At 49.7% G+C, this 70,270-nt stretch overlaps 2 protein-coding genes and 2 pseudogenes across 2 annotated transcripts in view; 2 read left to right on the top strand and 2 right to left on the bottom strand.

Annotated features, from left to right (window-relative positions):
* The first annotated feature begins 4,267 nt into the window (after positions 1-4,267).
* On the top strand, positions 4,268-52,114 carry LOC138444965 (UL16-binding protein 1-like). The gene is made up of 15 exons (XM_069598713.1): positions 4,268-4,581; positions 8,099-8,361; positions 10,452-10,594; positions 11,666-11,793; positions 15,224-15,363; positions 20,737-20,866; positions 22,113-22,219; positions 25,113-25,749; positions 34,142-34,405; positions 34,633-34,917; positions 35,553-35,685; positions 49,327-49,446; positions 49,822-50,583; positions 50,692-50,822; positions 51,666-52,114. Exons 8-12 carry the CDS (start codon positions 25,686-25,688, stop codon positions 49,346-49,348), a joined length of 768 nt encoding a protein of 255 aa, XP_069454814.1. The 5' UTR covers positions 4,268-4,581; positions 8,099-8,361; positions 10,452-10,594; positions 11,666-11,793; positions 15,224-15,363; positions 20,737-20,866; positions 22,113-22,219; positions 25,113-25,685; the 3' UTR covers positions 49,349-49,446; positions 49,822-50,583; positions 50,692-50,822; positions 51,666-52,114.
* LOC138444974 (EP300-interacting inhibitor of differentiation 1-like) lies at positions 18,155-18,788 on the bottom strand (annotated as a pseudogene).
* LOC138445160 (tyrosine-protein kinase RYK-like) lies at positions 25,762-28,687 on the top strand (annotated as a pseudogene).
* A 9,668-nt stretch (positions 52,115-61,782) lies between the features above and the next one.
* Positions 61,783-70,270, bottom strand: part of LOC138444972 (UL16-binding protein 3-like) — an 8,803-nt gene continuing 315 nt past the window's right edge. The window contains exons 2-6 of the mRNA XM_069598716.1: positions 66,756-67,019; positions 66,105-66,379; positions 65,183-65,344; positions 64,876-65,011; positions 61,783-63,702 (exon numbers count right to left, since the gene is read on the bottom strand). Of these exons, the coding sequence (XP_069454817.1) occupies positions 66,114-66,379; positions 66,756-67,019 (530 nt within the window). The 3' untranslated portion in view covers positions 61,783-63,702; positions 64,876-65,011; positions 65,183-65,344; positions 66,105-66,113. The remainder of the gene's footprint in view (positions 63,703-64,875; positions 65,012-65,182; positions 65,345-66,104; positions 66,380-66,755; positions 67,020-70,270) is intronic.

A 70,270-nucleotide genomic window follows, 5' to 3' on the forward strand; every position in this document is an offset into this window, starting at 1 on the left:
GATCAGGATGGTGGTTGCTGAAGGTTGGGGTGGGTAGGGCAATATCTGAAAAGAAGACAACAGTGAAGTTTGCCACATCCTTTGACTCTTCCTTTCACAGATTTCTCTGGAGGATGCAGTGCCCTTTAACAGTGTTTTTACCCACAGCAGAAGTTCTTTCAAAATTGAAGTTCATCCTCTGCAGTCTGCCGCTGCCTTTTTCAACTAAGTTTATGTTATATTCTAAATCCTTTGTTGTCATTTCCATAAACTTCATAGCTTCTTCACCAAGAGCAGTTTCTGTCTCAAGAAACCACTTTCTTTGCTCATGCATAAGAATGAATCCTCCTCATTTCAGCTTTATGATGCAGCTTTATGATGCAATTGCCGCAATTCAGCCACATCTTCAGGCTCCACTTCTAACTCTAGCTTCCTTGTTATTTCCACTTCATCTGCACTTACTTTCTCCAGTGAATTCCTGAACCCCTCAAAGTCATCTGTGAAGGGAGAAATCGACTTCTCCCATACTCACATTAATGGTGATATTTCAACCTATTCCCATGATTCACATTTTCAGTGGAATCTATAATCATGAATCCAATGTAAAGGGACTTCCCTGGTGGCCCAGTGGTGAAGAATCTACCTTCCAATGCAAGGAATAATAGCTTGATACCTCTTCAGAGACCTAAGATCCCACATGTCGCTGAACAACTAAGCCCCCGTGTTGCAACTGCTGCACCCAGGCAACACCACTAGAGAGTCTGTGTGCTGAGATGAAGGATTCTGCATGACCCAACAAAGTCCTTGTATGCCTCAACTAAGACCAATGCAACCAAAAATATAAATTAGCAAATGTTTTTTAAAAAGACTATATCATTTTTTAAAAAATGAATTCAGTGCAGAAATTTTTCAGTTGACTTTGCCCAGATCCAACAGAGGAATCTATGCAGCTATAGCCTATAATGTGCTTCCTAAATATAATGAGTTGAACATCATAATTACTCCACGATCCATGTGCTTTGGAATGGATGTTGTGTTGGCAGTCATGAAAATAACATGAATCTCATTGTACTTCTCCATCACATTCTTGGATGCTTTGTCAATCAGCAGTAATATTTAGAAAGGAATCTTTCTTTCTGAGCATTGGTCTCAACATTGGACTTAAAACACTTGGCGCCAATGTAAACATACCTGTAAACAGGTATGCTGTCATCCAGGCTTCATTGTTTCAGTTGCAGAGCACAGGCAGAACAGATTCAGCCTAATTCTAAAGGGCTTTAGAATTTTCCAAGTGGCAATGGACCATTGACTTCCAGTAATCTGCTGCATTAGTCCTTATCAAGAGAATCAGCCTGTTCTTGGAATCTTTGAAGTCAGGCATTGACTACTCCTCCCCAGGTATCAAAGTGCTGGCGGGCATCTTCTTCCAATAGATGGATATTTTGTCTACACTGGAAATCTCTGATTCAGTGGAGCCACCTTCATAGATTATCTTGGCTAAATCTTTTGGAAAACTTGCAGCAGCTTCTACATCAGGTCTAGTTACTACACTCTGCACTGTATGTTATGGAGATGGCTTCTTTATTTAAACTTCATGAACCACTCCTGCTATCTTCAAACTTTTCTTCTGCAACTTTTTCACCTCTCTCAGCCTTCACAGAAATGAAGAATTAGGGCTGTGATCTCGATTAGTCTTTGGCTTCAGAAAATGTTGTGCTCGGTTGGACCTTCTATCCCAACCCATAAACCTTTCTTCATATCAGCAATAAGGATGTTGGGCATTCTCAGAAAGAGACTTACTTAGAGAACAAACTTCTAGTTGCTGGAGGTGGGATGGGGGAAAGGGATCATTAGGGAGTATGGAAAGGTCATGTACACCCTGCTCTGTTGAAAATGGATAGCCATCAAGGACTTAAGTATGGCACATGGTGTGTCTGAGTGTGTGTATACTCCTTCTGTGTGTGTCCAACTCTTTCTGTCCTCATGGACTGTAGCCTGCCAGCTCCTCTGTCCATGGAATTTTCCAACCAAGAATACTGGAGTGGGTTGCTCTTTCCTTCTCCAGGGGAATTTCCCAGCCCAAGGAACAAACCCACAACTCTGCTCAATGTTATGTGACTTCCCTGTCAGGATGGGAGTGTAGGGAGAATGCATATATGTATGTATACGGATGAGTCCCTTAGCTGTTCACCTGAAACGATCCCAACACTGTTTGTAAACCAGCTATACCCAATACAAAATAAAAAGGCTTAAAAAAATAGATTGTTTTTTAGTTGGAGTAGTTGAAGCAAATTCTGGAAAAGAGATACAAAGAGATGCAAAACCCAACTGCCACTTTTGAAGAGCCCAGAGCAAAAGCAGGATGCCTCACATGCCCCCGGAACACAACAACACTTAAGGGTTCAGCCAGTCACCTCGCCACCCCTCTGACTGGCCCCTGGACACACCCCTCCCCTCATCCCATAGAAGGAACCAGCTCGCCCCACCCCCTCGGGGAGTGGGCACCCAAGGAAACTGTCATTTGTTCTCACTCCCCTCTGCTGCAGTAGTGGCCCCAATAAAGCCTTGCCTCAATTTCTTTTCATTAAGAAATTTGATTTATTTCTATTGTCTGGCCTCTGATTGATTTCTACTGATTAAGGAGGCCAAGAGCCTGGTGTGTATCAATTTGGGGACAAGAGACACATGGGGGGTGGGAGGAGGACAGGACTCAGGCTTGGGTGGGGCACCAATTTAGTGGGTTCAGGTGATCAATGTGTCAGGGGAAGACTCTCATGCATAGGCCTGGGGGACAGGGCCCTGGGTTTAATCTCTGGCAAGAGGCAACACGGGGACCACATAGCCCCAGTGGAGGAGGCTGGTGAAGAGGCAAGTGATTAGGAGAGCAGGAGAAAGACGAAAGGACAGCGTTAGAGCCCTGGTCAGGACAGCCACATAGGAGAAGACGGGCCACTCTGGACAGGCCTGGCCACCCCCAGACACAGAGTAGCCCCAGATGGGAGTGAAATCAACCGGGAGGTGATTTTAATGAGTGTCGACAATGAACATCCTTCCAAGAACATGAAACTCCACCTGATTGCTCTTGCTACTTCCTTAATATTCTGCTCGCATCCATTTCCATATCTACAAACAGTGAAGCCAGCCTTACTCAGTGAGAAGACATGAAATGGAGCACTGCCCGTGCTGAAGTGTCAGCGCGACCTTCCGAGGTCAGGGCTCAGTCACCCCTGAAGCTAGCAAAAGCCGAGAGCCCCGTGATAACAGAGAGATGGATCCCTCTGTCACAGACGTTGACCTCTCAATGTCATTGATAGATCACTATGTCATAGATAGACCACTTCCCAAGAATTAGGAGGTCTTGTCAGTCCCAGAAAGTGATGGGTCATCTCACTCTTCATCAGCGGATAGCCCTGAGATGTGAAAGTGAGATGTTCAGTGCTTGCTGGATGCTGCATGCAGGTAAATTATGAGGGGGAATAAAATGGATCACACAGGCTACCAGTGTAGAAGGAGCAGCCTGAAGAGACCGCCAGGGGGCGCCCGGTGGCAGTTCTGGATCCCGGTCTCCACGGGGAACTTGCAAATTCAGGTTCTGGCCTCAGTCCTCAAACTCTTTCTAATGAGCAATTACTTTGGCCCACAAAAGACCTAGGACTACTCTGGGGCAGAAACTACTAGAAAACATATTGCTGATGACACTGCAGTTAAGGGCTGTCTGCAGGCCCTTTCCACAGATCCGCAGAATTCTTTGGTGGGGGTGGTTGCGGGGTGGTGGATGGCCTGGAAATCCGGAGTCTTTAAAAAAAAAAAAGCAGGGCTTCCCTCCTGCCTTAGTCGGTAAAGTCTCTGCCTGCAACGTAGGAGATTCGGCTTCGATCCCAGGGTCAGGAAGATCCCAAGGAGGAGGGCATGGCGACCCACTGAAGTACTCTCGCCTGGAGAATCCCCATGGTCAGAGGAGCCCGGCGGGCTACAGTCCTCGGGGTCGCAAGAGTCGGACACGACTGAGCAAGTAAACCACCACCGCAGGAAGATTGCAGGCGGGAATGGGGAGGAAGGTTGAGGGGCGAGAAGGACTCGGAGAGGAAAAGAAACGGGGAGGGACTGGAGGAGAAAGGAGTGGGTCAGGAGGGGGCGGCTGGGTGGGGCCATGCGAGGCTTCGGAAGCCGGAGAAGGAGCCGCCTGGCTCCCCTGGACCGTCCGGGAGTCACCTGAGGAGGGCGGGGAGGTGACACGGCGGGGAAGTGGCGGGAGTGGACGGGAAGGCGGGGCGGAGAGTGGAAGGGCGGGGCGGGCTCTCATATAAATAGCTCTGGTCACCGCGCGAAGTGGGAAGATCTCCTGGAGAAGGAAATGGCAACCCACTCCAGTACTCTTGCCTGGAGAATCCCAGGGACGGAGCAGCCTGGTAGTCTACAGTCCATGGGGTCGCCGAGAGTCGGACATGACTGATCGATTTCACTTTCACTTTACTTTCCGCGCGAAGTCAGATCAAAGCACTTTCCACGTGGTAATGGGCTGGACCACTGACTCCGAAGCGCCTCTTAGTCTGGCTGCCTTGCTTCTACTCGTGGCTTTCCGGTTCTGCACGGCGCGAGGCGGTGAGTTCATGGATTAACCTGCGGGGAGCGGACGCGGGGCCTTAAGACCCCGAGAGGGATGAGGGTGTCCGCCGGGGTTCTGGGAACGGCGAGCCGGGACTGCCTCCCTGCTTTTAGACCTCCGCTCGCTCCTTTCCCGCTGGGCTCCTGCTCCCTGCCCCCACTCCCCAGCTTGTTGCCGTCCCTCGTCCCCCGCCCCGGCTCCCCTCCCCGCCCTGGCATGTAAAAGACACGATCTGGGTGAATCACAGCATAGAGGGAGGGAAAGCTGGGAGAAATGGGAGCCCGGGTAACAGCAAGAAATGCTGCTCCAATCCGCGGGCCGCCTCTCGGGAATTTGGAGCCACTGGAGCTAGTGCAGGACAGGTGGAGGCCGCTCCCGAGGGACCGAACCCACGGGGTTCAGGGGAAGGCTGGGTGGAGTCTGTCCAGTTGCGTTGGGCGGGCCTGGGGCGGCAGGGGGCGGGGAGGGAGATGGGCAAAGGTCTAGGTGGAGTCCGTCACTTGGGTGGGGTGTGGGGGGGTGCGGTGCAGGAGGTGGGGGAAGGGAGATGGCTGGAGTCTACCTAAGAAGCCTCCTTAGAGTCCTGCTTGGTTACAACACTATTTTTTCCATATCCCTTCCCATCCCAAGAAGCTCAGGGCCTCAACAACTTCCCATCTGTGAAGGGATCCTAAACCTGCCCTCTTGTCAACTGGCACCCTATCCTCTTGCCTGAGAATTCACCCCAGCAGAAGCCTCCCAGCCTGGCCCCCAGGACATAAAGCAGGAGAGATGGGAGAAGAGTTTCCCAAAGTGTGTGACACAGGGCACGAGGGTGAGGACGGGCACCCCCACTTCTACCCTTCGGTCCCACATTCATATTCCCTGAGACTATGGAGACGTGGCCTATAATAGCTATTATTTAAGACAGGAGTTGGAGAACCTTTTCTTTAAAAGACAGAGAGTAACACTGTTGGTCTCGACAGGCTATTTGGTGTCTGTGTGCATTATACATCTCCACGTTTGTGCTACAAGAGCAGGCAAAGACGACCTGAAAAAAAAAAAAAAAAAAGAACAATGTGACTGCCCTGTAATAGTAATAGTAATAGTAACAGATGACTCATCCCTTAGGGACTAGTGCAAGGATGCTTAGCTGGCTGTTTCTGAACCAAAAACTTGCTCTGTCCTGCCTTGTATGTTCTGGGTGGTGTGAATGTGAAAGGAGTGTGGGTCCAGCAGATATAGGCTAATGTCCCCTGACCCCCTCTGTTCTAGAGTGGCTTCTATGGTCCATGGAGATATAGGGGACACTGCATGAAGGCTCTGGCATTAGCAGAGAATAGTGTGTGCATGCTAAGACACTCCAGTCATGTCCAACTCTTTATGACTATAGCCCACGAGGGTCCTCTGTCCAAGAGATTCTCCAGGCAAGAACACTGGAGTGGGTTGCCATGCTCTCCTCCACGGGATCTTCTCTCACTTAGGGACAGATCCCACATCTACTCCCGCTCCAACATTGCAAGTGGATTCCTTACTGCTGAGCCACAGGGGCAGGCCCTGGAGAACAGTGGTGCTAAAACAATTCTGATGTCAGGCCTAGGCCACCTGCTGCTCTCTCTTATTTGTTGCCTCTGGCCCTTCTTATGCCAAACCACAATATCACTTTAATCCTCTGATGGCTGGTCTATCTGAACTAATGATTAGGGGTTGGTGAGCCCAGATCATGATAGACAACGCTGACATTTCATGACCAGAGGCCTCACCTCCACCAGCCCCCAGGACCATACCAGGAGCCACATTAAATGATGTTGCATTCCCCATTGCAAATCTCATGGCCTTGCTTCAGGACATAAAGGATCTGTGTTGTGAACCTCCAAGTAACATGTCATATTCGGCACATAGCATCTTTCTGACCACAGACAGATACCTCTGACGTCACAGATTCTGCTGAGTCATCTGCCCAAAGAGCAGGTCATCAGTCACCAATCGTCCTTGACTGCTTTTGTGCTAGGACAGCAGTTGTAACAGAAAACCATGGTCTGCAAAGCCTGAAATATGTCATATGTACAATTGTAGAAATCTATGGGCCACACTGGGAATTAAATGGAGATAGGATAGGGATGACAGTCCTGCAGCCCTGGAGGATTGAAGGTTGTTACTCTGTCATTTTCTCCAGGATATGATATTCTTTACACGTACTATTGGGGGATGAAGGTCCATGTCAGAAGTGTGAACTTGAAAATCGCTTCTATGGTAGCCCTCACCACCTGGTAATTTACTAACTGTGAAGATTTTTCATTCATATGCAAATGCAGTGGATGTGAAATGAGCACTATGAGGACCAGTGAATGGGTGGCACTCCTGTGGGCAGGACGTGGGACAGATGTGTATTCCTTACACAGATCTCAGGCACCACAGTAATAACAGGCGGGCCATGATGATGTTTCAGACTGCTGGACATGATGACAGTCCCACTCTAGGTCCTTATGAATGTGGGGTGGCTCCTCTGCCAAGTGTACACTTACCCCAGTCAATGACCGTGTGGCTTCCAAGGCCAGAAGGACTTCTGCACTTGCTGTGGTGATAAGAGGGCCCTCCTTGCTGATGCCTGGCATCTCTGTCTCTAGGAATGGATTCTGAATATAAGACCTGACTCAGTGCTGGATACTGCACAAAGGACTTGGACATTTGGTTGGGATGTCTGCACTCAGCTTCCTGAACATCCAGCCTTGTGTTTGTCTGTTTTTTAATATAATTTTTCCTTTCAATCATGTAGTTTTTAACCGGCCTCACTGCTCATCTGTCTGCCTCTAGGATCACCCTGTGTTAGGAGCCAGCATGGTACTCTCTGCAGTGAGGCCTGGCTACAGGGGGGCTCTCTGGTCCCCTTGGCCGCTGCATCTGCTTTGTTTCTGACATAGGGCACTCCCCCTGGCATCACCTCTTCCACCTTCTCCATCCTCACTCCTGCTGGAAGCGCACAGGAACACCAGTTCTGCCACCATCCCTCACCTTCAGCAAAAGTCACCCTGGCGCTGTTGGAGATGCTTCTCATCCGTTCTTTCCTCTCGGGCTCCATAGAACCTGGGGGACTGCACACTTTCCTGCCCTTTCATACCGTGTCCACCCTGGCACATTCACTTCTCTGAGCCTTTGATCCCCTCCTCTTCCACCTGCCTCGGAAGTTCTGGATTTTCTCTTTCATGCCTTGTGGGCCAGGCCTTCTCCAGGATCCCAAGACCCATCAAAGTAGTAGATCAGCAGCATCTCCCTGGCCTTGCTAAGCCCTGTGACCCCAATTGTGAATTCTCCTTTCTGCAGCTTTGGGTTCTGTGTGGGCCTTATGAGCAGAGTAGACATAATGTTGTGTGGTTTCTCCGCTTGCTCAGCCTATAAGTGTTGTTAGGGGGCAGGGGGGCCTTCCTGCTCTACCAACCCAGCCCTGCAGCTTTCCTCTGCTCTCACATAAGTGGGGGGAGAAGGTAATGGGTCTTCTTCTCCAAAACCTGCCCTCACCTGCGTTTTCCTTCACAGATGCTCACTCTCGTTGCTACAATTCACCATTGATCCTCAGCCCAGTCCTGGAGAGCCATGGTGTGTGGCTCAAGGCCAGGTAGATGAGAATGTTTTTCTTTCCTATGACTGTGGTGGCACCATGATCTAATCCACAAGCCCATTGGGAGAGGAGGTGAAAACTATGAACACTTGGGAAACACAGAGAGAAACACTGAGAGACATCGGGGACTTCCTCAAGGGGCAATTGCCTGATGTTATACTGGAGAAACACATGGCCAGAGGTGAGTTCAATTCAGTTCAGTTCAGTCACTCAGTCATGTCCCACTCTTTGAGACCCCATGAACTGCAGCACGCCAGGCTTCCCTGTCCATCACAAACTCCCAAAGCTTGCTCAAACTCATGTCTATTGAGTCAGTGAAGCCATCCAACCATCTCATCCTCTGTTGTCCCCTTCTCTTTCTGCCTTCAGTCTTTCCAGGATCAGAGTCTTTTCCAGTGGGTCAGTACTTTGCATCAAATGCCCAAAGTATTGGAGCTTCAGCTTTAGCATCAGCCTAATGAATGTCAGGACTGATTTCCTTTAGGATTGACTGTTTGACTAAACTCTGGGAGATAGTGAAATACAGGGAAGCCTAGCATCCTGCATTCTGTGAGGTCGCAGGAGTCAGACATGACTGAACAGCAACATGAAAGGGATAGAAGACAGCCATTACCTGCAGGGTCATCAATAATATGTTCTCTAGTTGTTTCTGTTCCAGGGGAGCCCAAGACATTTTGTGGACCAATGTAATTGCTCTTTAGAAAAAGTTTGAGGACTCAGCTTGAAATGTCTGTTTCCAAGTTGGCAGGGAGACTGGGATCCAGAGCTGTCACCTGGAGACGTCTTAAGTGTTCTTGTTCTCCAAATGACACTCGTAACCACTATGAAAGACTTTTCTTCCCTTGGTGTTCGTTTCATTCGTTTCCTTTTGTACAACCTCCAACCAGCGTTTTACTATCTCAGAATTCTCATCTCAGGGCTATCTATCTGGCGATGAAGAGTGAAGCCATCTATCACCTGTTGAGACTGACAAGGCCTCCTAATTCTTCGTAAATGGGTCCTTGTCTTTGGTCATTATTTCCATCCGAAGAGATTGTGAATGACCTAGAGAGGTCAAAGCCTGTGACAGAGGGCTCCATCTCTCTGTTATCACGGGGTTCCTGGCCTTTGCTGACTTCATGGGTGACTGAGCCCTGAACTAGGAGTGTGCTGAGGCCTCAGCACAGGCAGTGCCATTTCGTGTCTTCTCATTCAGTGAGGCTGGGTTTCCTATTGACATCTGTGGAAACTACGCATGTAGAAGTTTAAGAAAGGAACACAAAGCGATTGGATAATTTCATCATGACCACTGTTTTTGGAAGTATGTTCTATTGCTGACACCCACTAAAATCACCTCCTGGTTGATTCCACTCCCATCTGGGGTCTGCACTGTGTCCAGGTGCCAGGAACATGCATGGGTAGGGGTGGCCAGGGCTGTCCAGGTGTCCAGAGAGGCCCATCTTCCCCACCTGGCTGTCCTGACTAGGGCTCTAACGCTGTCCTTCCATCTTTCTCCTGCTCTCCCAGTCACTTACCTCTTCACCAGCCACCTCCACTGAGGCTACCAGGTCCCCCGTGTTGCCTCTTCCCAGGGATTAAAGCCACGCCCCTGTCCCCCAGGTCTGTGCATGAGAACCTTTCCCTGACACACAGATCACCTGCTTAGGCTTGTGACTGAAGCCAGTAAGGAGTCAATCTGTTCCCTTTACTCCTGTCCTGATCCTCCCTCAGGGGGCAGGTCTGGGGAGGAGGGGCCTTGCTTCCTGACAGCCTTGGGGGGCTACAGGGAAACCTCCTTCCTTCGTGGCCCTCCAGCCTCTAAGCCAGCAGCACACACAGCTCTCAGGACCAGGGTCCCTGGCCCCCATCTCTTCCTGGTCCCCCCGCTGGGCACCTCCACCCCAGCTCAGGCCCACCCATCCCCAGGCACCTCTGCTCAAGGCAGGGCCGCTCAGTGATGGGGCTCTGGGTTCCCAGGAGGCTGATGATGTGCAGGCCACAGGCTGAGTCAGACCTGCTGCTGCTCCAGGAGCACAGGCCTGGCCTCAGCCCTTTCCCCAGTCTCTGCTGTGGGGCTCCTGCCTTGCCTGCTTGACCCAGGCCACTTCCTGTGAGGACGGGCCTTTGGAGTTGGGTCTGGAGTTCTTGCTCTCAGGTGATATGGGGTCTTATTCACCTGCTCATTTCCAGGATGAGGAGGTTCAGTGAGGGGCAGAGGTTGGCTGGGATTCACCTTCCCTGATCTCACACCAGGCCCTGTGCCCCTGCCTTCCCTCTGAATTCTTCCCTCAGTACCTGCTCCTGGAAAGGACTCAGCCCAGGAAGACAGTTATGATGAAACTGGTGAGGACCACAGGGAGGATCCAGGTGATGTGCTTGATGGCTGTGGCCACGGAGTTGACTGTGAGGGGAGCTTCAGTTGGTGATGCTGTAAGGTATGTGAGAGTGAAGCCTTTGTTCCGATCCCTAAACTAAGCAGATGCCTTCTCAGCCCCCCGGACCCAGGTACCCTACTATGGAGTCATTAGTGCATAGTTTCTTTACAATGCTGTGTTGGTTTCTGTTATAGGACAATGAAAATCAGCCATAATTAGATACATATATCCCTTCCATCCTGAACCTTCTTTCCCGCTCCCATCCCGCCCCTCTAGGTCATCACATAGCACCAGCCTGGGCTCCCTGTGTTATATAGCGTCTACCCACTGGTTAGCTATTTTCCGCATCTTAGTACGTATATATGTCCCTGCTACCGTCTCAATTCATCCTACCCTGTCCTTCCCCTGCTATGTTCACAAGTCTGTCTCGTGTCATGCAGTCATTTGAACCAACCATATGGCAGCCCCTGTGACAGGTCCTGAGGTGAGATGGGGGAAGGGAGGAGCCCCATCTCCACAGAGCTCAGACAGTGAATGGGCGAGAGAGGGTCCCCACACAGCCACTCAGTCCTGCGTGACATCAGATGAGGTGACATGAGGATGGGAACAGATTAAGTCCTCTCAGGAGCTGATGTTTGAGGCAGTATTGACAGATTTCCAGAACTAGAAGAGCTGATATTTTTTAAAAGGTTGTAGAGAGGGGGTCAGTAAGAAGGAAATCTCTAGAATCGGAGTGGTGCCCTCATGTTAGGGGTCAGCAAGAATCCATGTACAGTGATTCAAAGGCCTTTGCTATGAGGGAGAGATGTCAGGAGGTGGAAGAGGAAAGAGGATCACAGAGCATCCCCAGGGCCATTGTTCTCCCAGGAACTACTCACCTCGAATAGGTCACTTTTACACACACACACACACACACACACACACATACACACAGAGGGGTGGGTCCATGTCACCCTGAGTGGACTACTGCTTCTTTCTTCTGGTCTCACTTACCCATGGTTGGCAACATTTCCTCCCAGCGCACCAAGAAATGCCGAAGCCAGGCCCGACAGTGGCCCATGGAGACCTTCTTGAAGAAGTTGCTCACAGCTCTGTCCTTCTCCCACTTCTCTCTCATCCGTCTCCCTCCAGAATGAACTACGGTCCAGTGTCCATTCTCCGAATCAAAGAGGAAGCACATTTGTCCACTGATGCCGAACTGCCAGGATCCACTGATGTGTCCATCGTCTTCACACCAACATGTCATCCTGCCCTGCAAGGTGAGAGGGTGCCGGGGTCCAGCCCCGGTGGATCCAGGGAATTCGAAGGGTGGACGGCGTCGGCGTGGAAAGACTTGTTTATTTATTAATGTAAGATTAGATTAAGAAACTATAGTGTAGTAAGAAGATTAAGTGGAGGAAGAGGGCTGAATAGCTTGGTTTACGCGGAAGGCCAATAAAATTCCAAACAAGGAATTTGCACCATCTACGTTGGGCCACCGGCGCCCGCTTGAATATCTAAGGGTGCCTCGCCTTAAGCTCCCTTTCTCGCGGGTCTTAACAGCCGGGGCAAGTAAGTAGACCTGGCGAGCCTCCGCGCCCCAGGTGGAGATTCAGCCTGAAGTTAAAGTAAAGAGCAGAGAGAGGGAAAGAGAGAGAAGAAGAAAGAGAGAGAGACACGGGGGGAGCCAGAGCCCCAAGAAACCAGGCCGGGAGACTAGTTAGAGAAACTGGTCCGAGAAACTGGCCCCAGAAGCTGGCCCCCACCTTTATTGTTCAGAAGGCCTTTTATACTTTTGATAAAACACAGAGATCAATGGGTAACACAAGATTATGTAGAGTTCGCAGCTCAGACTCTTTCTATACATCATTTTGTATACAAAAGGTCTCAGGTGATTTACATTATCTTCTGGCCAAGAGGCTTGTTAACACTTTTTGGCTCTCTTCCTTAATGAATGTTAATCTTGTTTCCCCTGAAGTGTTTTTCTTTAATCTACATCTCCTTAAAGCATTAACATTAAAGTTACATCTCTATAGAACAAAGGTGCAGTGGGATATAACAAAGAAGGTACTTAACTCAAAGATCTAATGTTGCTAATACAAGGTCTACTACTTGTTTTTCTGTATACCAACTATATCTACAAATAAAGGATGTGAAAATTTGGCAGCAAATATTGACTCAACAAATGAAACCTTTAATCAGTCCTATTCTAAAGATTTTGACTCCTCGGAAGCCCCTACATTCCTAGGATGTTTTAAGCTTCCTGTGCCTCCTGCGGTCAGGAGGCCTCAAACAATCACACGCGCAGCTGTAAGAGTCCTGCAGGCAGGCTAGAAAGCCATCAGAGGGTTTTTTGGATTGAAACACTCTTTCAAATGCAGAAGACTAAAGCCCTGAATTGACTTTTTCCAGAAAATTTCAGAAGAGTAGAAAAGCAGAGCACAAAAGCCGGCAGATTTTTATTGGGGTACATGCTTAGGAATTTCCAGAGGGGTCCCTGAAGTCTGAGCACGCCTTGCGTATGTCAGCTTCCTTCCTCATGACCTTGTCACGGGCGGGATTCCTCACACTGGCTCCCGGCAAGAGGGTCTGCCCCCACCGTGGCAAAGAGCTCAGCCTCTGGGCTTGACAGATTCTTTGCCCCACCTGGGTCCACCTCCCCTGAGCCCAGCTAATCTGGCCCTGTTCTCTCCTCCAAGGCCCGCTCCTTCCACTGGACTACTAGGGAAGGACCAATATCCTCCATTTTATTTTTTACCCAGAAACAATGAATGAGTTTAAGCCCCTTGCCTGCTCCTTCTGCACTTGGACTTTCTAACTCACCTGTGACCTTGTGTTTCTCTGACGTAACATCAGGCAGCTGCTCCCTGAGCAAGTCCCCGATGTCTCTGAGTGTTTCAGTCTGTGTTTCCCAGGCCTTTGTCGTTTTCACCTCCTCCCCCAGTGGACTTGTGAATTGGATCTTAGCACGACCACAGTCACAGGAGAGAAAAACATTTCCGTCCACCTGGCCTTGAACCACACACCATGGTTGTCCAGGTCTGGGCTGAGAATTGATGGTAAAGTTATAGCAAAGAGAGTGAGCATCTGTGAAGGCAAAAGACAGGTGAGGGCCGGGTTGGCAGAAAAAGGCCCATAGGCCTCCTCCCCTCAGTTATGTGAGAGCAAAGTAAAGGTGCAGGGCTGGCCTGGCAGAGCAAGCATGGTCCCTCCTGCTCCATCCCCAACACTCCATAGAGCCAGTGCCCCTCCCTTCTTTGTGGAGAAGGAGAAGTCCCCTGCTGGGCAGAAATTGCACATCATGGATATCTCCCCTTGCCCACCAGGTCCGTACCCAGGATTGGCCAACACACAGCCTTTCTGGATATATGCCAGACGGCTCTGCAGGAAAAGCCTAGATGGAAGAGGACTTTCAGCATCGAACCCAGTGTGCTGCCAGAGATGGACAGCATGTGGGGGCTGCTTCTGAGGAGCATTTCATTTCTAGAACGGAGCCCTGCCGGGAGCCGGCTTGGGGAATCCTGCCCATGGCAAAGGTCATGAGGTTAAGGGGCCCGACAGGCAAAGGCGAATCGGGCCTTTAGGGAGCCTCCCTGGATCTGCTCATGCATCTGTCCCCAAAACCAGAGTTTGCCTGCCTTGCTGCCTTATGCCTTTCACCTATACTTCTGACATTATGGGGGGCTATCCCCCACCACCTCTCTCTGTAAAGGAGTTAACTTAGGATTCCAGTTTAAATCTCCTGGGCATGACAAGGGTGTTTCCATCCAAAAACTCCTCTGATGGCTCTCTAGCCTGCCTGACAGGATTATCCGGCCACATCTGATTGTTTACAGCCTCCCAACCATGAGAGGAATGAGACAGTTTAAACTTTCCAAAAACAGATTCTTTTGAAAAGTTAGAAAATTATTAGTATTAGCGAGTGAGTTAGAAATTATGTTGGTGAGGGGTTTCATTGCTGAGTTAATGATTGCTGCCAGGCCTCCATATCCTTAGGCACCTGGGAGTATGTTAATCAATGTAATTGGAATGTAGAAAAAGAAATATAGTAGTTTTGATGTTAGCAATACCAGACTTTTTGAGTTAATGAATTTTCTCTTTTGTTATAGGTCACTGTACTCCTCTTTCTTTGTTGTAAATCACTGTGTCCTTGCTATGTAAAAATGCAACTTTATCACTATCTTAAGACTAAGTAAATCTTAAGGGGAAACAAGCTTTCTGATCGATTAACCTTTATCAATAGAAAGAAAGGTGGGGCCGTAAAATGTTAATCGGTCTCCAGACCAGAAGATATTGTAAAACAAATGTAAGACCCTTGTAAGAACAAAGGTATGCTGAGAACACATTTATCTCTATGTACAGCTAAAAGTATAAAAAGTGGACCTGGAAAATAAAGAAAATGGACCAGTTTCTGGAAAGACTGGTTTCCCCTGCGTTGTCTTTTTCTCCATTTCTGGCTGAATTCCCATCTGGAGCGCAGGCTCACCGAGTCTACTTTTTTGCCCTGGCTTCTAATACCCACGCCAGAGGGAGCCCAAGGCGGGGCACCCTCCGCTATTCAAGTGAGCACCAGTGGCCTACGTAGACGGTGCAAACTCCTTGTCTCAGAGTTTTATTGGTTTTCCACATAAACCAAGTTATTCAGCCTCTTTTCTCCACTATTTTCCTACTACACTATTCTTTCCTAATCTCTCTTTGCTAATTAAATAGTCCTTTCCTAGACGCCGACTCCATCCCTGCCTTGAATTCCCTGGATCCACTGGGGCTGGACCCTGGGAGAGTCCCTTTTCAGAATGCAGCCCCAGAGAAGGAAGCCACGTTCCAGTGAGGAGTGCCCTTTGATCACCACAGTAAGTGCAGAAGTCCTTTCCTTCTTTCCCAGTGAGCCGCATGACCATGGGCTCAGGTAAGTGAACCTGAAGAAACAGAAACGACTCCCACATTCATGTTGGACCTAGCATGTTACTAGCATTATGCACAGGGACTGCAGTATCGTCATGGCCTCCCTGTTTCTGAAGTGAGGCTCAGGGCTCCAGGCAGTCAGTGGACAGCTGTGCCAGGCCCTGCTAACAGTGCTTATCCCTGGGTCCACAGATCCACACCATGCTCATTTCACATCGCCTGGATTTCTGACATGAATGGACAATCTTTGTAGTTAGTAAAATACCACTGGGTAAGGGCTACCATAGTAGGGATTTCCACATTCATACTTCTGACCTGACTGTCTATCTCACAATAGTATCCGTTCAGTTCAGTTCAGTCACTCAGTCATGTCTGACTCTTTGCGACCCCATGGTCCGCAGCACACCAAGCCTCCTTGTCTATCACCAATTCCTGGAGTTTACACAAACTCATCTCCATTGAGTCAGTGATGCCATCCAACCATCTCATCCTCTGTCGCCCCCTTCTCCTCCTGCCCTCAACCTTTCCCAGCATTAGGGTCTTCTCAAATGAGTCAGTTCTTCCCATCAGGTGGCCCCTTGCCAATATCTCCAAGCTAACCCAGTCCCAAAGCAACAGAAACCACTGTTTACTGTTATGCAAGCCATTTAGCTTGCAGTGTAATTTGTTACATAACAATATATAACTATTATAATTTCTCAACAAGACCTGGAACTGGGCCTCTTCTCCAGATCGAAGGCCCAGCACAAGCCATCACAGCAAATGGTTCATCAGGACAGCTGATGGGCTGGGCTATTTGGTAACCCCTTTCAGGTACCTGCCCATCTCAAATGGGTAGATGTTTATGTAGAGCATTTATGATCACGTCGGTCTCTTAGTTGCAGGATGCTGCCTTCTTAGTTGTGCATGCAGGATCTGGTTCCCCAACCAGGGACTGAACCTGGGCCCCTGCATTGAGAGTGCTGGACTCTTGGCAACTGGATCACCAGGGAAGTCCAGAGAACTCATTTTTAACTAGACTTTCAGGGGCCATCCATTGATCCATTGTTTTCATTGTTCCCCAGACAGTGAGATCCCATGGGGAACAAGACTCTGGAGAGGGGTTGTCTGTACTCTTAACTTAAAGTTGTCATCAATGACACAGCTCCTAGCAGCCTGGTATTTGTGGATGACTTCCCTTCTGACCAGGTAACTAATCCCACAGGCAATGTCAACAGACCTGTGGACCAGGTCTTGTTGAGAAATTCCCTGTGGCCTCTACTAACTTGTGCTGCCTGTGGATTACTGGCCTCTACTAACTTGTGCTGCCATAAAAACACTTTAAGATTCTCCCAATTCATGTAAGGCAATCCACCATGGGTTTTTCTCCTTCTATACACACATGGGTAACAGGGAGATTTCTGTGATGAAGCCTTCATAGCTTACAATTTTCAGTGAGCATCACTGCCACCTGAATTTCAGAAGCTTGATTTTTTTTTTAACACAGAACAAGAAATTTTTATTATCTTGAATGATGGTGCATAACCAAAAACAATCTTAATTAGAGGAGGAGACAGAGGGAAACTTCAAATACCGAGGTGGATTTCTGGGAAGATTTAAAACTTTTAAGGGCTGTTCATAATGTCTTTTTTTTAGATGTAAGGCTTTCCTTTTACTGGACAATTTTCACTTAACATTTCTTACATTATGAAGTTCAACCAGTCTTTTGCTGTAAAGCTAAATGAAAAAAGAGAGCAAGAGAAACAGAAAATTCTCTAGTATATAAGGATGTTTGAAAGAGTTTGTATTCTTTGTACCTTCATGTACATTTTACAGTCTAAATTTGAAACTTTATTAAGGATGTCTTAACTTTTGCCTTTTAAAAATGTTCAAGGCAACTAATTTTCTTGAATTAAAGATTACAGTAGCTTTAAAAATGATCAAGATAAACGTACAAACAAAATCTCCGTTGTTCTTGGAAACACGTTTTAAGATATAGCACATATGACACATACCTCTTTGGGGACTAGATTATCCTTTGAGATCCTGAGGAACACTGGGTGGAAGATTTATTTTACAGCAAAATTTAGCCTTTGATAACCACAGCTTGGATAGCTCACAAAGTTGAATCTTTAAAGTTTTCTCAATATGCTTTGAGTCCGAATAACTCAAAGACATCTTATGTCCTAAGGTGGATAAATCAGTCATTTTTTTTCTCATATAATTATCATCAGTGGGCTCTTGACTGGCAGTCTATCTTGGTCATAACTTATTCTTGCAAAGCCATTCCTTACAGTGAAACATGAAAGATTATCTTCCCCAATAAGAGGAAATTAACCTGAATAAACAACAAAGTCAAAGCCATAAGTGTCTCTGGACATTCTTGAAAACAGATTTCAACAGTACTAAAATACTTTATTAGGTGAAGTTGCTCAGTCGTGTCTGACTCTTTGCAACTCCGTGGACTGTAACCTACCAGGCTCCTCTGTCCATGGGATTCTCCAGGCAAGAACACTGGAGTGGGTTGCTATTTCCTTCTCCAGAGGATCTTCCCGACCCAGGGATCGAACCCAGGTCTCCCGCATTGGAGGTAGATGCTTTAACCTCTGAGCCACCAGGGAAGCCCAAGCTTTAACAATTTTCCTCTTTTTTCATAACTGTGCAGTCACTACCTTTTTCTACTCTGCTTTTTTTTTTTTTTAAGTTGGCAGGGGGTGGGAGGTGGGGTGGGAGGGAAGATCAAGCTTTTCATTGGCACAGAACTATTTGGAATGAACCCCAAAGACAGTGGAATGCTGGGTCTCTCCTCAAGCAGCTTCCTCCTCTCTTAACAGCATTTAACTACTCTCTATCAATGATCTCATCACAGCCCAGTTCTTCAGTCAGACGATTGACAACCATAAGTGAAAACTCTCCGATAAAAGCCAACTGATCAAACAGGGTCTTCTCAGAATGCATCTGAAACCCGCCATCCAGAGCTGCTTCTCTGGCTCTGGAGGTTCTCAGAAACATCTTGGTGGCTTCTTCAAGGACCACTGATACTCTGTAGCCCTCACCGCTGAGCGGCTCCTCTTCTGGAGAGTCATAGTCGTCCTCCCAGTCATCGAATTTCTCGCCCTGGCCTTCGCTCTCGAATTCAGGGCCCGCGATCTGGCCTGGCTGCTCCCCAGGGCTGGGGTCCCTCTGGGGCCATTGGCTGGGCCGCCTCTTCCTCCGTGGGGCCTTCCTCCTCCAGCTGTGGCTGGGCACCGGCTGCGCGGGCGGGGTTCTGGGATAGCTCCGGGCTCCCGCCGCCCACCATGATATGCGGAAGGTGACTCTCACTAGGCATCACATTCATCTACAGGTCATTGCTCTCTTCATAGAGCTCCGACAGCTTGTTCATTTCAGACATAGTGTAAGCAGCTCAAACTCCCCGCAAGTTGTTCGTTTTCCACCCAGAAGCTTGCTCTTTAACTGTTTCTCTTTATTTGGATATTTTGCATCTACTAAAACCCCATGAAAAATACACCTCAAACTACTTCTTTTAGAGTTATCCTTTCCCTGAATACGTGTAACGTGAACTTCCAGATGTTCAAGCTGGTTTTAGAAAAGGCAGAGGAGCCAGAGATCCAATTGCCAACATCTGCTGGATCATCAAAAAAGCAAGAGAGTTCCAGAAAAACATCTATTTCAGCCTTTGACTGTGTGGATCACAAGAAACTGTGGAAAATTCTGAAAGAGATGGGAATACCAGACCACCTGACCTGCCTCTTGAGAAACCTATATTCAGGTCACGAAGCAACAGTTAGCACTAGACATGAAACAACAATCTGGTTCCAAATAGGAAAAGGAGTCCATTAAGGCTGTATATTGTCACCCTGCCTATTTAACTTATCTGCAGAGTACATCATGAGAAATGCTGGGCTGGAAGAAGCATAAGTGAGAATCAAGATTGCTGGGAGAAATATCAATAACCTCAGATATGCAGATGATACCACCCTTATGGCAGAAAGTGAAGAAGAAGTAAAGAGCCTCTTGATGAAAGTGAAAGAGGAGAGTGAAAAAGTTGGCTTAAAGCTCAACAATCAGACAACTAAGATCATGGCATCTGGTCCCATCACTTCATGGCAAATAGATGGGGAAACAGTGGAAACAGTGGCTGACTTTATTTTTCTGGGCTCCAAAATCACTGCAGATGGTGACTGCAGCCATGAAATTCAAAGACGCCTACTCCTTGGAAGGAAAGTTATGACCAACCTAGACAGCATATTAAAAAGCAGAGACATTACTTTGCCAACAAAGGTCCATCTAGTCAAGGTTATGGTTTTTCCAGTGGTCATGTACGGATGTGAGAGCTGGACTATAAAGAAAGCTGAGCACCAATGAATTGATGCGTTTGAACTGTGGTGTTGGAGAAGACTCTTGAGAATCCTTTGGACTGCAAGGAGATCTAACCAGTCCATCCTAAAGGAGGCCAGTCCTGGGTGTTCACTGGAAGGACTGATGTTGAAGCTGAAACTCCAATCCTTTGGCCATCTGATGCAAAGAGCTGACTCATTTGAAAAGACCCTGATGCAGGGAAAGAATGAAGGGGGGAGGAGAAGGGGACGACAGAGGATGAGATGGTTGGATGGCATCACTGACTCAATGGACATGAGTTTGGGTGGACTCTGGGAGTTGGTGATGGATGGGGAGGCCTGGCGTGGTGCAGTGCATGACCTCTTCCTAGATACAGAGGCTCAGACCCTCCAGTCTTATACCATGGCCATTGGGCAATTCCAACAGGACACACACTTATGGGGTGTGAACCAGGACCCAAAAGATTCTAAGGAGTCACTACTATCTGCTCCAGGGACTCAAGTCCTAATTAAAGTCTGGAAAGATGGGTCCCCAAAGGCTCAACTCCAGCCCACATGGAAGGGCCCCTACCCTTTAATACTTTCTACACCCACAGCAGTCAAGGTACCAGGACATGACTCCTGGGTTCACTACTCATGAGTCAAGCTGTGGATGAAAACAGGAGACACTCAACACACCTGTGAGTCCCTGGGAAGATCTCAGACACCTATTCAGGACTACGGAGGAGTGCCACTCTAATGAGAACGCCCAAAATCTGGTTTCTGGGGATAAGATTTCTCAGCTCAGCTCTAAAGAGCCAACATATCTTGGCAGGGGTTATACTCCAAAACAGACAGGAGATAGGTCTTCTGATCCCTGAACAGGGAGGGACTTGAGCCATCCTGGCGACAGAATTTGAAATTGGCTAATGCCCCTACTAGTCCTTGTTATGCCATATTGATGCTGCTTATGACTGTTCCATGTATTATCAATTGTCTAACCTGTGTTGTCTCTGCCACCAGGTCAACAAGCTACAACATGCAGTGCCAGTTCAACAAAGATATATAAAACTACAGCCGACCATGAAAAATCTCACTCACCCTTACATGGACACCACCATAAGGACTCTGAGGCCTGAGACTAACAAGAGGGGTAAGCCCAATACCCCTCGCCATCCCAGTTCAGCAGGAAGTAGCCAGAAAGAACTTGACACCCCTATTCCCAAAGAATTGGGCCTCCCATCTCTTGAGGAAGGAGTGTTAGGTAGTTAGAATAGGAAACAGGAGTCCAAAATGGCAGTGGCTAAAAGACAAGGAAGGGAAAAGCCCGTGAAAAGCGAACAAAGGAAGGTGCAAGGACCAGAGTGAGGACCTCAGGCAGAACAGCACTCCTGGCTAGTCCAACTTACATAGGGCAGGCCCCGGGGCAGCGGTGGGGGGGAGCGGGGGGAGACATATAAAAAGAGGAGCCAAAGGGCCGGGGTGCTCTCTCTTCCCCACACGTGTGTGCTCATTCCCTCTCTCTCTCTTCTCTTCGCTTCTTTGGGTCAGCATGCCCTCACGCCTCCAGGATGTATTTTCCTGCTATTTTTTTTAATATAATGGAGCTGTAACACTGATCTAATAGCTATAACACGGTCTGTTCCAACCTGAGAGGTATAGCATGGTCTGTCCGAGAGCTATGACAAGCTGAGGGCTCTAATGTCCATCGTTTCAAATTTTTGTTGAGAGGAGACAGAACTGAGAATACACTCTCCTGTCAGGGGGAAAGGACCCACAGGCATCCCTTCCCAATCCCTGTGACAGCAAGTGCATCCCTCTGTAGGGCTGCACTTGGCAGAGCAAGGACTGTCCCTACCCAGCCCTGTCATCACCAGTCAAAATGGTGTCCTTTGCTGGCTTGAGGAGGGAGAGGAAGATGCGGGGAGATGGAAAGCATGTGGAGGCCACTCCTGAGGAAGTGGGATCACAGAGGAGGCGAGGAGCACAGAATCCAAAGCTGGATACCATAGGAAATCAAGAAACCTGGCAACCCAGGCATGCCCATCGTGATCTGCGCTCCTCAACCCAGTACTCATTAGGTCAGGGGGGCTCAGTGATCATCAGATACACCCTCTCCTCACACCTTCAGCTTCATGAATCATCTCTCGTGGCCCCTTAGACCAGGAAGGCACTGCATAGCACACCCATGCTCCTAGCGCATCCACTGTGCCCCGAAATCATAGCCAGGGCTCTTCAAAGGCAGGCTGAGGCACCCCTCAGCAGGTTCACTAGAGGTGAGGCACCCATTTCTGGGACCCCCATATACCCTAGATCTGAGGATGGTAAGCTAGGACAGTGGCACTCCTGTCCCCCGCATTGATTTGTCTGTTGTCTTCCGTTGCTTTTGTTCTACAAAGGTCGGGCTGGGCCCCTGAGACAGAGACTGAACCAAACGGCCTGCAGGGAAAGGTTTGCAGAGTCCTGCTTCAATCAAGTACCACCGTGATATTTGTGTCCCCAGCAGGTAACTATACGGATCTGGGACCAGAGGGTAGAAGTGGGGTGCCCATCCTCACCCTCACGGCCCAAGCCCCACTTTGGGAAACTGTACTTCCATTCCTCCTACTTCAGAAACTGAGGGCTTCACTGGGGTTTGTCCTCAGGCAAAAGGGTAACATGCCAGTATTTGGGGGAAGTGAGCATTAACTCACTTTGGTTAGTGGTTTTCCTCTGGCAAGTTCAAGGGTAAAAGCAGAAGTGTCATGAATTTATCGAATGAGGGGGAGGGGTGTGTTTGTGTGTGTGTCTGTGCGCGTACCTGCATTCACTCGCTCACTGGCTTTTTAAAGCATTTCAGGTCTTCTCACAGTTCTGCAGGGAACCACAGGGAGGAACTGCCTTGTCCTGCCCTGCCCAACTCAGGGGCTCCTGCTTTCTGAGGGGGTGGGGTGGCCTGCGGGCAGCAGCATTTCCTGCCACGCCCTCTTCTCTGTGCCCTACCGCTCCTCCACACAGTACTTTTAGGGGGCCAGTTTTTAAATTTTATCTGGCCTTGCCTTGACTGGAGGATGTCAACAAGCCCCAGGAGAATTTACAAGGAGGAAGAGCCTACAGAGAGAAATGAGTCAGGGGTGAGGAAACCACCAGCAAGAAACTTCTGGGGCACCGCCTCCTAGTCCTGGGTCTTAATGGCTTCCCAGTCCAGAACCTCTAAGGAAATGGCTCTATTAGTGATCTAGTGAGGTGTGAAGCTGATTCCTCTCAGGGCCCAGGCCAAGGGCCCAGCTGGTCCACACTTTGATTTCAGGCTGGAGAGAACCAGAGCAGTGAAACTCAGGGAGTCACCTCGGACTTCTGTCCTGCAGACAAGAAGAGTCTGAAAATAGTGGGTTTGATTTGAGCAGTTGAGTCTGTGCTATGGCAGAAATAGAAAACTAATACACACACCCTTCCCACTTAAAGGAAACTTTGTCTGGATATAAAACTGTAGGCCTAAAACTCTTTTCAAGACTTTGGCAATAGAGCTCCTAGGGGCTTCCCAGGTGGCTCAGTGGTAAAAACAATCCGCCTGCCAATGCAGGAGACCTGGGTTCCATTCCTGCCTTGGGAAGATCCTCTGGAGAAGGAAATGGCAGCCCACTCCAGTATTCTTGCCTTAAGAATTCGATGGACAGAGGAGCCTGGCAGACTACAGTCTGTGGGGTCACAAAGAGTTGGACACAACTGAAGCAACTTAACTTGCATGCACACACAGGCAGTCATTTAGTCCTAGTGGAGGTGGGGGAAGGCTTCAAAAACGTTTTTAAACAACAGATCAATAGATGTGCTCATAGGTGAGACAAGTTCATTGTTTTTCTTTTCTTCCACTATTATTAGTCTTCTCTCTTTCCATCTTTAATGTAAACCAGTTACTGAGACATAATTTACAGACAGTTATAGTTGAGATATAATTTATAGAAAGTTATTGAGATATAGTTTATAGAGTACCTTCCTTTTGAATAAAGCAGCTTAAAGTCCTTTATCTTTGGGAGTATATTAGAAACATGTAGGCATTTGGCAACATTATAAGACATGTTCCCAGGCTATGGAAGTAAGAGCAGATGAATGATATTACTTCAACCATGAATCATCATCAGTTCAGTTCACTTTAGTCACTCAGTCATGTCTGACTCTTTGCAACCCCATGGACTGCAGCAACCCAGGCTTCCTTGTCCTTCACCATCTCCTGGAGCTTGCTCACACTCATGTCCATTGAGTCAGTGATGTCATCCAACCATCTCGTCCCCTGTCATCCACTTCTCCTCCTGCCTTCAATCTTTCCCAGCATCTTTCCCAGGTCTTCTCCAATGAGTCATCTCTTCACATCAGGTGGCCAAAGTACTGGAGCTTCAACTTCAGCATCAGTCCTTCCAATGAATATTCAGGACTGATTTCCTTTAGGACTGACTGGTTTGATTTCCTTACTGTCCAAGGGACTCTCGAGTCTTGCCCAACACCACCGCTCAAAAGCATCAATTCTTCAGTGCTCAGCCTTCTTATGGTCCAACTCTCACATCCATACATGACTACTGAAAAAACCATAGCTTTGACTATAGGGACTTTTGTTGGGAAAGTGATGTCTCTGCTTTTTAATATGCTGTCTAAGTTTATCATAGCTTTTCTTCCAAGGAGCAAGCATCTTTTAATTTCATGGCTGCAGTCAGTGTTCACAATCATTTTGGAAGGCTTTAAAAACAAAACAAACAAAAAAGGGAGCTTCCATTTCTCCTCTCCAAAAATATAAGTCTTTTGCCTGGGTTCTCAGGAACCATCTGATCCATCTGTGGTCCCTCAGAGTGAGGGGAAAAAATAGCATTTTAAAAACCGAAGCAGTAAAACAAGGAGATTTCTGGTTCTGTCTTTACATGGAAATGAATTTGTAACTGACCTGGATTTAATTCGGTTAAGGGAAAGTAAGCACTATATAAATAAACTCTCAGAAATATCAATAAAGCTCACCAGAACACATTTCTGACACGAGGGACGACCCTGAGTCAGAATGATTGGCCAGAGATGACCCAGAAACTAACTCCATCACCAGAGACCCTGAGACTACAAGCCATGTGGCAGAGCAGTTCTCCTGGGTTCCCTTACCCTGCTGCTCTCCGCCCTGTAGCCCCTTCCCAAAAAAGCCTCTTGCCTTGTCAGCATGCGTGTCTCCTGGAACCATTAATTTCCCAATGGTTACACAAAAGCCCACTCTCAGACCCTGCAAGGAGTCCCCCTTTCTGTAACAGATGGCGACTCTGGTGGGATTTCCTCACTGCGACTGATGCCCTGACCATTCAGGACCTTAGGGACAAGCTTGTCCGCTGACTGACCCGACCCAGTGGCCCGAACAAGAATTTTCTTTTGTTCCTTGTCTCCTCCCAACTCAGATGACTGGCTTGAGTGCCCCCGATCTGATAAGGAACAAGAGACTTAAGGCTGATAAGGGACAAGGTGAGAAACAAGAGCCTTAAGTTCAGTGGCTCAGTCGTGTCCGACTCTTTGCGACCCCATGGACTGCAAGCCCATCACCAACTCCCGGATTTTACTCAAACTCATGTCCATCGAGTCGGTGATGCCTTCCAACCATCTCATCCTCTGTCATCCCCTTCTCCTACCGACTTCAATCCTTGCCAGCATCAGGGTCTTTTCCAATGAGTCACTTCTTCTTATCAGGTGGCCAAAGTACTGGCGTTTCAGCTTCAGCAAACAAGAACTGGCGGTCTCCTATCACCATTGCAAGCTGACGCACCGCGTAAACAAGTGGGCAGAGGAGTACACAGGGAAGCCAGGATAGAAAGGGAAAGAACTGTTAGGATGCCCCGCCCAGCCCCGGCGGCTCGGGGCCTGAGGGAGGGGGGCGGGGGGGGGGTGCAGCTGTGGGCTAGCGGGAGAGGATTGCGGGTTCTGGCTTGGCAGCCTCGCACTCCTAAAAAATTGGGATCCAGGAGGCAAAGGGAGAGATGGGTGGCTCCAAGACCAGTGTCGTTTTGCTTTCCATTGTCTTGTTCAGCGGAACGTCCAGCGGTGAGTTCGGGCATGACCCTGCGCAGGCCGTGGCGGTGGAACGCGAGGAGGTTGCATGGGTTATGAGCCGGGAAGGGGATGGGGGCGGTCTCCTCGGGTTTCGCGAAACTTTTTACAGGGTGGGGCCGCCGCCCCCACCTCTTTCCCCTCCCTGGCCCATTTAGTCCTCGGAGGCTCCTCCCGGCTTGTTGCCTGCTCTCCGGGCCAGAACAAGGGTGACCTGGATGAAGTAGTAATGCCCGGGAATTTGGGAAGTGACGCCGGGAGAAGAGGGGGCCGGGACGCGGCAGGAAATAGGGTTGAAACCCTCCAAGGGTCCAGACCGCCCCTTAGAAGTGGGAGCCGTGGAGCCGGGCCGTTTGGGACCAGTCGGCCATCCCGTGGAGAAGAGACCCAGACCCGCCCCGAAAAGCACACCCTCCCGCCCCGACCTGTGCAACAGAGACCCTTCTGGTCCCTCCATCTCCCGGCCCTTGAAGGACTAGTGCTCTTTCCCGGCTGTAAGTTACAAATGCAGAGCGGACCCGAGTGCCCAGAAGGCGGCTGCGGCGCATCCAGGCCTAACCGTTCTTGAGTGCTCTTGTCTGAGGGGTAGCTGCTGACTCCACCCTAGGCCCCAGGGCTTTGTGTCACGGCTCCACCCCCAGCCCCAGGGCTCCACCCCCGGTCCCCGGGCTCCACCTTCCGCCACTGGGCTCCGCGGCAGGGCTCTACCCCTGGCCGCGGGCTCCACCCCCAGCTCCGGGGCCTCACCCGCGACCCTGGGGCCGGTGGGAGCCTCTTCCTGAGCAGGGACCAGGTGCCTGGGCCCATTGGTCTAGATGCAGAAATTTTTTAGTAGAGAAGTGGCCTTGTTGGGCACCACGTCTATCCTTTAACCCAGCGAAACAGATGTCCTGCCTTTCACTTGGCCTGCAGAGTCCAAGTTGAATATAAGCAGGTTTCCAAGTAGACAATTTCGTGGACCTGCCCCGGGTCAGCATTTCTGCTTGGTGAGGGTGGGGCGTGCGAGGGGCACGGGGTGGGGGGACTTCCACGCACTATATTGGCTCTAGCTTTCCTTTTCTGCAAAGTAGATGATGAGGGTATGATACTAAATGCAGCTCAACTTGACAGTAAATTCTTTAGAAACTTCCCTTCTTCAAAAATTTGAAAGGAAGGAAATGTGTTACAAAAAACTTCGGTCTTAGACAAAGCCACTAGCAGAACTGTTTATGATCCTGTTCATGCAGCTCCAGCTACTTCTACCCGTGTGTTTTATATCAGCGCAGGGGTTTGCCGTGCAGTTATATTTCTTGTAGTAATAATATTAGCTGTTTTGCACCTTCAAAACATGACAAGAATTGAACTCAAAGACAGCATCAGTGTCCAGTAGTTCCCAAAGGTGGTCTCAGCTATGTCCCAGATGACTCAGTATCTGAGAGGAGACACACCCAACAGTGGAACTTCCATCCCGTTATCCTGCCTTGTGGCTGGGCAGAGGAGTGTTTTGAGAAGTGCCACTCTTTTGGGGGCCAGAGCGAAGGTGAAGGATATCGAAATGTCCAAGGAGAGGATAACTCTATCCACAGACAGAATGTACTCCAAGAAGGTAGTTTAGGGCATATTTTCCATGGGATTTATGTAGATGAAAAAGATCCAAATAAAGAACAGCAATCGATTGTAAAAACAGAGATTAAGCTTCTGAAATTCAGGTGACAATGATTCTCACTGAACATTGTAAGCTATGAGATCTTCGTTACAGAAATCTTCCTCCTATTTCCCTTGTGTATATAGAAGATAGAGAAAACCCCTGGTGATATTGCCTTACATGAATTGGGAGACTCGTAAATAGTTTTCACAGCATTGCTAATTGTGTGTCTGTGTGTGTATTAGCCAGTCAGTCCTGTCCAACTCTTGCCACCCCATGGCCTGTAGCCCGCCAAGCTCTTCTGTCCGAGGAATTCTTCAGGCAAGAATAATGGAGTGGGTGGCCATTCCCTTCTCCAGGTGATCTTTCCAACCCAGGGATCAAACTCTGGTCTCCTGAATTGTAGGCAGATTCTTTACTGTCTGAGCCACCAGGGGAGCCTGCAGCACAAATTAGTAGAGCCCAATAATCCACAGGCAATTTCTCAACAGGACCTGGTCCACAAGGTCAGATTGCCTGTGGAATGGATTACCTGGTCAGAAGAGAAGTCCTCCACAAAGACCCAGCTGCTAGGAGCTCTGCCATTGATGACAGCCTCAAGTTAAGAGTGCAGAGAGCCCCTCTCCAGAATCTTGTACCCATGGACTCTCACTGTGTGGGGGACAATGAAAAAGTGGGATCGATGGATGGCTCATGAACGTCTGGTTAAGAATGAGGTCTCCAGACTTTCCTGGTGATCCAGTCGCTAAGTTTCCACACTCCCAGTGAAGGGGCCGGGTTCGATCCTTGGTCGAGGAACTGGATCCCGCATGCTACAACTAAGAAGTCAGCATGTTGCAACTAAGAGTCTTCATGCTGCAAAAAGATCCCAAGTGCCACAACTAAGACCCAATACAACCTATATATATATATATATATATATATATATATATATATATATACACATATATATATATAAAATAATTTTTTTTTAGTTCTCCAGTGCTAGTGATGTGTGGGCCTTCAGAGTGATAGTGTAGGAGTTCATAGCTCTGGGTCAAATACCCTACACGGATGTAGACTCTTTAGAGATATGAAGGAAGGTTATCAAATAAGCCAGCCTATCAACTGTCCTGATGAACCATTTGCTGTGATGCCTTGTGCTGGGCCTTAGATTTGGAGGAGAAGCCCAGTTCCGGCAGCTGGTCCAGTGTCTCAAAGGGTTCCATGCAGCCCTGGGGGCCTGTGTCTGACTGTCCTCTCACAGTCCCCCAACATCAGGGGAAAGGTGCCTGCTGAGGCCCACTTGGAGCCAGACAGTCACATATATCACCCAGCACCACAGAAGCACATTGTCTTCTGGAACACTGCATTAGGAATGCCATAGCATCTGAACTTTCTAAGACAGACTTAATAATGTGGAATATTTTCTAGATATCACTTTCATTAGGTTTAACTGAAAATGTTTGTATAAATGTTTTGACCAAGAAATTTTTAAACAGTGTTATAAAATAAATAATTTTTAAAATTGTTCCCACACAAATACTTGGACTAGCTTAGTGCCAAGTGCTTTTAGTTTTTACTTCATCAAAGTAATGTAGTTGATTCACCCTTGAATGTGCCGGGCTTAGTTGCTCAGTTGTGTCCAACTATTTGCAACCCCGTGGACTATACAGTGCGTGAAATTCTCCAGGGTTGAATACTGGAATGGGTAGCCTTTCCCTTCTCTAGGGGTCTTCCCAACCCAGGGATTGAACCTCGGTTGTCCACATTGCAGGTGGATTCTTTACGTTCTAAGGCACCAGGGAAGCTCAAGAATACTGGAGTGGGTAGCCTCTCCCTTTTCCAGGGGATCTTTCTGACCCAGGAATTGAGCTGGGGTCTCCTGCAATGCCGGTGGATTCATTACCTGCTGAGCCACTAGGGAAACCCTTAAGTTTTTTTTCTTTCTTCTTTTTTTTTTTTTAATATTTATCACTAGTCTTGGGAATTATTTGTCTATAAGATGAAATACTTTGTCTTAGGAAAAGAAAAATGAAAAAGTGCTCTAGCCTTGTACAGGAAAAAACAGTGTTGGAGGAAGAAAACTTAAAAGCTAGAAGGAAAAAAAGAGAAAAATACAATAGAAACAGAAACTACTCTTTCATGGAAAGTTGCCTTTTTAAATTTTTTTTTAGTACAGAGGAGTTCTGCCTTTTTACTTTGGTGAAAGTAGGAGAGGAATTTACTGAAACATCTTAATTTGGCAGATCCCAGCATTTCTCAGTGCCAGAAGTGGATTTGGGTCAGGTCAATAGTAAATAATCCCTTTTACTGCACCTAGAACAGTCCTATCAGAGAAGGCAATGGCACCCCACTCCAGTACTCTTGCTTGGAAAATCCCATGGATGGAGGAGGCTGGTAGGCTGCAGTCCATGGGATCACAAAGAGTCGGACATGACTAAATGATTTCACTTTGACTTTTCACTTTCTTGCATCGGAGAAGGAAATGGCAACCCACTCCAGTGTTCTTGCCTGGAGAATCCCAGGATCGGGGGAGCCTGGTGGGCTGCTGTCTATGGGGTTGCACAGAGTTGGACACGACTGAAGCGACTTAGCAGCAGCAGTAGCAGTAGCAGCAGAACAGTCCTATGCACACAATGGGTGCCTGAGTTGTGTTGTGTAGAAAAAAATAAGTAAACATATTTTGTGCTTATCTTCAAGCCTGGCTTAAGTATAAAATGGATTTTTTTAAACACTTGAAAAAATTAAAGAATTCAATTTTTTTTAAATTACATATGCATCATCAGGAAGGCACTCAATGCTATCCACTGATCAGCGCCTCCCTGGAGTTAAAGCTCCTCCCAGACAGCTCAGACTGTTACTAGTTGAAGCTGGTTATGACCCAGATCCTACCACCTATGAAGGTAACAAGTGGTTGAAAAGGACAAGTTAGTTTGCTCAGGAGCCCCGGGAAAATAGTGACCTAGTGTCCTCAGACTGCCTCCAAGTTTCCAGGTTAGAAAACGGGCAGAGGTGGCTGCTGCAGGGCGCATCAGCATCTTGAGCACAGTCAGGGTGGTTGGCACAAGGCGAACGTTTGAGCACCACCAAGCTTATGGTTTCAACCAGTCTGGGGGTCTGCATGCTTGCAGTTTTTATGTGCTGGGGGACTGCTTCCTATAGAAACAACTTGAGGCTTGTGTCAGCTGTTTGTTATCTTTCAGGGAACTGGGAATTTCATGACACTGCTATGTGGCTAGTCACAGTCTACACTGTTACCAGTTTCCCAGCCTAAGGAGTATTCCTTTCTCCATCTTCACATGTTCTAATCCTTAACTCTTAAACCACCATTTTGAGACTCACAGAAGGCCTGGCTGACTAAAACTTTTCTACAAACAAGAGGCAAACAGAGACCATGGGGGACGGGTCTTTCCCACTAAGGCGCCCTAGAGCTCTTTCGGTTACAAGACCATTTATTATCCATTTTTTCATGGTCCCAAGAAGCCCAGGGCCTCCAACAGCTTCCTGTCTCTTGAAGAGAGTGTAGACATGCCCTCTCTCAACTGGCATCTTATCCCTTTGTCTGATAACTCACGAAGCAAAACCCCCTGACCTGGCCCCCAGGACCTAACTTAGGAGGGACGGGAACAGGGTTTCCCAGAGTGTGACACAGGGCTCAAGGGTGAGGCTGGGCATCCCCACGCCTACCCTTTGCTCTCACATTCATAGTATCTAGGAATTGGGACACCAGCAGCCTATAATGGTTATTGATTAAGGTAGGAGTTGACAGATTTTTTTCTCCAGAAGAAGGTAAATCTCAAGGCATCTTTAGGCAATTTGGTATCTTTATTTGGTGCAAAAGAGGCTTCCATGTTTGTGGGGCACCAGAAGCCAAATATAATGTGTAAATCAACTGAGAATCAGACTTGTCCACTGTCCTGGCTTCTGACCCCAGTAATGAGTGACCCATCCCCTAGAGAATCATCCAGGAGCTGCCTCAGTCATTTGTTTATGAACCAGAAACGTACACTGTCCTGCCTTGTAGCTTCTGGTGGTGGGACTGTGATAGGAGTGCGGGTCTGGCTGTTAGGGGCTCATGCACCCCCTCTGCTGTAGACTGGCTTCCTTGGTTCAAGGAGCCGTAAGGGACACTGCATGAAGCCACAGGTGTGAGCAGGGGACAGTGGCCCTGTATCAACGCTGGTGTCAGGCCTAGGTCCCCTGCTGGTACATCTTATTTGTTCCCTGTGGCCCTGGTTATGCCAAGCCACATAATCACTTCTATCCTATGACGGCTGGCCTATCTGAACTAATGCTTAGGGGTTGGTGAACCCAGATCATGATGGGCAAGTCTGACATTCCATGACCAGAGGCCTCATCTCTGCCAGGCCCCAGGACCATACCAGGAGCCACACTGAATGGTATGGGCTTTCTCACTGCTGGTGGTGTGTCCTTTCTTCAGGACACTAGGAGTCTGTGTTGTGAGCCTCCAAGTAAAATGCCTCACACAGCATGTAGCACCTTTCCAAACACAGATAGCTATGACGTCACCAGTTCTGTTGGGTCACCTGCCCAAGAAGCAGGTCCAGCCACACTCATCATTCATCAGTTGTGACTGCTTTTGTGCCAGGACAGCAGTTGCAGCAGAGACCTAGGGTCTGCGAAGCCTGAAATGTTTCATATGTACCATTAGAGGGAACCTAGGACCTCAGTGGTAATTCAGTGGAGATAAGATAGGGACCACAGCTCTGCGGGCCTAGGGAGACTGTAGGTTGATACTCATTTCCATGATTTCCTCCAGGAGATGATGTTGTTTACATGTACTATCAGGGGATGGGGAGTCAGGGTCAGAAGAGTGAATGTGGAATTCACGACTATGGTACCCTCACCCATGGTAGTTTACTAACAACACAGACTGTCCATTCATGTCAGAAGTCCAGGACATGTGCAATGGACACTGAGTGGATCTGTGGACCCAGAGATAAGCACTGTTAGCAGGACCTGGGACAGTTGTCTATTAATTGCCTGGTCCTCGGAGCATCTCTTCACAGCACCGGGGCCGTGATCATGGTACCGTTCCTGTGCATGGCGTTAGTAACACACTGGGTCCCATATGAATGTGGGAGTAGTTCTAGCTCACTTCAGTCACTCAGTGGTGTCTGACCCTTTGCGACCCCATGGACTGCAGCCCGCCAAGCTTCCCTGTCCATCACCAACTCCCAGAGCTTACTCAAACTCATGTGCATCATGTCAGTGATGCCATCCAGCCATCTCATCCTCTGTCGTCTGCTTCTCCTCTGGCCTTCAATCTTTCCCAGCATCAGGGTTTTTTCCAATGAGTCAGTTCTTCGCATCAGGTGGCCAAAGTATTGGAGTTACTTATCCCAGTAAATAACCATGTGGCTCATCAGGAGAGAATGGAAGGACTTCTGCACTTGCTGTGGTGATGAAAGGGCCCTCCTCACTGGGACGTGGCTTCTTTCTCTGGTGATGCCTTCTGAGAAGTAGCTCAGTTCTGGAAATTTTGGTAGGGATGTTTGGGAGGGATGGCTGCTTTCAGCCTGCTGATCATCCGGTCTTGTGTTTGTCTCTCCTTGTTTTCTGTCAGTAAAGCAATTTGCATCCAGGTTCACTGACCATCTCTCTGTCTCTAGGATCACCCTGCACTCTGAGCCAGCATTGTGCTCCTGGCAGTCAGGCCCTGGCTGGCATTGGGCCTCTCTAATGACTTTCAGCTTCCCTGATAGCTCAGTTGGTAAAGAATCCGCCTGCAATGCAGGAGACCTGGGTTCGATCCCTGAGTTGGGAAGATCCTCTGGAGAAGGGAAAGGCTACTCACCGAAGTATTCTGGCCTGGAGAATTCCATGGACTGTATAGTCCATGGGGGTCACAAGAGTCAGACACAACTAGCGACTTTCACTAATCACTTTGACCATTGTACCAACTTTGCTCCTAACATACAACAATCCGCCTGCAATCTGATTTTTCCCCATTTTCCATCCTGTTCTTGCCGGAAGCTGATGGGAACACGGTCTCCTACCACTATCCCTGATTTCCACAAAAGTCAGCCTTGAGCTGTTGGAGATGCTTCTCATCCATGCTTTCCTCTCGGGCTCCATAGAGTCCATCAGGCTTTCCCATGGCGCCTGGTGGCCTGGACACTTTCTTGCCCTTTCATTCCATGTCTGCCCTGGCAGATTCACATCTGTGAGCCTTGGATCCCCTCCTCTACCACCTGCCTCAGAAGTTCTGGACTTTCTCTTTCACGCCATGTGGGCCAGGTCTTTCTCCAGGCTTCTGAGACCCATCCTAGTGGGAAATCAGCAGTATCTCCCCAGCCTTGCTAAGTCCTGTGACCCATAATTATTAACTCTTCCTTCTCCGACTTGGGGTTCTGTGTTCACTCGTCACCTCTTTGCCCTTCTCCCTGTGATCCTGCTTCCTCAGGAGCATCCCCACAGGCTCCCCATCTCTCACAGAACACGGGGTTAGATTCTGACAGTGCTCTGTCATGTAGACTTTTCCTGCAGAGCAGCCTGGCACGTCTCTGCAAAGGTTATGATGCTGGGAATGGACCTGGTGGACAAGGGGACACAGCCAGGATGTGTGAAATTTGCCAGGCAGGGGACTCCTCCTTCTCCACAAGGAGAGGAGGGGCACTGGCTGTATGGTGTGTGTTGTGGGGTGTCATTGCTCTGTCAGCCCGCCCTGCACTTTAATCCGCTCTCACATACCTGGGGGAAGGGGCCTCAGGGTCTTATTTTCCCCAATCTCACCCTCACTGTGTTTTGCCTTCACAGATGCTCGTTTTCTTTCCTATAATTTCACCATTGATCCTCAGCCCAGAGATGATCATCCATGGTGTGAGGTTCAAGGAGAAGTTGATCAAAAGGTCTTTCTCTCCTATGACTGTGGTACAGCTAAGATCAAGTACATGAGTCCATTGGGAGAGGAAGTGAAAAGTATGAGCGCCTGGGAAGCACAGACTGTCACACTCAGAGACACTGGAGACTTGCTCCAGGGGCAGATGCCTGACGGTACACCGGAGAAACACACAGACAAGGGTGAGTTAGAAAATCCAAATGCAGGAGGAGTAGACTGGGGGCTTAGCTGCATCCACTGTTTTTGGCTAAAAAAAAAAAAAAAAGGATATTGTCCTTCCCTAGTAGTCCAGTGGAAAGAGCAGCTGTTGCAGGAGAGACCAGGGCCAGAATATCTGGGCCCAGGGGAGGTGGACCCAGGTGGGTAAGAATCTGTCAAGCCCAGAGGCTGAGCTCTTTCTTTCCTTCAGTGGGATCAGGCCCTCTGACCCTGCAGGCCAGGATGACATGCTGGCTTGAAGACAATGGACACACCAATGCATCCTGGGAGTTTGGCTTCAATGGACAACTGTGCCTCCTCTTTGATTCAGAGAATGGACACTGGACAGTGGTTCATCCTGGAGGGAGACAGATGAAAGAGAAATGGGAGAATGACAGGGCTGTGACGGACTTCTTCAAGAAGGTCTCCATGGGAGACTGTCAGGCCTGGCTTCAGACTTTCTTGGTGCGCTGGGAGAAAATGTTGAAGACCTCGGGTAAGTGAGAAGAGTAGGAGAAAGTGGTCGTCCTCTCATGGTGACATGGACCCATTCCCGTGGTGTGTGTGTGTGTGTGTGTGTGTGTGTGTGTGTTTGAGAATGTGATCCGTCAGAGGTGAGTTGTTCCTGGGAGAGCAATGGCCCGGGGATGCTCTGTCATCCTCCTTCCTCTTCCACTCCTGACGTCTCTCCTCACAGCACAGGCCTTTGGATGACTGAACATGGATTTTTGCTGACCCCAAACCTGTAGACATCTCTTTGATTTCTGGGATTTATTTCTCACTGTACCCTCTTTCCAGAATCTTCTTTCAAATGTCACCTATACTACTTCGGGAAATCTGTCAATACCGCCTCTGCTGTAGCTCCTGAGGACTGCATCCTCAGGTCTCCATCTCTGATGTCACAGCAGGACTGAGTGGCTGTGTTGGAAACCTTGCTCCCCCATTAGCTGTCAGAGCCTCGTGAGGACTGGGCTCCTCCCCTCCCCCCATCTCGCCTGAGGATCTATCACAGGGGCCTCCATGTGATGGGTGCAAGCTGTCTGCACAGTAGGGGTACTGAGTCAGGGGGGCGAGGAGGCATCTGCTGAGTTTAGGGTCTGGACAAGGGCTTCACTCTTACTCTCCTTGCAGCACCACCAACCACAGTCCACGCTACAGTGCAGCCCGCGGCCCCAGCCAGCAACCACATAACCAAGATCGTCCTTGTGGTTCTCGCCGTTTTCGTCATAATAAGCATCGTAGCCTGGATCCTTTACAAGAAGAGGTACTGAGGGCAGAATTCAGAGGGAAAGCAGGAGCACGGGGCCTGGCGTGAAGGCGGGGAGGGAAATCCCAGCCAACCCCTGCCCCTCACTGAACCTCCTCATCCTGGAAATGAGCAGGCGAACAAGGCCTCATATAACCTGAGAGCAAGAACTCAGACAAGCTCAGGCCTCAGTACTGAAAGGTCCTCACTGTCAGATGACAGTGGAAAGTGGGGGGGTGGTGGTGGTGGTGGCTGGGGGCCTGTTGGAAGTTAAAAGGGTTTAGCCAAGTCCCCTGGCTGAGCACAGACTGCTGGCTGGCAGGGCCCAGAGTAGGTGGTGTGAAAACAGCAGGCACTCAGGGCGAGGGAAGGACTCAGGGGAGTTGAGAGCAGCATGGGGGCTCCACATGATGTGTCAGCGGGGAGGGGACCCACCCAGGAGCCAAGATGAAAGGGGCCAGGCTCTCATCCCAGGAGGAAGGGGTGGCAAGGCCTTTGCAGACCCAACTCCAAAGGCCTGTTCTCACAGGAAGTGGTGTGGGTCAAGCAGGCAAGGCAGGAGCCCCACAGCAGAGACTGTGGGAAGGGCTGAGGCCAGGCCTGTGCTCCTGGAGCAGCAGCAGTTCTGACTCAGCCTGTGGCCTGCACCTCACCAGCCTCCTGGGGACCTAGAGCTCCAACACTAAGCGGCCCTGCCTTGAGAAGAGGTGCCTGGGGATGGTGGGCCTTAGCTGGGTTGGAGATGCCCAGCTGGGGGGACTAAGAAGAGATGGGAGGCAGAGACCCTGGTCCTGAGAGCTGTGTGTGCTGCTCAGAGGCTTGAGGGGCACAAAGGAAGGAGGTTTGCCTGCAGACACCCAAGGCTGTCAGGAAGCAAGGCCCCTCCTCCTGGGATCTGCTCCCTGGTCGTTTAGGCCCCATTCGGGGAGGATCCGGACCTGAGTAAAGGGAGCAGATTGATTCCTCACTGGCTCCAGTCCTGAGCCTGAGGAGAGGGTGTCAGGCCTGGGGTGACTCTGTGATGCAGAAAGGAAGGAGGAGGTGACAAGAAGCTGCTGGGCCTGGGGTGGGGTGGGGGTGGAGGACACAGGAGCCCCTCAGTGAGGGCGGGGCTGGGGAGGCTGGGGAGGGGCAGGCCCAGGAAAGTGAGAGGAGTTCCTCAGCCTCCTGGACCAAGGCCTCTTTCTTTTCTGCAGGAGACGGTGCTCCTAGGAAGCGCAGCAGGTGCTCTGTTGTCCTGAGGACTCAGTCTTTCCTTGGCTGCCTTTGTTCTCCTGCATTCACTTTAGAGGCAAGAGATGAGACCCAGGAATTCAGAGCCTGCCTTCCTGTTATGATGACAGGGTGGCTGCACTGTTACTCCAGGTGTTTCTTGACTTCCTACTGTTGCATTCCAGTCCCCTATACTGAAAAGGACATCTTTTTTGGGTGTTAGTTCTAAAAGGTCTTGTAGGTCTTCATAGAACCGTTCAACTTCAGCTTCTTCAGTGTTACTGGTTGGGGCATAGGCTTAGATTACTGTGATATTGAATGGTTTGCCTTGGAAACAAACAGAGATCATTCTGTCGTTTTTGAGATTGCATCCAAGTACTGCATTTCGGACTCTTTTGTTGACCATGATGGCTACTCCATTTCTTGGGTCATCTGAGTTAAATTCACCCATTCCAGTCCACTTTAGTTCTCTGATTCCTAGAATGTTGATGTTCACTCTTGCCATCTCTTGTCTGACCACTTCCAATTTGCCTTGATTCATGGACCTGACATTCCAGGTTCCTATGCAATATTGCTCTTTACAGCATCGGACCTTGCTTCTATCACCAGTCACATCCACAGCTGGGTATTGTTTTTGCACTGGCTCCATCCCTTCACTCTTTCTGGAGTTATTTCTCCACTGATCTCCAGTAGCTCATTGGGCACCTACTGGCCTGGGGAGTTCCTCTTTTGGTATCCTATCATTTTGCCTTTTCATACTGTACATGGGGTTCTCAAGTCAAGAATACTGAAGTGGTTAGCCATTCCCTTCTCCAGTGGACCACATTCTGTCAGACCTCTCCACCATGACCCGCCTGTCTTGGGTTGCCCTGTGGGCATGGCTTAGTTTCATTGAGTTAGACAAGGCTGTGGTCCTAGTGTGATTAGATTGAGTAGTTTTCTGTGAGTATCGTTTCAGTGTGTCTGCCCTCTGATGCCCTCTTGCAACACCTATCATCTTACTTGAGTTTCTCTTACCTTGGGCATGGGGTATTTCTTCATGGCTGCTCCAGCAAAGCACAGCCGCTGCTCCTTACCTTGGATGAGGGGTATCTCCTCACCGCCAGCCTTCGTGACCTTCAACTTGGGATAGCTCCCCTAGGCCCTCCTGTGCCCACACAGCCACTGCTCCTTGGACGTGGGGTTGCTTTTCCCGGCCGCCACCCCTGACCTCGGACGCGGGGTAGCTCCTCCCGGCCGTTCCTGCGCTGTCGCAGCCTGGCAGTCTTGACCGCTGCCCCTGACCTCGGACATGGGGTATCTCCTCTCGGCCATGCTTAGTGCACCGGTCACAGCCACCTACGCTTAGTGAGTAGTTGAAGCAAATTCTGGAAAAAGGATACAAAGAGATGCAAAACCCAGCTGCCACTTTTGAAGAGCCCAGAGCAAAAGCAGGATGCCTCACATGCCCCCGGAACACAACAACACTTAAGGGTTCAGCCAGTCACCTAGCCACCCCTCTGACTGGCCCCTGGACACACCCCTCCCCTCACCCCATAGAAGGAACCAGCTCGCCCCACCCCCTCGGGGAGTGGGCACCCAAGGAAACTGTCATTTGTTCTCACTCCCCTGTGCTGCAGTAGTGGCCCCAATAAAGCCTTGCCTCAATTTCTCTTCATTAAGAAATTTGATTAATTTCTATTGTCTGGCCTCTGATTTCTACTGATTAAGGAGGCCAAGAGCCTGGTGTGTAGCAGTTTGCGTACAAGAGACACATGGGGGCTGGGAGGACAGGACTCAGGCTTGGGTGGGGCACCAATTTAGTGGGTTCAGGTGATCAGTGTGTCAGGGGAAAACTCTCATGCATAGGCCTGGGGGACAGGGCCCTGGGTTTAATCTCTGGCAAGAGGCAACACGGGGACCACATAGCCCCAGTGGAGGAGGCTGGTGAAGAGGCAAGTGATTAGGAGAGCAGGAGAAAGACGAAAGGACAGCGTTAGAGCCCTGGTCAGGACAGCCACATAGGAGAAGATGGGCCACTCTGGACAGGCCTGGCCACCCCCAGACACAGAGTAGCCCCAGATGGGAGTGAAATCAACCGGGAGGTGATTTTAATGAGTGTCAACAATGAACATCCTTCCAAGAACATGAAACTCCACCTGATTGCTCTTGCTACTTCCTTAATATTCTGCTCGCATCCATTTCCATATCTACAAATAGTGAAGCCAGCCTCACTCAGTGACAAGACATGAAATGGAGCACTGCCCGTGCTGAAGTGTCAGCGCGACCTTCCGAGGTCAGGGCTCAGTCACCCCTGAAGCTAGCAAAAGCCGAGAGCCCCGTGATAACAAAGAGATGGATCCCTCTGTCACAGACGTCGACCTCTCAATGTCGTTGATAGATCACTATGTCATAGATAGACCACTTCCCAAGAATTAGGAGGTCTTGTCAGTCCCAAAGAGTGATGGATCATCTCACTCTTCATCAGCGGATAGCCCTGAGATGTGAAAGTGAGATGTTCAGTGCTGGCTGGATGCTGCATACAAGTAAATTATGAGGGGGAATAAAATGGATCACACAGGCTGCTGCTAAGTCACTTCAGTCGTATCCGACTCTGTGCTATCGCATAGACGGCAGCCCACCAGGCTCCCCCGTCCCTCGGATTCTCCAGGCAAGAACACTGGAGTGGGTTGCCATTTCCTTCTCCAGTGCGTGAAAGTGAAAAGTTAAAGTGAAGTCGCTCAGTCCTGTCTGACACAGGCTACTAGTGTAGAACGAGCAGCCTGAAGAGACCGCCAGGGGGCGCCCGGTGGCAGCGCTGGATCCCGGTCTCCACGAGGAACCTGCAAATTCAGGTTCTGGCCTCAGTCCTCAAACTCTTTCTAATGAGCAGTTACTTTGGCCCACAAAAGGTGTAGGACTATTCTGGGGGCAGAAAGTACTAGAAAACATATTGCTGATGACACTGCAGTTAAGGGCTCTCTTCAGGCCCTTTTGAGAAAAAAAAAAAAAAAAAAAAAAAGCCGGGCTTCCCTCCTACCTCAGTCGGTAAAGTTCTGCCTGCAACGTAGGAGATCCGGCTTCGATCCCAGGGTCAGGAGATCCCAAGGAGGAGGGCATGGCGACCCACTGAAGTACTCTCGCCTGGAGAATCCCCATGGTTAGAGGAGCCCGGCGGGCTACAGTCCTCGGGGTCACGAGAGTCGGACACGACTGAGCCAGCAAACCACCACCGCAGGAAGACAGGCGGGAATGGGGAGGAAGGTTGAGGGGCGAGAGGGACTCGGAGGAGCAAGGAGTGAGTCAGGAGGGGGCGGCTGGGTGGGGCCATGCGAGGCTTCGGACGCCAGACGCCGGAGATGGAAGCGCCGGGCTCCCCTGGACCGTCCATCACCTGAGGATCGCGGGTAATTGGCGGCGGGAGTGGACGGGAGGGCGGGGCAGAGTAGAGGAGCGGGGCATAGTCCGATCTCGCCGGCGAAGTCAGATCAAAGCACTTTCCACACGGTAATGGGCTGGACCACTGACTCCGAAGCGCCTCTTAGTGTGGCTGCCCTGCTTCTCCTCGTGTTTCTCCGGTTCTGCCCGGCGCGAGGTGGTGAGTTCATGGATTAACCTGCGGGGAGCGAACACGGGGCCTTAAGACCCCGAGAGGGAAGAGGGTGTCCCCCGGGGTTCGGGAACGTCGAGCCTGGACCGCCTCCCTGCTTTTAGACCTCCACGCGCTCCTTTCCCGCTGGGCTCCTGCTCCCCGCCGCCACTCCCCAGCTTGTTGCGGTTCCCCGTCCTCCTGCCGGGGCCCCCTCCCCGCCCTGGCATGTAAAAGACACGATCTGGGTGAAAAAGGAATCACAGCATAAAGGGAGGGGAAGCTGGGCGAAATGGGAGCTCGCGCAGCAGCAAGAAATGCTGCTCCAATCCGCGGGCCGCCTCTCGGGAATTTGGAGCCACTGGAGCTAGTGCAGGACAGGTGGCGGCCGCTCCTGAGGGACAGAACCCACGGATGCAGGGGAAGGCTGGGTGGAGTCTGTCCAGTTGCGTTGGGCGGGCCGGGGCAGCAGGGGGCGGGGGGAGATGGGCAACGGTCTCCGTGGAGTCCACCACTTGGGCAGGGTTTGGGGGGGAGTGTGCAGGAGGTGGGGGCAGGGAGATGGCTGGAGTCTACCTAAGAAGGCTCCTTAGAGTCCTGCTTGGTTACAACACTATTTTTTTCCATATCCCTTCCCATCCCAAGAAGCTCAGGGCCTCCAACAACTTCCCATCTGTGAAGGGATCCTAAACCTGCCCTCTGTCAACTGGCACCCTATCCTCTTGCCTAAGAATTCACCCCAGCAGAAGCCTCCCAGCCTGGCCCCCAGGACATAAAGCAGGAGAGATGGGAGAAGAGTTTCCAAAAGTGTGTGACACAGGGCATGAGGGTCAGGACGGGCACCCCCACTTCTACCCTTCAGTCCCACATTCATATTTCCTGAGACTATGAAGACAGTGGCCTATACTAGCTATTATTTAAGGCAGGAGTTGGAGAACCTTTTCTTCAAAAGACAGAGAGTAACACTGTTGGTCTGGACAGGCCATTTGGTGTCTCTGTGCATTCTACATCTCCACATTTGTGCTACAATAGCAGGCAACGATGACCTGAAAAAAAAAAATAAAGAACAATGTGACTGCCCTGTAATAGTAACAGATGACTTATCCCCTAGGGACTAGTGCAAGGGATGCCTTAGCTGCCTGTTTGTGAACCAAAAACTTGCTCTGTCCTGCCTTGTAGTTTCTGGGTGGTGTGAATGTGAAAGGAGTGTGGGTCCAGGAGATATGGGCTAATGTCCTCTGACCCCCTCTGCTCTAGAGTGGTTTCCATGGTCCATGGAGATATAGGGGACACTGCATGAAGCCTCTGGCATGAGCAGAGAATAGTGTGTGCATGCTAAGTCCCTTCAGTCATGTCCAACTCTTTATGATCTTGTGGACTTTAGCCCACGAGGGTCCTCTGTCCAAGAGATTCTCCAGGCAAGAACACTGGAGTGGGTTGCCATGCTCTCCTCCACGGGATCTTCTCTCACTCAGGGGTAGATCCCACATCTACTCCAGCTCCAACATTGCAAGCGGATTCCTTACTGCTGAGCCACGGGGGCAGGCCCTGGAGAATAGTGGTCCTACAACAATTCTGATGTCAGGCCTAGGCCACCTGCTGCTCTCTTATTTGTTGCCTCTGGCCCTTCTTATGCCAAACCACAATATTGCTTTAATCCTATGGTGGCTGGTCTATCTGAACTAATGATTAGGGGTTGGTGAGCCCAGATCATGATAGACAATGTTGACATTTCATGACCAGAGGCCTCACCTCCAGCAGTCCCCAGGACCATACCAGGAGCCACATTTAAATGGTGTCGTATTCCCCACTGCAAATCGCATGGCCTTGCCTCAGGACATAAAAGGTCTGTGTTGTGAACCTCCAAGTAAAATGCCATATTCGGCACATAGCACCTTTTCCACCTCTGACGTCACAGGTTCTGCTGGGTCATCTTCCCAAGAAGCAGGTCATCATTCACCACTCATCTGTGACTGCTTTTGTGCTAGGATAGCAGTTGTAACAGAAAACCATGGTCTGCAGAGCCTGAATATGTCATATGTACAATTATAGAAATGTATGGCGACACTGGGAATTAAATGAAGATAGGATAGGGATGACACCCCTGCAGCCCTGGAGGGTTGTAGGTTGGTACTCCTCTCTGTCATTTTCTCCAGAATATGATATTGGTTACATGTACTATTGGGGGATGAAGGTCCGTGTCAGAAGTGTGAACTTGGAAATTGCTTTATGGTAGCCCTGACCACACGGTAATTTACTAACTGTGAAGATTTTTCATTCATATGCAAATGCAGTGGATGTGAAATGAGCACTATGAGGACCAGTGGATGGGTGACACTCCTGTGGGCAGGATGTGGGACAGATGTGTATTCCTTACACAGATCTCAGGCACCACAGTAATGACAGGAGGGCCATGACGATGTTTCAGACTGCTGGACATGACGACAGTCCCACTCTCGGTCCTTATGGATGTGGGTGTGGCTTCTCTGGAGAATGTCTGTACACTTACCCCAGTCAATGACCGTGTGGCTTCCAAGGCCAGAAGGACTTCTGCACTTGCTGTGGTGAAAAGAGGGCCCTCCTTGCTGATGCCTGGCATCTCTGTCTCTAGGAATGGATTCTGAATATAAGACCTGACTCAGTGCTGGATACTGCACAAAGGACCTGGGCATTTTGTGGGATGTCTGCATTCAGGTTCCTGAACACCCAGCCTTGTGTTTGTCTCTGTTTTTTATATAATTTTTCCTCTCAATCGTGTAGTTTTTAGCAGGGCTCACTGCTCTTCTGTCTGCCTCTAGGATCGCCCTGTGTTAGGAGCCAGCGTGGTACTCTCTGCAGTGAGGCCTGGCTACAGGGGCCTCTCTGGTCCCCTTGGCTGCTGCATCTGCTTTGTTTCTGACATAGGGCACTCCCCCAGGCATCAGCTCTTCCGCCTTCTCCATCCTCACTCCTGCTGGAAGCACACAGGAACGCCAATCCCACCACCGTCCCTGACCCTCAGCAAAAGTCACCCTGGAGCTGTTGGAGATGCTTCTCATCCGTTCTTTCCTCTCGGGCTCCATAGAACCTGGGGGACTGCACACTTTCCTGCCCTTTCATACCGTGTCCACCCTGGCACATTCACTTCTCTGAGCCTTTGATCCCCTCCTCTATCACCTGCCTCGGAAGTTCTGGATTTTCTCTTTCATGCCATGTAGGCCAGGCCTTCTCCAGGATCCCAAGACCCATCAAAGTGGTAGATCAGCAGCATCTCCCTGGCCTTGCTAAGTCCTGTGACCCCAATTGTGAATTCTCCTTTCTGTAGCTTTCAGTTCTGTGCAGGCCTTATGAGCAGAGCAGAGATAATGTTATGTGGTTTCTCCACTTGCTCAGCCTGTAGGTGGTGTTGGGGGGCAGAGGGGCCTTCCTGCTCTACCAGCCCAGCCCTGCAGCTTTCCTCTGCTCTCACATAAGTGGGAGGAGGAGGTAATGGGTCTTCTCCAAAACCTGTCCTCACCTGTGTTTTCCTTCCCAGGCGCTCACTCTCTTTGCTACAACTTCACTGTTGATCCTCAGCCCAGTAATGGAGAGCCAGGTAGATGATTCATCCTTGAATGTACCATGAGTAGTTGCTCACTCCTGTCTGACTCTTTGCAACCCCATGGACTTATACAGTCCGTGGAATTCTCCAGGGTTGAATACTGGAGTGGATAGCCTTTCCTGTCTCTAGGGGATCTTCCCAACCCAGGGATTGAACCCAGGTCTCCCACATTGCAAATGGATTCTTTACCATCTAGGAAAGAAGCTAGATGGCACCAGGGAAGCTCAAGAATACTGGAGTGGGTAGCCTCTCCCTTTTCCAGGGGATCTTTCTGACCCAGGAATTGAGCTGGGGTCTCTTGCATTGCAGGTGGATTCATTACCTGCTGAGCCACCAGGGAAACCCTTAAGTTTCTTTCTTTTCTTTCTTTCTTTTTTTTAAAATATTTATCACTAGTCTTGGGAATTATTTGTCTATAAGATGAAATACTTTGTCTTAGGAAAAGAAAAATGAAAAAATGCTCTCGCCTTGTACAAGAAAAAGCAGTGTGGAAGGAAGAAAACTTACAAGCTAGAAGGAAAAAAAGAGAAAAATACAATAGAAACAGAAACTACTCTTTCATGGGAAGTTGCCTTTTTAAATGTTTTTTTAATACAGAGGAGTTCTGCCTTCTTACTTTGGGGAAGGTAGGAGAGGAATTTACTGAAACATCTTAAATTTAGCAGATCCTAGCATTTCTCAGTGCCAGAAGTGGGTTTGGGTAAGGTCAATAGAAAAAAATTCCTTTTACTGCACCTAGAACAGTGCTATGCACAGAATGGGTGCCCGAGTTGTGTTGCATAGAAAAAAAAAAGTAAACAGATTTTGTGCTTATCTTCAAGGCTGGCTTAATAGAAAATGAATTTTTTAAAACACTTGAAATAATTAAAGAATTCAATTTATTTATTTATTTTTAATTACATATGCATCTTGAGGAAGGCACTCAATGCCTAGCCACTGATCAGCACCTCCCTGGAGTCAAAGCTCCTCCCAGACAGCTCAGGCTGTTACTAGTTGAAGCTGGTTATGACCCGGATCCTACCACCTATGAAGGTAACAAGTGGTTGAAAAGGACAAGTTGGTTTGCTCAGGAGCCCCAGGAAAATGTGGCCTAATGTCCTCAGACTGCCTCCAAGTTTCCAGGTTAGAAAGGGGGCAGAGGTGGCTGCTGCAGGGCGCATCAGCATCTTGAACACGGTCAGGTTGGTTGGCACAAGGCGAACGTTTGAGCACCACCAAGCTTATGGTTTCAACCAGTCTGGGGGTCTGCGTGCTTGCAGCCAGCAGTTGTATGTGCTGGGGGTCTGCTTCCTGTAGAAACAACTTGAGGCTTGTGTCAGCTCTTTGTTATCTTTCAGGGAACTGGCAGTTTCATGATACTGAAATGTGGCCGCTCACAGTCTAAATTGTTAAGAGTTTCCCAGCCTGAGGAGTATTCCTTTCTCCGTCTTCACAGGTTCTAATCCTTAACTCTGAAACCACCATTTTGAGACTCACAGGAGGCCTGGCTGACTAAAACTTTTCTACCAACAGGAGGCAGACAGAGACCATGGGGGCGGGTCTTTCCCAATAAGGCACCCTAGAGCCCTTTTGGTTACAAGACCATTTATTACCCATTTTTCCATGGTCCCAAGAAGCTCAGGGCCTCCAACAGCTTCCTGTCTCTTGAAGAGAGTCTAAACATGCCCTCTGTCAACTAGCATCTTATCCCTTTGTCTGATAACTCACCCAGCAAACCCCCCCGACCTGGCCCCCAGGACCTAACTTAGGAGGGACGGGAACAGGGTTTCCCAGAGTGTGACACAGGGCTCGAGGGTGAGGCTGGGCATCCCCACTTCTACCCTTTGCTCCCACATTCATAGTGTCTAGGACTTGGGACACCATCAGCAGTGGCACCCCACTCCAGTACTCTTGCCTGGAAAATCCCATGGCTGGAGGAGCCTGGTAGGCTGCAGTCCATGGTGTCGCCTAGGACAGAGCGATTTCACTTTCACTTTTCACTTGCATGCACTGGAGAAGGAAATGGCAACCCACTCCAGTGTTCTTGCCTGGAGAATCTCAGGGACAGGGGAGCCTGGTGGGCTGCCATCTATGGGGTCGCACAGAGTCGGACACGACTGAAGCGACTTAGCAGCAGCAGTAGCAGCAGCAGCCTATAATGGTTATTGATTAAGGAAGGAGTTGACAGATTTTTCTTCTACAGAAGAAAATATATCTCAAGGTCTCATTAGGCAGTTTGGTATCTGTATCTGGGTGCAAAAGGAGCTTCCGCATTTGTGGAGCAGCGGGAGCCAAATATAATGTGTAAATCAACTGAGAACCAGACTTGTCCACTGTCCTGGTTTCTCACCCCAGTAATGAGTGACCCATCCTGTAGAGAATCATCCAAGAGCTGCCTCAGTTGTCTGTTTATGAACCAGAAACTTACCCTGTCCTGCCTTGTAGCTTCTGGTGGTGGGACTGTGATAGGAGTGTGGATCTGCCTGTTATGGGCTAATGCACCCCCTCTGCTGTAGACTGGCTTCCTTGGTTCAAGGAGCCGCAGGGGACACTGCATGAAGTCACAGGTGTGAGCAGGGGACAGTGGCCCTGTATCAACGCTGGTGTCAGGCCTAGGTCCCCTGCTGGTACATCTTATTTGTTCCCTGTGGCCCTGGTTATGCCAAGCCACATAATCACTTCTATCCTATGACAGCTGGCCTATCTGAACTAATGGTTAGAGGTTGGTGAACCCAGATCATGCTGGGCAACTCTGACATTCCATGACCAGAGGCCTCATCTCTGCCAGGCCCCAGGACCATACCAGGAGCCACGCTGAATGGTATGGGCTTTCTCACTGCAAGTGGTGTGTCCTTTCTTCAGGACACTAGGAGTGTGTTGTGAGCCTCCAAGTAAAATGCCTCATACAGCATGTAGTACCTTTCCGAACACAAATAGCTACAACGTGACCAGTTCTGTTGGGTCACCTGCCCAAGAAGCAGGTCCAGCCACACTCATCATTCATCAATTGTGACTGCTTTTGTGCCAGGACAGCAGTTGCAGCAGAGACTTAGGGTCTGTGAAGCCTGAAATGTTTCATATGTACCATCAGAAGAGACCTAGGACCTCAGTGGTAATTCAGTGGAGATAAGATAGGGACCACAGCTCTGCAGGCCTAGGGTGACTGTAGGTTGGTACTCATTTCCATGATTTCCTCCAGGAGATGATGTTGTTTACCCGTACTATCAGGTGATGGTGAGTCAGGGTCAGAAGAATGAATGTGGAATTCACGACTATGGTACCCTCACCCATGGTAGTTTACTAACAACACAGACTGTCCATTCATGTCAGAAGTCCAGGACATGTGCAATGGACACTGAGTGGATCTGTGGACCCAGAGATAAGCACTGTTAGCAGGACCTGGGACAGTTGTCTATTAATTGCCTGGTCCTCGGAGCATCACTTCACAGCACGGGGGCCATGATCATGCTACAGTCCTGTGCGTGGTGTTAGTAACAGACTGGGTCCCATATGAATGTGGGAGTAGTTTCTCCTTCTGCAGTTCCAGCTCACTTCAGTCGCTCAGTGGTGTCCGACTCTTTGCGACCCCATGGACTGCAGCCTGCCAGGCTTCCCTGTCCGTCACCAACTCCCAGAGCTTACTCAAACTCATGTCCATCGTGTCGGTGACGCCATCCAGCCATCTCATCCTCTGTCGTCGCTTCTCCTCTGGCCTTCAGTCCTTCCCAGCATCAGGGTCTTTTCCAATAAGTCAGTTCTTCGCATCAGGTGGCCAGAGCATTGGACTGACTTACCCCAGTAAATAACCATGTGGCTCATCGGGAGAGAATGGAAGGACTTCTGCACTTGCCGTGGTGATGAAAGGGCCCTCCTCACTGGGATGTGGCTTCTTTCTCTGGTGATGCCTTCTGAGAAGTAGCTCAGTTCTGGGAATTTTGCTAGGGGTGTTTGGGAGGGATGGCCGCTTTCAGCCTGCTGATCATCCGGTCTTGTGTTTGTCTCTCCCTGGTTTCTGTCTGTCAATCAAGCAGTTTGCATCCAGGTTCACTGGCCATCTCTCTGCCTCTAGATCACCCTGTGCTCTGAGCCAGCATTGTGCTCTCTGCAGTCAGGCCCTGGCTGGCATTGGGACTCTCTAATCACTTTCAGCTTCCCTGATAGCTCAGTTGGTAAAGAATCCACCCGCAACCCAGGAGACCCCAGTTTGAATCCTGGGTTGGGAAGATCCGCTGGAGAAGGGATAGGCTACCCACTCCTGTATTCTTGGGCTTCTCTTGTGTCTCAGCTGGTAAAGAATCCGCCTGCAATGCGGGAGACCTGGGTTCGATCGCTGAATTGGGAAGATCCTCTGGAGAAGGGAAAGGCTACCCACTGCAGTATTCTGGCCTGGAGAATTCATCCATGGGGGTCACAAGAGTCTGAAACGACTGAGCGACTTTCACTAATCACTTTGATCATTGTACCAACTTTGCTCCTGACATACAACACTCCACCCAGAATCTGATCTTTCCCCATTTTCCATCCCTATTCCTGCAAAGGCCACAGGAACACGGTCTCCTACCACTATCCCTGATTTCCACAAAAGTAAACCTTGAGCTATTGGAGATGCTTCCCATCCATGCTTTCCTCTTGGGCTCCATAGAGTCCATCAGGCTGTCCCATGGAGCTAGTGGATTGCACACTTTCCTGTCCTTTCATACTGTGTCTGCCCTGGCAGATTCACTTCCCTAAGGCTTTGATCCCCTCCTCTACCACCTGCTTCAGAAGTTCTGGATTTTCTCTTTCATGCCATGTGGGCCAGGCCTTTCTCCAGGCTCCTGAGACCCATCCTAGTGAGAGATCAGCAGCAGCTCCCCAGTCTTGCTAACTCCTGTGACCTGTAATTATAAACTCTTCCTTCTCCAACTTGGGGTTTTGTACCCACCTGTTGCCTCTTTGCCTCTCTCCCTGTGATCCTGCTTCCTCAGGAGCATCCCCACAGGCTCCCCATCTCTCACAGGACCCGGGGTTAGATTCTGACAGTCCTCTGTCATCTGGGCTTTTCCTGCACAGCAGCCTGGCACGTCTCTGCAAAGGTTATGATGCTGGGAACGGACCTGGTGGACAAGGAGACACAGCCAGGATGTGTGAAATTCGCCAGGCAGGGGACTCCTCCTTCTCCACAAGGAGAGGAGGGGCACTGGCTGTATGGTGTGTGTTGTGGGGTGTCATTGCTCTGTCAGCCCAGCCCTGCACTTTACTCCGCTCTCACATAACTGGGGGAAGGGGCCTACAGGTTTTTTTTCCCCCACCTCACCCTCACTGTGTTTTGCCTTCACAGACCCTCATTCTCTTTCCGATAATGTCACCATCGATCCTCGGCCCAGAGATGGTCAGCCATGGTGTGAGGTTCAAGGAGAAGTTGATCAAAAGGTCTTTGTCTCCTGTGATTTTGGTAAAGGTAAGAGCAAGTACATGAGTCCATTGGGAGAGGAAGTGAAATGTATAAATGCCTGGGAAACACAGACTGACACACTCAGAGACACTGGAGACCTGCGCAAGGGGCAGATGCCTGACGTTACACCAGAGAAACACACAGACAAGGGTGAGTTAGAAAATCCAAATGCAGGAGGAGTAGACTGGGGGCTTAGCTGCATCCACTATTTTCGGAATTAAAAAAAAAGGGTACTGTCCTTCCCTAGTAGTGCAGTGGAAAGAGCAGCTGTTGCAGGGGAGACCAGGGCCAGATTAGCTGGGCCCAGGGGAGGTGGACCCAGGTGGGTAAGAATCTGTCAAGCCCAGAGGCTGAGCTCTTTCTTTTCCTCCGTGGGGTCAGGCCCTCTCACCCTGCAGGCCAGGATGAAATGCTGTAGAGAAGACAGCGGACACATCAGTGCATCCTGGGAGTTTGTCTTCAAAGGACAACCGTGGCTGCCCTTTAATTTGGACGATGGACCCTGTACAGTGCATCATGCTGGAGGGAGACGGATGAAAAGGAACAGGGAGAATGACAGAGCTGTGACCGACTGCTTCAAGAAGGTCTGCAAGAGAGCCTGCCGGCTCTGTCATCAGGCTTTCTTGGTGTGCTGGGAGAACACCATGGGCAAGTGAGAAGGGTAGGAGAAAGTGGTAGTTCTCTCTTGGTGACATGGACCCACCCCTCTGTGTTTGTGAAAATGATCCGTCAGAGGTGAGCTGTCCTGGGAGAACAATGGCCTGGGGATGCTCTGTGACCCTCCTTCCTCGTCCACCTCCTGGCGTCTCTCCTCACAGCACAGGCCTTTGTACTGTTGGACACGGATTCTCACTGACCCTAAACATGAGAGCGTCTCTGTGATTCCAATCTCCTTCTTACTATTCCCTCTTTCCAGAACCTTCTTTTAAATGTCACCAGTCCTCCTTCTGGCAATCTGTCAATACCGCCTCTGCTGTCAGCTCCTGAGGACTCCATCCTGATGTCACCATCTCTGATGTCACAGCAGGACTGAGTGACTCTGTTGGAAATCTTGCTTCCCCATTAGCTGTCAGAGTCCCATGGGGACTGGGCTCCTCCCTCCCTCCCATCTTGCCTGGGGACCTGTCACAAGGGCCTCCACGTGTGGGTGCAAACAGGCTGCATAGTAGGGGTACCTGGGTCAGGGGGGCTGAGGCGGCATCTGCCGAGTTTGGGGTCTGGACAAGGGCCTCACCCTTATTCTGCTTGCAGCATCACCGACCACGGGCCCCACTACAGTGAAGTCCTCCGCCACAGCCATCAAGCACATCACCTGGATCCTCCCCAAGCTCCTCACCAGTTTCATCATAACTGTCCTCCTGGGCTGTCCTTTCCAGGAGCAGGTACTGAGGGCAGAATTCAGAGGGAAGGCAGGGGCACAGGGCCTGGTGTGAGGCCGGGGAAGGTGAATCCCAGCCAACCCCTGCCCCTCACTGAACCTCTTCACCCTGGAAATGAGCAGGTGGATAAGACCCCATATCACCCGAGAGCAAGAACTGCAGACTCAACTCCAAAGGCCTGTTCTCACAGGAAGTGGTGTGGGTCAAGCAGGCAAGGCAGGAGCCCCACAGCAGAGACTGGGGGAAGGGGTGAGGCCAGGCCTGTGCTCCCGGAGCAGCAGCAGGTCTGACTCAGTGTGGCTGGCACGTCACCAGCCTCCTGGGAACCCAGAGCCTCCATCACTGAGCCGCCCTGCCTCGAGCAGAGGTGCCTGGGGATGGGTGGGCCTGAGCTGGGGTGGAGGCGCCCAGCTGGGTGGGACCAGGAAGAGATGGGGGGCAGGGACCCTGGTCCTGAGAGCTGTGTGTGCTGCTCAGAGGCTGGAGGGCAGTGAAAGAAGGTTTCCCTGCAGCCCCCCAAGGCTGTCAGGAAGCAAGGCCCCTCCTCCGGGGACCTGCTCCCTGGTCCTTTAGGCCCCCCTCGGGGAGGATCTGGACCTGAGTAAAGGGGGCAGATTGATTCCTCACTGGCTCCAGTCCTGAGCCTGAGCAGGGCGTGTCAGGGCCTGGGGTGACTGTGATGCTGGAAGGAAAGAGGAGGTGACAAGAAGCTGCTGGGCCTGGGGTGGGGGTGGGGGTGGAGCCCCTCAGTGAGGGCCGGGCTGGAGGGAGCTGGGGAGGGGCAGCCCCAGGAAAGTGACAGGAGTTCCTCAGCCCCCTGGACCAAGGCCTCTTTCTTTTCTGCAGGAGACGGTGCTCCCAGGAAGTGTGACAAGTGCTCTGTCGGCCTTTCTCCTGCTCTTCACTTTAGATCCAGGAGATCAGGCCCCATGAATCCTCAGTGTTTTCCGGTTACGCTGACACAGTAGATGCATCATCTCATGGGCTTTATCACTTTTGACGAAATCATACTCAGTACTTTAAAAAAAAAACAGGAACAATTTATTTCGCCACTTTCTCCTGGTGCTAATTGGTGGTATTTCTACACTGAAATATTCAAGTACTTGAAGAAATCTCCACAAACAGGACATTTTTCATCTTATTCTAGTTTGTGGATAATTAAACTCTGCCTCGTGACCTCATTTCTGCAAATGATATTGCAAGAAAAATACCGTCTGCTATTACAGGACTCAGGGATTCTTTATGTGTCTGGAGAAATCACCTCAACCTATTTCAATAAAAGAAAGTTTTATTTATGACTATTTCCCTTAATAATTTATTATGATGAAAGTGAAAGTGTTAGTCGCTCAGTCGTATCCGACCTTTTGTGACCCCCTGGACTGTAGCCCGCCAGGCTGCTCTGTCTGTGGGATTCTCCAGGCAAGAACACTGAAGTGGGTTGCTGTTTCCTTCTGCAGCGGACCTCTCCAACTCAGGGATTGAACCCACGTCTCCTGTGTCTCCTACGTTGGCAGGCAGATTCTTTACCATCTGAGCCACTGGGGAAGGCAATTTATTATGCTAGAGCTATTTAAGTCAACATCTCAGTACTCCAGAAAACTTGAAGTATACAAGATTTTTGTTTTCTAACCCATGGGAGAGGTCATGATGTCTCACCATTTCTCCGTCTTATGCAATTCAGTGCACCTGGTGATACGGAGGAAACAGGGTCTGAGAGGACACATGCACCCTGTGTTCATGGCAGCGCTGCTCATAGTAGCCAGACCTGGAAGCCACCTAAACGTCCACCCACAGGTAAATGGATAAAGAAGGTGTGGGACATATACACAGGGCAATATTACTCAGCCATCAAAAAGAAAGAAATAATGCCATATGTAGCAACATGCATGGGCCTGGAGATTGTCATATTGAACAACATAAGTCAGACAGAGAGGCAGAAGCACCTGTTGACATCCTTTATACTCAGAATCAAAAAAGTCGTGATATAAATGCTTTTACTTACAAAACAGAAAGAGATCACAGACTTAGAGAATGAATTTATGGTTGCCAGGGGGAAAGGATGAGGGGAAAGGGATAGTCAGGGAGTCTGGGATCAACATGTACACAGTGATTTATTTAAAATGGATAACCAGCAAGGACCTACTGTATAGCACATAGAACTCTGCTCAATGTTATGTGGCAGCCTGGGTGGGGATGGGAGGGGAGCTGGGGAAGAATAGATGCATGTATGGAAGTAAAAGTGAAAGAAGGTTAGTTACACAGTCATGTCTGACTCTTTGGGATCCCGTGGACTATCAGCTGCCAGCTCCTCTGTTCTTGGAAATCTCCAGGCAAGGGAGTACTGGAATGGGTTGCCATTTTCTTCTCCAGGGGATCTTCCCAACCCAGGGATTGAACCCGGGTCTCCTGCACTGCAGGCAGATTCTTTACTGCCTGAGCTACAAGGGAAGCCCTGTATGCGTGTGTTAAATCCGCTTCTTTGTGCTGCTCATTCAGGACTCCTGCACTCCTCTCTGGATGTATATTTCTACCTTGCTTCCGTCTTAAATAAACAAACTATTTCTGTATGTCTCCAGTAATAACTTTGGTATCTGTTTTTATAGTTTTTGCCTTCTTGAAACATTCTTGCTTTCAAAGATGGTAAGAGCCAAGGGAACTTTGCATCTCCCGCCTGGTGTTTAGTGTCTAGAACTCCTCATTTTACACCAAGCTACCTAGGTTCAATTCCTGGGCAGGAAACTAAGCTCCCTCTTTAGCACCGCTCACTGTGCTCCCTCTAGATCAATATTAAGGAAATATACACCTTATATTACTACACCTTATATTAAGGTGTAAATATACACCTTAAATATACAGGTAGAGGGGCTTCACAATTTTGTCATGGGAGATTTCGCCTCTGCCAAGAGTTGAAAAAAAAAGAGAAAGTCCTTCCAAAGTTAACCCGGGTCCTTCCCTTTCTAGGCCCTTTAATGGCTATTGTTGTTCTTTCCTTTCTAGCCCTTGTTTATTTCACCTTTTGATTGACTTTGTGTCTGTAGGATCTACCAGTTTGAAATCACACTCCTGGTGGCTCAAGGAATACAGCCCGTTCCAGTGGAGGGTGGCCCCGACCCATGTAGGTCCTTGGTGAGGGACTTCTGCACCTTGAGGGGAGGCTCAGTTCAGTGGTCCCTGTCCAGCAGGGAGAAGTTTTGATAGAAGAAAGCTTCAGCCCCTTAACCCTTAAGAATGAGGGTGTAGACCCCTCAGCGGGGAATGAGACAGGTTGGGGCAGTTTGCTTCAGTTGAGTGTACCTGGACAAAAGTCACATCAAGCATCAAAATACAAAGAAATTGTAAGGGGCTAAAAGTAATTGCATGCATGTGCAGCTGGAAAAAATAATCAACAACAAGATACAAATAGACCAAAAACCCAAGGCGATTTCAGAGCAGCCGGGAGCAAAAGCAGGGTACTGGTCATGATCCCTACACACAGCACCACCAAGGGGGAACAAATCACCCAGCTCACCCCCCTGGCCTGAATCCAGGACCTGCCCGCACCCTCATCTCATATGCGAGACTGGCTCCCCCACCCTCTGGAGCCAGCAAGGGAACATGTTACTTGTTTTTGCTCCCTCATGAGTCTCAATAAAGCTGTTTTCCCCATGAATTTGTGTCTGGCCTTTTACCAATTTCTATTGATCGAGTCCAGGAGCCCTGATCGGTAACACAGGAGGGCTTTTGCTGAAGGTCAGGATGCTGCTCGGAGATGGTGTCTCCAATGGGCTTCCAGGAGAAACAGGGGTTGAACATATGCAGATTCCAGGTGCGGATGCACCGTGTCAGGAACAAAGCAGGCATAATGGTTGATATGAGTAGAGAGATGGGACGGCTGCCAGGTCCTGACTGCAGAGTATGACGCTGGTTCACAGCACAGGGCGATCCTAGAAGCAAACACCCAGATGGGCAGCCAACCTAGACACAAACTGCACGACTGAAAGGAATGAGACAGGGAATGCCCTGGGGCTCCACTGGTTAGGACTCCGGGCTTTCACTGCCAGGTGCCCGGTTTGATCACTGGTCAGGGAGCAAAGATCCCAAAAGCCAGGCAGCTGACCAAAAAACAAAAAACCCAAGAAACGAAAATAGAACACAAGCTGGATGATCAGGACGCTGAAAGCAGCCATCACAACAGCTTGTCTGGATACTTTGCCCAGTTTCTAGAACTGAGCCAGTTATCAGAACCGAGAAGCCGATACCTGAGAGAGATGCAGTTTCCAGCAGGCGGGCCCTCATCACCATGGCAAGCGCAGTGCAGCAGTCCTCTGGCCTTCCCCATCCCTGGTAGCCACGTGGCCATTGACTCAGGTAAGTGCCCACTGGGAAGCAGAAGCCACCCCACATTCCTATGGACCTAGGGTGTGACTCACATCATGTCCAGGTATCTGAAGCATCATCACGGCCCCGCTGTTGTTAATGTGATGCATGAGATGCAGGGTGCTGAGTACATAACCGTCCTGCATCCTGCTTACAGGGGTATCATGGTGTGTGAAGACCCACACAGTGGTTATTTCACGTTCTCCAGATTTGCACCAGTGATGGAAAAGTCTCTGTAGTTAGGAATGGGGTGAAGGCTGCCATAGTTGAGAAGTACGAGTACATTCTCATATTGCCTTTCCTTTGCTACAAACAGAATGTTGCAAGACCACCTTTTTCTGGATAAAATGACAGAGATTAGTGAATAATCATAACCTGAAAGCATGCAGGGCTCTGATCCCTTCACATCTCCTTTTTATATCTGCCTGGTCTAAAGCATTTCTATCAATGGTCAGACACTAAATATTTCAGAATTTGCAGACCAGAGGCCTCTGCAACTGCTCAGCTCAGCTGTGGAAGGTGTTCATGGAAAGGACATGAAGGAAGGAGTGTGGCGGGATCTGCCACTGGGACCCTAGGACCCTGCGGCACCCATGACACAGAAGTCCATCAGCGGGGAAATCGTGCCAGGGGTAACCTGCCTGCCTGCTAAGCCACTTCAGTCATGTCTGACTCTTTGTGACCCCATGGACTGTAGCCCACCAGGTCCCTCTGTCCATGGGATTCTCTGGGCAAGAATACCAGTGTGGGTTGCCATGCCCTTGCACAGGGACAGCTTGTGACATCCTAATCAGAGCATCACAACCCAGCCCCATAGGGTCAGAGGCACGACCACGCCTCTTGAGTGAGGAAAGCCTGACATTTAAACATGGCTACTGATATGGTCCTGAGTCTGGTAGAGAAGGGACCTCCAGTCTTGATGAACTGGGCTCATCCACTCATACTGAGAGATCAGCTTCATAGGATAGAAGGGATTGTGTGGTTTGGCATAAGCAGGGCCACAGGGGACAAGTAAGATGACCAGCAGGGGATCAAGACCTGACACCAGAACTGTGACACCTCCCTGTCCTCTGCTCACTTCTGTGGCTTCACACAGTGTCCCCGTGGCCCCTTGCACCAAGGAAGCCACTCTACAGCGGAGGAGGGGGGCGTTAGCCTGTAACAGCAGGACCCACCCTCCTATCACATTCCCATCACCAGAGGCTACAAGGCGGACCAGGCAGGGTTGGGATTCATAGACAGGCAGCCGAGGCAGCCGCTGGATAATTCCCCAGGTGATGAGTCACCTAATGCTGCGGTTCGCAAACCAGGACAGTGGTCAGAGGGGTTCCTTTGGTTTTTCACGTTGTCTTTGCCTGTTGTGACAGCACAGACCTGGACGTGCACAGAGACAGACACCAAAAGGCCTGAAGAGATGAACAGATTTGTCTTCTGTAGAAGAGTTCCCCAGCTCCTGTCTTAATCAATAACCATTACAGGCTGCCATCTGCACAGTCTGTGGACGATATGAATGTGGGACCAAAGGTAGAAGTAGGGGTGCCCTTCCTCACTCTGAGGCCCCATGTCACACTTTGTAAGAATGGGCTCCTGTCCCTCCTGGGGACCAGGCTGGGAGGCTTTTGTTGGGGTGAGTCCTCACGCATGGGGATAAGATGTCAGTAGTAGAGAGTGTGATTCATGTCCCTTCACGCATGGGAAGGTATTGGAGGCCATGGTCTTCTCAGGATGCAAAGATGTGGAATGAACTTAGTGAGCTGCGGAGGAGGAGCTGTAGCCACTAAAGGGATATGTCTGGGGAAGGGAGAGCCTGGAGTGGCACGGGTGGTTCATGGTTGGTAGAGACCTGGGAGTCAAGGGCAGGTTGTCATGTGGAGGAGAAGGGTATGTGTGAACAGATGAGATGAGTGGTGTGTGCTTTTCAGGGGGTGTCTGGGTTCCTCCCCACAGGAAGGTCACCTGTCTCAGCCCTGCGATGGGGGTTCCCACTCCTGGAGGCATGGCTGAGGGGCTGGGAGCTTAGGGATGGCAGTGTTTCCTGCTATGCTCTCCTTGTCCTCTGTCCTCCCCACCTCCCATTGTCTGAGGATTGCTATTTCAACCAGTTTGCCCTTTTGCTGGCCTGAAAGGGGCCAATCAGCCCAGCACCTGCCAACAAGGAAAGGAGCTCACCTATGGATTGAGGAGGAGGAGGTGGAGGCAACACCATGCCTGTGGGCTGTCTAAAGAAGGCCAGCTCTGGTCCTGCTCTCTGGTTATAATGCATCATCCCCGCCCTCTCCCAGCAGGTTCACCCGGGAGCTCACCATCCTGTGCTATATGGGCACAGTTGGGGAGCAGAAGCAGGACCAGGATGGCAAGACTGAAGTTGGTGCCAGCAGCCCTTGCCACCTGGAGCCCCGGGGTGACCCACCCTTGGGGAGGAGCCTGGTTGGCCAGTGGAGAAGGGAATCAGTCCCCAGAGTCCTCCCACTGGAGTCTCTCCTGGGGGCTCCCCCCAGGCTCCCCACACCCTCTGTGGGACTGATATTCCTCAAAATTTCAATGATCTGTCCCTCACCTTTCTTCTATCCATCCCCTTCTCTGGATCCTCATGTTCCTTGTGTTTTTTTAGCAGCACTAACACCTGATAGGGACTTCCCTGGTGGCTCAGCGGTAAAGCATCTGCCTGCAATACTTGAGACCTGGGTTCGTTTCCTAGGTCAGGAAGATCCCCTGGAGAAGGAAATGGCAATCCACTCCAGCACTCTTGCCTGGAAAATCCCATGGACGAAGGAGCCTGATAGGCTACAGTTCATAGGGTCGCAAAGAGTCCGGACACGACTGAGCGATTTCACAACACCTGATAAGGGGTGTCCCAGGTAGCTCAGCGGTAGAGAATCCGCCTGTCAATGTGGGAGATGTCTGTAACATCCCTGGATGGGGAAGATCCCCTGGAGGAGGAAATGGCAACACACTCCAATATTCTTGCCTGAGGAAATCCCATGGACAGAGGAGGCTAGCGGCCTACAGTCCACAGGATCACAGAGATATGACTTAGTGACCAAACAACAACAACTCCTGAGACAGGGGTTGGCGAGCCCTCAGCGTATACACACTCGGGGCCACCTGCATGATCTCCTCAGGTCCTAAAAGAATGTTCAGCCTCTGTTCATTCCCGTTGGTAGCGTTTCCCATTGACAAATGTGTAAGTTGAGGCATGGCAAGATGAGGAAACTGGCACAGTCAGAATTTTGTCCAGGTTCCTGTTTCTGGAGGTATCTATAGTCCACATTCATGAAACTGCCTCAGGTACTCATTCCAACCTCCCTAGCCCTCCACCTCTGACCTCATGCCTGGGGATCTGGAGTGAGGCCGGGGGTCAGGGGCAGGCATGGGGTGAGTCTGGGTGCCCAGGTCCCTGGGGCCCGTGCTCCTCACATGGGCCCAACCTGGCCCATCTGTGGTGGCAGCCTCTGACTTCCTCCTGTTCTTCCAGTCCTTCCTCCCTGTGGTCTGAATCTACCAGGGGCTTCTGGGTTGCCTCCTCTGGGGGATTCAACCCAGGCTCCTGCCCCCAGCCCTTCATAAGGGCGTCTCTCCCCATGCATCTCACCTGTCCCCACCAAGCTCTTGCCCCACCCAACCCTGAGTCCTGCCCACCCTTGTAGGTCTCTTATCCTCCAACCAGCCTCCCAGAACACGTCCTTCCCACACAGAGACTCTAGTGAGTCCATTGAGAACCTTCTTGTCTCCTTTGCACCTGCTGATTCACAGAGTTTGCTGCTCTCCATGGGCGGCAGCTGGGTGACCCCAAGGTAGAGCCTTGTGCCAGATGGATGAGTCAGGGCTTCTACCAGAGAAGCCTGTGTGTGGCAATGCAGTCACACAACTCATCAGGATCCCAGGGACCTGCAGGGATTGTCTTAGCTTGGGCTGGCATCACATGGAGGTGGGGCAGAGCTGAGAGATTGACTAGAGCCAAGCTTTGGCCTCTCCCTGTGTGTCTGTGGGTGTGTTGGTGGGGAGATGGTTTGCGGGGAGGCTCCTGTCTGGAGCTCTGTTGGCTGTGAGCCCCAGCCAATGCTAGGCATGGTTTCCAAATGCTGGACAGAGCACCAGACACTTTGCAATCTGCTGACTCTGCTGGGACAGGAAGCAAGTAATTCTGTGCCCATGGTCTCTAAGAGTGGAGTCTCCATTTCCCACAGTCCTCCAGTGCTCCAGATCATAAACCCTCTTGGATTCTAAAACAGGAGTGAGGGAGGAGGGACATGGGGCTGGTTTTCCCAGCACTGTACCAGGGCTGGGGTGCTTGATGTAGGGCCAAAACCTCCTGCTCCTTAGGCAGAAGGCTCCAGTTTGTGATGACCCCTCTATTGGAGAGTACCTGGCCAAAGGGTCCCAACTAGATCCCTTATTTTCTGCTCCTGCCCTTCTTAGCATGGTACTTTCTCCATGCTGGTTGTAGAAGGGATGTTCTCTGGTTACAGGTCATTTTCTTGGAAAGAGAGCTGTTTTGTATGTGGTTGTAGAGGTGGTGTGTCCATGGGAGAGTGGGGCTCAGGGCGTCCTTCTTGGCCATCTTGATTTTGACTTTGTGTGATCAATGATCTTTCATGTTAGTATTGTAATTGTTTTGAGGTGCCAGGAACCATGGGCACATTGCCATCCGATATGTGCGTGTGTCCTGACTGCTCCATTGACCCGGCTGTCTCTGTCCTGAGACTCCTGAGTCCCTGAGACACAGCAATATCGAAATTAGGCCAATTAATAACATTATCTCTACATGTCCCATTGACAGGAAGAATCACGCCTCTCTCACTCTAAATCCAAAGATAGAAATGGTTAAGCTTTTGAAGAAGGCATGTTAAAGCCAAGATGGGACTGAAGTGAGGCCTCTTCCCCCTAACAGTCAAGTTGTGAATGCAAAGAAATGTTCTTAAAGGAAATCAAAGTGAACACACAAAGGAGAAGATAGCGAAACAGCCTTACAGCTGATATGGAGAATATTTCAGTGGACTGGAGGAAAGATCACAACACTGCCTTAGGCCAAAGCCTATCCAGAGCAAGGCCCTAGCTAACTTCAAGTCTATGAAGGCTGAAGGAGGTGAGGAAGCTGCAGGAAAAAAGAGTTGAAAGCCGGTAGAGGTTGGTTCATGAGTTTTAAGGAAAGACGCCATCTTTGTAACACAAAGCGCAGAGTGGAAGAGAGAGGGTTGATGCTGAAGCTGCAGTAATTTATCCAGAAGATCTAATAAAATAATCTCTGAAGATGACTATCCTAAATTAGAGCTTTCCAGTGTAGAGAAAAGAGTGCTCTATTGAAGAAGATGCCCCCGAGGACTTGCATGTCTAAGAAGAACTGAGTGCCTGGCTTCAAAGATTCAAAGGATAGGCTGACTCTCTTGTTAGGGCCTAACGCAGCTGGTGACTTGAAGCCAAGCCTCACTTACCTTCTGAAAACCCTAGTGACTTTCAGAATTATGCTAAATCTGCTCTGCCTGTGCTCTGCAAACGGAACAACACAGTCGAGATGACAGCATCTCTGTTTACAACACTGATTACCAAAAATAGTAAATCCACTGTGGAGACCTAGAGCTCCCAAAAAAGGATTCCCTTCAAGACATCACTGCTCATTGAGAAAGCACCCAAGGGCCCTGATGGAGAAGTGCAATGAGATTCACGTTGTTTTCACACCTGGTAACACAGCATCCGTTCTGCAGCCCACGAATCAAGCAGTAGTCAGGATGTTCAAGTCGTGGCATTTAGGAAATAGTTTCTGTAAGGCTATAGCTGCCGCAAATAATGATTCCTCTGATGGATCTGGACAAAGTCAATTGAAAACTTTCTAAAGCGAATTGAGGATTATAAGTTCCACCCACAACATTCGTGATTCATGAATAGAGGTTGAAATTTCAACATTAATAGAAATTTAGAAGTTGATTTTAACTTTCTTAGATGACTTTGAGGGATTCAAGAGTTCACTTTTGAAGAAGTAACTACAGATGTGGTGAAAATAGCAAGAGAGTTAGAAGTGGAGCCTAATGTAAAGATGGGACTGATTGTTGCAATCTAATGATAAAATTGGAATAAATGAGAGTTGACTCTAATGGATGAGCAAACAAAGTGGTTTCTTGATATAAAATCTACTCCTGGTGAAGATTGTTGAAATGACAACAAAGGACTTAGAATCTTTTAAGTTTAGAATGAATTTAGTTGAAAAGGCAGGAGGAGGATTTGAGAGGATTACCTCCAATTTGGAAAGAAGTTCTACTATGGGTAAAACGCTGTCAAAGAGCATTGCTGCTCAGAGAATCCTTCTGTGAAAGGAAGAATCAAATGATGTGGCAAATTTCAATGTTGTCTTATTTTCAGAAATTGCGCTACCCACCAAAACCCTCAGCAACCACTACCCTGATTAGTCAGTAGTGACAGACACTGAGACAGGACCCTCCACCAGCAAAAACATAGTGACTCACTGGAGACTCAGATGATGCTCAACATATTTTACTTTAGAAACAAAGTGTTGTGTATTAAGGTCTGAACATTGTTTATTTAGGCATAAATGTATTGCACACCTAACAGACTTCCATGTCAACACAATATTATGTGCAGTGGAAATGAAAAAATTTGTGTGATTCCCTTTATTGTGAAATTTACTTTATTGCCCTGGTCTGGAACCCAGCCCACAGTATCTTTGAGGTTGGCCTCTATCTACACGGCTTTTAGGCTATGTTTTCCAGCCTGGATCTAACACTCAGATGGCTGCATAGTAGGGTGAACACATGACCTACTGTTGGGATATGGTGAAATATACATTTAAAAATCCAGAGAAATTAAGGATCACTTCACAGCTGGACTGCATGTTACTTTAGGAATGATCCTTAAATTCTGTTTCCACAAGAAATAAAGCATTATCATTGGTTTTATTTATATAATGTGGAGGAATGGGGAAACACCATGACACCACCCTTATGGCAGAAAGTGAAGAGCAACTAAAAAGCCTCTTGATGAAAGTGAAAGAGGAGAGTGAAAAGGTTGGCTTACAGCTCAACATTCAGAAAACAAAGATCATGGCATCCGGTGCCATCACTTCATGGGAAATAGACAGGGAAATAGCGGAAACAGTGGCAGACTTTATTTCTTTGGGCTTCAAAATCACTGCAGATCGTGACTGCAGCCATGTAATTAAAAGAAACTTACTCCTTGGAAGAAAAGTTATGGCCAACCTAGATAGCATATTCAAAAGCAGAGACATTACTTTGCCAACAAAGTCCGTCTAGTCAAGGCTACGGTTTTTCCAGTGGTCATGTATGGATGTGAGAGTTGGACTGTGAAGAAGGCTGAGCGCCAAAGAATTGATGCTTTTGAACTGTGGTGTTGGAGAAGATTCCTGAGAGTCCCTTGGACTGCAAGGAGATCCAACCAGTCCATTCTGAAGGAGATCAGCCCTGGGATTTCTTTGGAAGGAATGATGCTAAAGCTGAAACTCCAGTACTTTGGCCACCTCATGCGAAGAGTTGACTCATTGGCAAAGACTCTGATGCTGGGAGGGATTGGGGGCAGGAGAAGAAGGGGCCAACAGAGGATGAGATGGCTGGATGGCATCACTGACTCGATGGATGTGAGTCTGAGTGAACTCCGGGAGATGGTGATGGACAGGGAGGCCTGGCGTGCTGCAATTCATGGGGTCACAAATAGTCGGACATGACTGAGTGACTGAACTGAACTGATGACTTTTCTCCTGGATTAGAAAACAGGCATGAAGTACTTAACTTTTCTGCAATATAGAGATGTTGATTTGAGAATCACTATAAAGGCTTCCCAGGTGGTGCTTGTGGTAAAGAATCAGCCGGCCAACGAATGAGGTACAGGAGACACAGGCGATGTGAGTTTGATCCCTGGATCAGCAAGATGCCCTGGAGATGGAAATATCAACCACTCCAGTATTCTTGCTTGGGAAATCCCATGGACAGAGGAGCCTGGTGGCCTACAGTCCATGGGGTCGCAAAGAGTTGAACACGACAAAGCACCAATAGGGTAATAAATTATGAAGGGAACCAGTCAATGTAAAATTGTATCCCTTTGAAAATATAATGAAGTTGTTTCTCTGGATAAAGAAACAAAACCCTGAGTCCTGTAATAGCAGATGTATTTTTTCACCAATATCATCATTTTTAAGAATAAGGTCATGATGCAGGCAGAAGTCTAATTTTCCAAAAACCAGAAGATTGAAAGTGTTATGTTTGTGGTGATCTCTTGTTCAAGTAGTTGAAAGTATCAGTGCAGAGACTGCATCACTCAACACCAAGAGGAAGTGGGAAAGGAGATTTGAAAAAAGTAAAGATGTTGAGGAGGATGCTCATCAGATGCGACAAGAGACACGAGATGGTGCAGCCACCGTGTCGTCATAACTGACAGACAGACTTGGGGTTCCTAATGTCTGGTCTCTCAGCTCTAAGGTTAGTGCAGGAGAAGAGCAGCCAGGCAGAGACCGAGTCCTCAGGCCGACAGAGCCCCTGTTGGGGCTTCCTGGGAGCACCGTCTCCTGCAGAAAAGAAACAGGTGTTGGTCCAGGAGGCTGAGGAACTCCTGTCACTTTCCTGGGGCTGCCCCTCCCAGCCCCCGCAGCCCCAACCTCACTGAGGGGCTCCTATGTCCTCCACCCCCACCCCCACCCCAGGCCCAGCAGCTTCTTGTCACCTCCTCCTTCCTTCCTGCATCACAGAGTCACCCCAGGCCCTGACATCCCCTACTCAGGCTCAGGACTGGAGTCAGTGAGGAATCAATCTGCTCCTTTACTCAGGTCCGGATCCTCCCTGAATGGGGCCTATAGCACCAGGGAGCAGGTCCCCAGAGGAGGGGCCTTGCTTCCTGACAGCCTTGGGTGTCTGCAAGGAAACCTCCTTCCTTTGCACCCCTCTAGCCTCTGAGCAGCACACACAGCTCTCAAGACTAAGGTCCCTGCCCCCATCTCTTCCTGGTCCCCCCAACTGGGTGCCTGCACCCCAGCTGAGGCCCACCCATCCCCAGGCACCTCTGCGCAAGGCAGGGCCACTCAGTGATGGGGCTCTGTGTCCCCAGGAAGCTGGGGACATGCAGGCCACAGGTTGAACCACAGCTGCTGCTGGTCCAGGAGCACAGGCCTGGCCTCAGCCCTTCCCCCAGTCTCTCCTGTGGGGCTCCTGCTTTCCCTGCTTGACCCACACCATTTCCTGTGAGAATGGGCCTTTGGAGTTGGGTCTGCAAAGGCCTTCCCACCCCTTCCTCCTGGGATGGGAGCCCGGCCCCTCTCATCTTGGGCCCTGGGTGGGTCCCCTCCCCGCTGACACAGCACATTGAGCCCCCATGCTGCTCTCAGCCCCCGTGAGTCCTGCCCTTGCCCTGAGTGCCTGTGGATCTCAGACCACCTACCCAGGGCCCTGCCAGCCAGCAGGCTGTGCTCAGTCAGGGGACTTGGCTAAACCCTTTAAGCATCAATAGGCCCTTAGCCTAGTGAAGGTCCCTCCCTTTTCACAATGTCACCTGACAGTGGGGACCTCTCAGAACTCAGGGCTGAGCTTGTCAAGTTCTGCTCTCAGGTGATATGAGGTCTTATCCCCCTGCTCATTTCCAGGATGAGGAGGTTCAGTGAGCGGCAGGGGTTGGCTGGGATTCATCTTTCCCGTCCTCACACCAGGCCCTGTGCCCCTGCCTTCCCTCTGAATTCTGCCCTCAGTACCTCTTCTTGTAAAAGATCCAGGCTACGATGCTTATGACGATGCTTATGACGAAAATGGTGAGAAGGACGATCTCGGTTATGTGGTTGCTGGCTGGGGCCGTGGGCTGCACTGTAGAGGCTCCCGTGGTCAGTGATGCTGCAAGGAGAGTAAGAGTGAAGCCCTTGTCCAGACCGCAAACTCGGCAGATGCCTCCTCGCCCCCCTGACTCAGTACCCCTACTGTGCAGACAGCTGGTACCCATCACATGGAAGCCCCTGTGATAGATCTTCAGGCGAGACGGGGCAAAGGGAGGAGCTCAGTACTCACAGGGCTCTGACAGTTAATGGGGGAGCAAGGTTTCCAACACAGCCACTCAGTCCTGCTGTGACATCAGAGACGGTGACCTGAGGATGCAGTCCTTAGGAGCTACAGCAGAGGTGGTATTGACAGTTTTCCCGAAGTGGAATTGGTGACATTTAGAAGAAGATTCTGGAAAAAGGGTAGAGTGAGAAATAAATCCCAGAAATCAAAAAGATGTCTACAGGATTTGGATCAGCAAAAATCCATGTTCAGTCTTCCAAAGGCCTGAGCTGTGAGGAGAGACGTCAGGAGTGGAGAGGAAGGAGGATGACAGAGCGTCCCGGATCATTGCTCTCCCAGAACAACTCACTTTTTAAATTTATTTTTTTACATTCTTTTATTTTATTTGTATTCACGCCCAAAACATTGTTAATTGGGGAATAGCCATTTACAATGTTATGACAGTTTCAGGTGAACGGCGAAGGGATTCAGCCATACACATACATGTACCCCTTCTCCCCTAAACCCCTCTCCCATCCAGGCTGGCACATACCACTGAGGAGAGTTCCGTGTGCTATACCGTGGGAGCTTGTTGGTTATCCATTTACATATAGCAGTGTGTACATGACCTTCCCAGAGTCCCTAACTATCCCTTCCCCCGGGTAACCATAAGCTTGTTTTCAAAGTCTGTGAGTCTCTTTCTGTTTTGTAAGTTTTCTTGTACTGTTTCTTTTTAGATTTCACATATAAGGCATGTCATATGATATTTCTCCTTCTCTTTCTGACTTAGATCACTCAGCATGACACTCTCTAGGGCCATCTATTTCAGGAACAGCTCACTATGGATGGATCATTTTGCCAAAACACACAGACACACATACGTACACACACAGGGTGGGTCCATATCACCTTGAGTGGACAACCATTTCTTTATACTCATCTCACTTACCCGAGCTCTTCAATATTTTCTCCCAGTGCACCATAAACTCCCGAGGCCAGGCCCGACAGTCTCCATGGAGACCTTCTTGAAGAAGTCGGTCACAGCTCTGTCCTTTGCCCACTTCTCTTCAATCCGCCTCCCTCCAGAATGATCCACTGTCCAGTGCCCATCCTCTGAATCAAAGCGGAGGCACATTTCTCCACTGAAGCCAAACTGCCAGGATCCACTGATGCGTCCATCCTCTTCACACCAGCACGTCATCCTGCCCTGCAGGGTCAGAGGGTCTGACCCCACCAAGGAAATGAAAGAGCTCAGGCTCTGGACTTGACGAATTCTTTGCCTCACCATGTCCACCTCCCCTGGGCCCAGGTAATCTGGCCCGTTTCTCTCCTCCAAGGCCTGCTCCTTCCACTGGACTACTAGGGAAGGGACAATACACAATTGAATTTTTTACCCATAAGCAATGGATGCAGCTCCTTCAGTATTTTTACTTCCTAACTCACCCCTGGACTCGATGGACATGAGTTTGACTTGATGGACATGAGTTTGAGCAACCTCTGGGAGTTGGTGAAGGACAGGGAAGCCTGGCGTGCTTCAGTCCATGGGGTTGCAAAGAGTGGGACACGACTGAGCGATGGAACTGAACTGCATTGAACTTACCTCTGGCCATGGGTTTCTCGGTTATATTGTCAGGCAGTTGCCCCGTGAGGAAGTCCCCAATGTCTCTCAGTGTTTCTCTCTGTGTTTCCCAAGTGTTCATAGTTTTCACCTCCTCTCCCAATGGACTTGTGGATTGGATCATGGCGCCACCACAGTCATAGGAGAGAAAAACATTCCCATCTACCTGCCCTTGAACCACACACCACAGCTCTCCAGGACTGGGCTGAGGATTGACGGTGAAGTTGTAGCAAAAGGAGCGAGCGTCTGTGAAGGAAAACGCAGGTGAGGGCAGGTTTTGGAGAAGAAGACCCATTACCTTCTCCCCCCACTTATGTGAGAGCAGAGGAAAGCTGCAGGGCTGGGTTGGTAGAGTAGGAAGGCCCCCCCCTGCCCCCCAACACCACCTACAGGCTGACCAAGTGGAGAAACCACATAGCATTATCTCTACACTGCTCTTAAGGCCAACACAGAACCCAAAGCTCTAGAAAGGAGAATTCACAATTAGTGTCACAGGATTTAGCAAGGCCAGGGAGATGCTGCTGATCTACTACTTTGATGGGTCTTTGGATCCTGGAGAAGGCCTGGCCCACATGGCATGAAAGAGAAAATCCAGAACTTCCAAGGCAGGTGGTAGAGGAGGGGATTAAAGGCTCAGAAAAGTGACTGTGCCAGGGTAGGCATGGTTTGAAAGGGCAGGAAAGTGTGCAGTCCCCCAGGTTCTCTGGAGCCCGAGAGGAAAGAACGGATGAGAAGCATCTCCAACAGCTCCAGGGTGACTTTTCCTGAGGGTCAGGGACGGTGGTGGGATTGGTGTTCCTCTGCACTTCCAGCAGGAGTGAGGATGGAGAAGGCGGAAGAGCTGATGCCTGGGGGAGTGCCCTATGTCAGAAACAAAGCAGATGCAGCGGCCAAGGGGACCAGAGAGCCCCCCTGTAGCCAGGCCTCACTGCAGAGAGTACCACGCTGGCTCATAGTACAGGGTGATCCTAGAGGGAAACAGATGAGCAATAAGCCCAGTTAAAAACTACACGATTGAAAGGAAAAATTATATAAAAAAACAGAGACAAACACAAGACTGGATGTTCAGGAAGTTGAGTGCAGACATCCCAACAAAATGTCCAGGTCCTTTGTGCAGTATCCAGCACTGAGTCAGGTCTTATATTCAGAATCCATTCCTAGAGACAGAGATGCCAGGCATCAGCAAGGAGGGCCCTCTTATCACCACAGCAAGTGCAGAAGTCCTTCTGGCCTTGGAAGCCACACGGTCATTGACTGGGGTAAGTGCACACTTGGCAGAGAAGCCACCCCCACATTCATAATGACCTAGAGTGGGACTGTCATCATGTCCAGCAGTCTGAAACATCACCATGGCCTGCCTGTTATTACTGTGGTGCCTGAGATCTGTGTAAGGAATACACATCTGTCCCACGTCCTGCCCACAGGAGTGCCACCCATTCCCTGGTCCTCATAGTGCTCATTTCACTTTCATTGGAATATGAATGAAAAATCTTCACAGTTAGTAAATTACCATGTGGTTAAGGCTACCAGAGAAGCCATTTCCAAGTTCACACTTCTGACACTGACCTTCATCCCCCCATAGTACATGTAAGCAATATCATATTCTGGAGAAAATGACAGAGAGGAGTACCAACCTACAACCCTCCAGGGCTGCAGGAGTGTCGACCCTATCCTATCTCCATTTAATTCCCAGTGTGGCCATAAATTTCTATAATTGTACATATAACATATTCAGGCTCTGCAGACCATGATTTTCTGTTACAACTGCTGTCCTAGCACAAAAGCAGCCACAGATGAGTGGTGACTGATGACCTGCTTCTTGGGCAGATGATTCAGCAGAACCTGTGACATCAGAGGTATCTGTGGTCAGAAAGGTGCTATGTGCCGAATATGACATGTTACTTGGAGGTTCACAACACCGACCCTTTATGTCCTGAAGCAAGGCCGTGTGATTTGCAGTGGGGAATACGACACCATTTAAATGTGGCTCCTGGTATGGTCCTAGGGGCTAGTGGAGATGAGGCCTCTGGTCATGAAATGTCAACATTGTCTATCATGATCTGGGCTCATCAACCCGCAATCATTAGTTCAGATAGGCCAACCATCAGAGGATTAAAGTGATATTGTGGTTTGGCATAAGAAGGGCCAGAGGCAACAAATAAGGGAGAGCAGCAGGTGGCCTAGGCCTGACATCAGAATTGTTGTAGGACCACTATTCTCCAGGGCCTGCCCCCGTGGCTCAGCAGTAAGGAATCCGCTTGCAATGTCGGAGCTGGGGTAGATGTGGGATCTATCCTTGAATGAGAGAAGATCCCATGGAGGAGAGCATGGCAACCCACTCCAGTGTTCTTGCCTGGAGAATCTCTTGCACAGAGGACCCTCGTGGGCTATAGTCCATAGGATCATAAAGAGTTGGACATGACTGAAGGGGCTTAGCATGCACACACTATTCTCTGCTTATGCCTGAGGCTTCGTGCAGTGTCCCCTATATCTCCATGGACCATGGAAACCACTCTAGAGCAGAGGGGTTCAGGGGACATTAGCCCATATCTGCTGTACCCATACTCCTTTCACATTCACACCACCAAGAACCTACAAGGTAGGACAGAGCAAGTTTTTGGTTCACCAACAGGCAGCTAAGGCATCCCTTGCACTAGTCCCTAGGGGATAAGTCATCTGTTACTGTACTGTGACCCAGGGCAGTCACATGGTTCTTTTGTATTTTTTTCAGGTCGTCTTTGCCTGCTCTTGTAGCACAAAGGTGGAGATGTAGAATGCACACAGACACCAAATGGCCTGTCAAGACCAACAGATTTACTCTCTATCTTTTGAAGAAAAGGTTCTCCAACTCCTGTCTTAAATAATAGCTATTCTAGGCCACTGTCTCCATAGTCTCAGGGAATATGAATGTGGGACTGAAGGGTAGAAGTGGGGGTGCCCATCCTCACCCTCATGCCCTATGTCACACACTTTGGGAAACTCTTCTCCCATCTCTCCTGCTTTATGTCCTGGGGGCCAGGCTGGGAGGCTTCTGCTGGCATGAATTCTCAGGCAGGAGGATAGCGTGCCAGTTGACAGAGGGCAGGTCTAGGATCCCTTTACAGATGGGAAGTGGTTGGAGGCCCTGAGGTTCTTGTGATGGGGAGGAATTCGGAAAAAATAGTGTTGTAACCAAGCAGGACTCTAAGGAGGCTTCCTAGGACAGACTCCACCCATCTCACCGCCCCTCCCTCCTGCACTAACTCCCCCACTCCCCGCCCAAGTGGCAGACCCCACCTAGACCCTTACCCATCTCCCGCCACCTTTCCTGCGGCCAACGCAACTGGTCAGACTCCACCCAGCCTTCCCCTGAACGCTCGTGGGTTCTGTCCCTCGGAAGCGGCCTCCACCTTTCCTGCACCAGCTTCAGTGACTCCGAATCCTGACGGGGGAGTCCGGGGGGCTGCAGCAGCATTTCCTGACGCCGACCTACCTCTCACGCCTCCCTGCCTTCCCTC

The sequence above is a fragment of the Ovis canadensis genome, chromosome 8 (assembly GCF_042477335.2).
Source record: "Ovis canadensis isolate MfBH-ARS-UI-01 breed Bighorn chromosome 8, ARS-UI_OviCan_v2, whole genome shotgun sequence".
Lineage (NCBI taxonomy): Eukaryota > Metazoa > Chordata > Mammalia > Artiodactyla > Bovidae > Ovis > Ovis canadensis.

Bases quoted from the DNA above. Each gene is read 5' to 3' on its own strand.
- LOC138444965 (XM_069598713.1), top strand. From the start codon at position 25,686: ATGGGTGGCTCCAAGACCAGTGTCGTTTTGCTTTCCATTGTCTTGTTC. The intron at 34,406-34,632 runs GTGAGTTAGAAA...TCTTTCCTTCAG, and splicing joins GGAGAAACACACAGACAAGG to TGGGATCAGGCCCTCTGACC. The intron at 35,686-49,326 runs GTACTGAGGGCA...TTGCCTTCACAG, and splicing joins TGGATCCTTTACAAGAAGAG to ACCCTCATTCTCTTTCCGAT.